Source organism: Bombina bombina, chromosome 11 (assembly GCF_027579735.1).
Source record: "Bombina bombina isolate aBomBom1 chromosome 11, aBomBom1.pri, whole genome shotgun sequence".
Taxonomy (NCBI): Eukaryota; Metazoa; Chordata; class Amphibia; order Anura; family Bombinatoridae; genus Bombina; species Bombina bombina.
The window spans coordinates 27289925-27346776 of record NC_069509.1 but is presented as its reverse complement, the minus strand read 5'-3'; the positions used below and the strand labels follow the sequence as shown (position 1 = coordinate 27346776).

At 41.3% G+C, this 56852-nt stretch overlaps 1 protein-coding gene across 1 annotated transcript; it reads right to left on the bottom strand.

The window, feature by feature from the left end:
* Positions 1–20780: 20780 nt before the first annotated feature.
* PFAS (phosphoribosylformylglycinamidine synthase) lies at positions 20781–45497 on the bottom strand. Its single transcript, XM_053695032.1, has 29 exons — positions 45402–45497; positions 42504–42653; positions 40739–40874; positions 40524–40629; positions 40251–40437; positions 39789–39894; positions 39487–39627; positions 36550–36674; positions 36299–36427; positions 36079–36210; positions 35838–35966; positions 34489–34562; positions 34218–34374; positions 34072–34133; positions 33771–33932; positions 33584–33694; positions 33369–33500; positions 32477–32707; positions 32196–32376; positions 31908–31991; positions 31364–31519; positions 31134–31253; positions 23790–23935; positions 23497–23707; positions 23322–23413; positions 23129–23243; positions 22868–23020; positions 22635–22787; positions 20781–22416 (listed from the first exon to the last, which is right to left on the bottom strand). Exons 2-29 carry the CDS (start codon positions 42619–42621, stop codon positions 22103–22105), a joined length of 3963 nt encoding a protein of 1320 aa, XP_053551007.1. The 5' UTR covers positions 42622–42653; positions 45402–45497; the 3' UTR covers positions 20781–22102.
* Positions 45498–56852: the final 11355 nt, after the last annotated feature.

The window sequence follows — 56852 nt, the reverse complement described above, 5'->3', positions numbered from 1 at the left end:
ATCCCTTCCAGACACCTACAGGCACCTGTTATATGTACAATCCCTCCCAGACACCTACAGGCACCTGTTATATGTACAATCCCTCCCAGACACCTACAGGCACCTGTTATATGTACAATCCCTCCCAGACACCTACAGGCACCTGTTATATGTACAATCCCTCCCAGACATCTACAGGCACCTGTTATATGTACAATCCCTCGCAGACACCTACAGGCACCTGTTATATGTACAATCCCTCCCAGACATCTACAGGCACCTGTTATATGTACAATCCCTCCCAGACACCTACAGGCACCTGTTATATGTACAGTCCTTCCCAGACACCTACAGGCACCTGTTATATGTACAATCCTTCCCAGACACCTACAGGCACCTGTTATATGTACAATCCCTCCCAGACACCTACAGGCACCTGTTATATGTACAATCCCTCCCAGACACCTACAGGCACCTGTTATATGTACAATCCCTTCCAGACACCTACAGGCACCTGTTATATGTACAATCCCTCCCAGACACCTACAGGCACCTGTTATATGTACAATCCCTCCCAGTCACCTACAGGCACCTGTTATATGTACAATCCCTCCCAGACACCTACAGGCACCTGTTATATGTACAATCCCTCCCAGACATCTACAGGCACCTGTTACATGTACAATCCCTCGCAGACACCTACAGGCACCTGTTATATGTACAATCCCTCCCAGACACCTACAGGCACCTGTTATATGTACAATCCCTCCCAGACACCTACAGGCACCTGTTATATGTACAATCCCTCCCAGACACCTACAGGCACCTGTTATATGTACAATCCCTCCCAGACATCTACAGGCACCTGCTATATGTACAATCCTTCCCAGACACCTACAGGCACCTGTTATATGTACAATCCCTCGCAGACACCTACAGGCACCATGTTGTATGTACAATCCCTCCCAGACACCTACAGGCACCTGTTATATGTACAATCCTTCCCAGACACCTACAGGCACCTGTTATATGTACAATCCCTCCCAGACACCTACAGGCACCTGTTATATGTACAATCCCTCCCAGACATCTACAGGCACCTGTTATATGTACAATCCCTCCCAGACACCTACAGGCACCTGTTATATGTACAATCCCTCGCAGACACCTACAGGCACCTGTTATATGTACAATCCCTCCCAGACATCTACAGGCACCTGTTATATGTACAATCCTTCCCAGACACCTACAGGCACCTGTTATATGTACAATCCCTCCCAGACACCTACAGGCACCTGTTATATGTACAATCCCTCCCAGACATCTACAGGCACCTGTTATATGTACAATCCCTCCCAGACACCTACAGGCACCTGTTATATGTACAATCCCTCGCAGACACCTACAGGCACCTGTTATATGTACAATCCCTCCCAGACACCTACAGGCACCTGTTATATGTACAATCCCTCGCAGTCACCTACAGGCACCTGTTATATGTACAATCCCTCGCAGACACCTACAGGCACCTGTCATATGTACAATCCCTCGCAGACACCTACAGGCACCTGTCATATGTACAATCCCTCCCAGACATCTACAGGCACCTGTCATATGTACAATCCCTCGCAGACACCTACAGGCACCTGTCATATGTACAATCCCTCCCAGACACCTATAGGCACCTATTATATGTACAATCCCTCCCAGACATCTACAGGCACCTGTTATATGTACAATCCCTCCCAGACATCTACAGGCACCTGTTATATGTACAATCCCTCGCAGACACCTACAGGCACCTGTTATATGTACAATCCCTCCCAGACACCTATAGGCACCTGTTATATGTACAATCCCTCCCAGACACCTACAGGCACCTGTTATATGTACAATCCTTCCCAGACACCTACAGGCACCTGTTATATGTACAATCCCTCCCAGACATCTACAGGCACCTGTCATATGTACAATCCCTCCCAGACATCTACAGGCACCTGTTATATGTACAATCCCTCCCAGACACCTACAGGCACCTGTTATATGTACAATCCCTTGCAGACACCTACAGGCACCTGTCATATGTACAATCCCTCCCAGACACCTATAGGCACCTGTTATATGTACAATCCCTCCCAGACACCTACAGGCACCTGTTATATGTACAATCCTTCCCAGACACCTACAGGCACCTGTTATATGTACAATCCCTCCCAGACACCTATAGGCACCTGTTATATGTACAATCCCTCCCAGACATCTACAGGCACCTGTTATATGTACAATCCCTCCCAGTCACCTACAGGCACCTGTTATATGTACAATCCCTCCCAGTCACCTACAGGCACCTGTTATATGTACAATCCCTCCCAGACATCTACAGGCACCTGTTATATGTATAATCCCTCCCAGTCACCTACAGGCACCTGTTATATGTACAATCCTTCCCAGACACCTACAGGCACCTGTTCTATGTACAATCCCTCCCAGACACCTACAGGCACCTGTTATATGTACAATCCCTCCCAGACATCTACAGGCACCTGTTATATGTACAATCCCTCCCAGACACCTACAGGCACCTGTTATATGTACAATCCCTCCCAGACACCTACAGGCACCTGTTATATGTACAATCCCTCCCCGACACCTACAGGCACCTGTTATATGTACAATCCTTCCCAGACACCTACAGGCACCTGTTATATGTACAATCCTTCCCAGACACCTACAGGCACCTGTTATATGTACAATCCCTTCCAGACACCTACAGGCACCTGTTATATGTACAATCCCTCCCAGGCACCTGTTATATGTACAATCCCTTCCAGACACCTACAGGCACCTGTTATATGTACACTCACTAACAGACACCTACAGGCACCCAGGGTCAGCTCCAAGGGGGGGCATTGGAATGCTGTGCCCCCTCAAAAATATTGATATGATCATACACTTTAAAAATAATAAATAAAATAATAAATTGTTATGTAATGCTGCATGTTGGGGGCGGAGTTAGCTGCCGAACTGTGAGGTTGCATCACGCTCCGTGTCTTAGCTTCTTATTTGGAATTGGAAGTTAGAGACTTTTTGGACTTGTCTTTAACCCTATTAATTTTACCTAACTATCGTGAGTTACTCATTTTCTTAAACAATAGACCATGCTAAGAATATGATTGTATCATATAAATATAAGTCTATAAATTGCTACCGGCTTCTATCGACGCCTCAAAAGTGCACTGTGATCTTAGGCCAGGCCTAAGATCACAGTGCACTTTTAAAGGCATCGATAGAAACCGGTAGCCATTTATAGACTTTTATTTATATGATACAATCATATTCTTATAAGTTCACAGTACATAGGTTGTATTAAGTAGCCTGATATCCGTTAGTTATTGCGAAACAGGTATAGCTAAATCTAATCTACAAAATGACCACTATCTGAATAGCTAGTATCCTCACTGCTGTTGCAAACAAAGGGGTTAATTGCATTGGGGGGTTTGGGGTGCATGGCTGTTTAGGGGACATGATTGAGATTTGTGAATGAGTTTAAGGGTTTTGGATAATGGTGATTAAGGGGTGAATTGTTTTTAAGGAGCTATTGCACTGGGGGTCTCAAGTTTAATGACTCTGTTTTAGTGCACTGCATAGGATTTAGACTTCATTCTTTTACCCAGTGATTTAGCACATATTCTCCAAATGTTAATAGTGGGGGATAAGCTAGCCAATGTACAATCCTTCCCAGACACCTACAGGCACCTGTTATATGTACAATCCTTCCCAGACACCTACAGGCACCTGTTATATGTACAATCCTTCCCAGACACCTACAGGCACCTGTTATATGTACAGTCCTTCCCACACACCTACAGGCACCTGTTATATGTACAATCCTTATACAAAGAGTATTCCAGCCACCAAATTTTCTTAAAAGACCTTTATTTCACATAGGGTCCCAAACAGACAGTTACTATGTGAAATAAAGGTCTTTTAAGAAAATTTGGTGGCTGGAATACTCTTTGTATCTGGATTGACTGGGACCTGGCAAGTCCGTTTTGTTCCGTGCCCCATTGAAAAAGAAAAGGTGTGCTGTTTCTTCAAAATTGTTTGGTGATATGTACAATCCTTCCCAGACACCTACAGGCACCTGTTATATGTACAATCCTTCCCAGACACCTACAGGCACCTGTTATATGTACAATCCTTCCCAGACACCTACAGGCACCTGTTATATGTACAATCCTTCCCAGACACCTACAGGCACCTGTTATATGTACAACCCCTCACAGACACCTACAGGCACCTGTTATATGTACAATACATCCCAGACACCTACAGGCACCTGTTATATGTACAATCCCTCGCAGACACCTACAGGCACCATGTTGTATGTACAATCCTTCCCAGTCACCTGTTATATATACAATCCTTCCCAGTCACCTACAGGCACCTGTTATATGTACTGTCTCAGAGAACAGGGCGGGCCGTGGACTCATCGTGTCTAAAAAGAAATAAATTCATCAGGTAAGCATACATTTTCTTTTCTTTTTAAAGACACAATGAGTCCACGGATTAAATCCTTACTTGTGGGATACAATACGAAAGCTACAGTACACAGATGATAAGGGAGGAACAAGACAGGGAACCTAAATGGAAGGCACCACTGCTTGAAGATCCTTTCTCCCAAAAACAGCCTCGGCCGAGGCAAAAATATCAAATTTGTAAAATTTTGAAAAAGTGTGAAGAGAGGACCAAGTTGCAGCCTTGCAAATCTGTTCTACAGAAGCTTCATTTTTAAATGCCCATAATGAATCAACAGCCCTAGTGGAAAGAGCTGTAACTCCTTCAGGAGGCTGCTGTCCAGCAGTCTCATAAGCAAAACGGATGATACTCTTCAGCCAAAAAGAAAGAGAGGTAGCCATAGCATTCTGACCCTTACGTTTCCCAGAGAAAACGACAAACAAAGAAGACGACTGACGAAAGTCCTTAGTCGCTTGTAAAAGGGAAATTTATTCTTACCTGATAAATTTGTTTCTTTTACGATACGATGAGTCCACAGATTTCATCCTTACTTATGGGATATCGCCTCCAGGTCAGCAGGAGGAGGCAAAGAGCACCACAGCAGAGCTGTATATATAGCTCCTCCCTTCCCTCCCACTCCAGTCATTCGACAGAAGTTAGGAAGAGAAAGGAAAAGCCAAGGTGCAGAGGTGACTGAAGTTTAACAAATTAAAGACCTGTCTTAGAAAAAACTGGGTAGGCCGTGGACTCATCGTATCGTAAAAGAAACAAATTTATCAGGTAAGAATAAATGTCCCTTTTCTTTTACAAGATACGATGAGTCCACGGATTTCATCCTTACTTATGGGATACAATACCAAAGCTATAGTACACAGATGAAATTAGAGGGACAAGACAGGGAACCTAAACGGAAGGCACCACTGCTTGAAGAACTTTTCTCCCAAAAACAGCCTCAGACGAGGCAAAAGTGTAAAATTTGGAAAATTTGGAAAAAGTGTGAAGAGACAACCAAGTTGCAGCTTTGCAAATCTGTTCAACAGTAGCATAATTTTTGAATGCCCATGAGGAAGCCATCGCCCTAGTGGAATGAGCCGTAATTCATTCAGGAGGCTGCTGTCCAGCAGTCTCATACGCAAAATGGATGATACTCTTCAGCCAAAAAGAAAGAGAGGTAGCCGTAGCTTTCTGACCCCTAGGCTTCCCAGAAAACACAACGAACAGTGAAGATGATTGACGAAAATCCTTAGTGGCCTGTAAGTAAAACTTTAAGGCACGGACCACATCCAAATTATGTAACAGTCGCTCCTTCGCAGAAGAAGGATTAGGACACAAAGAAGGAACAACAATTTCCTGATTAATATTTTTATGTGAGACAACCTTAGGAAGAAAACCAGGTTTGGTACATAACACCACCTTATCTGAATGAAAAATAAGATAAGGAGAATCACATTGTAATGCCGAAATCTCAGATACTCTACGAGCAGAAGAAATAACAACCAAAATAAATCTTTTCAAGATAATAACTTTATCTATGGAATGCATAGGTTCAAACGGAACCCCTTGAAGAACTTTAAAAACTAAATTCAAACTCCAAGGAGGAGCAATTGGTCTAAACACAGGCTTGATTCTAGTCAGAGCCTGACAAAAAGATTGAACATCTGGAACATCTGCCAGACGCTTGTGTAACAAAATAGACAAAGCAGAAATCTATCCCTTTAAGGAACTTGCTGACAACCCTTTCTCCAATGCATCTTGGAAAAAAGACAAAATCCTGGGAATCCTAACCTTACTCCATGAGTAGCCCTTGGATTCACACCAATAAAGATATTTACGCCATATCTTATGGTAAATCTTTCTAGTAACAGGCTTACGTGCCTGAATCAAGGTATCTATCACCGAATCAGAAAACCCTTGCTTAGATAAAATTAAGCGTTCAATCTCCAAGCAGTTATCTGCAGAGAAACTAGATTCAGATGATGGAAGGGCCCCTGAATGAGAAGGTCTTTCCTCAAAGGGAGCATCCACCGTGGCTGAGATGACATGTCCACCAGATCAGTATACCAAAACCTGCAAGGCCACGTAGAAGCAAGGAGGATCACTGAAGCCTTCCCGCATTCGAGTTGCCCAGCAAGAAACGCAAACGGGGAAATAGATTTTCTAGGCCAAAAAAATCAAAGAACTGCCCAGGCAAGTATCATCTCTGACAGGGTGCCCTGGTCCTGGACCCGAACCCCAAAAGCCAGGTAGTCTGACAAGACGTCACAAGATTTAACTCCGGCCGACCCCATTTAAAGATCAGGTTGGAGAATACTCCCAGATGAAGTCCCCACTCTCCCGATTGAAAAGTCTGTCCACTCAGAAAATCCAAGTCCCAAGTGTCTCCCCTGGGATATGGATCGCCGACAGATAGCAGGAATGAAACTGGTACGAAGCCAACTGAGGCCAGACCAGAAGAGCCGAGACGCTCGCTCTCAGTTGCAGGAAGTCTATAAAAATAACAGACTCCGCTTGAATCCACACTCTGCTAAATGATGTTCCCTGGAATAGGTGAACCAGAGACAACCACCAAATAAAAAAAGAGATATATGAGGAGACAAGCTTGCATAGTCTCCGTTCCATTGCCTGAGGATGCCTAACTGTATAGGTCTGAGGCGGAACAAACAAACAGAATTTCAAGTGACACAAGTCGCTGTTCAGTCCATCAACCTTAGAAGGATGAAGGTTGAATAGACCTCACCGGTGATGGAAACAGCAACCCTCAAGTTGATACAGAACCTGGTCACACGGGAAGAATAACACCATGTCCGTGTAAATCTTGTTTACTGTAAAGATGACACCAGGACTAGGATATTAGTCAGATAGGGCGCCTTTGTAATGCTCCCTAACTGAAGTACCGCCAACAGCGATCCCGGATCCACCGTAAGAACTCGGCACTGTGGAAAAACCAAGAACAAGGAAAGGCTTGTCCAGAAAGGCAAACCCTAAAACTTGAGACGAATCTCGTGAACGGCACATGTACTCCACTTTCAATCCACCCGTGACAGAAATTGACCCTCTAGGATCAAGGAAGAAATGGAGCAATGTAATAGTTTCAATCTTGAAGGACAATACCCTTCTTAAAAAATGGTCTGAAAAGTCCCCCTTTTTTTTTTTTTTTTTTATGTTTGTTTTTTGGGAACCACAACCCGACCAGTAGCTTCAGATCCTGTACCAGTATTAGAACTGGAACAATCCCAGGTCTGAGAGGTCTCCTACGCAGTGTAAGGGCATCTCATCCTTTGTCTGATCCTCAGACAATCTTGAAATCAGAAACAGTCTCTGAGAGGAAAACATGAGTTTGAAACCACACTTGTGTGAAGACAGAAAGTCAGTCCCCAACAAGATCCAATCCCGGACTGTGGCAAGGTCCCCATGCTGTCCGTGATTCAACAACAGGTTATGCGTTTACCAAAAGTTTGGTCCTAGAACATATTCCATAAACAAGGCTCTAACCATAAGGTTCAAAGAGCCGGAACAGAATCACCTATGCTCCCAGTTAGATAAATGGCAGAGAAGAACTGAAATAAAGGAGTTAGTCAATTGAAAGTTTTATCTCATCCTGGATTTTATCCAGGGAAAATACAGACTAATAGCCTTATACAATGCATCAAACCAATATGCCGGCACACCAGTGACGGTAGCAAAGTACACAGATGGTTGCCATAGTAAACCCTGGTTCGTGTCCCATTACTAAATGTGAGCCCTAAGGAATGTCGTCCAGCCTCCTAGCTGATACGGCTATGGGAAACAGTCTTTGAAGAAGACGCAGGGCACTGCATGTGGGCCAGAAAATTTCGACAAAAACTTATGGGAAAAATTTGTGGCCAGTGTTAACAGACTCTCAGACAGCAATCGCCGTAGAGGGAGTCGGTTCAAAAAATAAAAAATAAAATAGAGAATCCTGGAATCTGAAAGGCAACGCTATCCTTGTGTGTGTTTGCGTCATCTTCAAGCACAAGAGATGAACTAACAAAAGGAACAGCTGAAAGTCATTTATTATAATGTACACAGAACAATAAATTTGATAGTATGTACGTATGTATAGGGTACTTGTAAAGCGCGACTAATCACCCGTAAGGGTCTCAAGGCGTCGCTCAGGTATATCAACCTTGAAAAGATGAGAGGATGAGTGGACCTCGCCAGGGGTCAAACCTGCAACTCTTGGGTTGCTACAGAGGTCAGGCACAGTACTTAAGCATGCTGACCTATCATGTCACCTTAAAACTAAAAGTAACTCATATTTGAGTGTTTTGTACCATCCTACGTTACAAGGGATGAATTAACAAATAAACAGCCGCAATTCGTGTAATAAAATTGACACAGAAAAAATATGACTGTAACAAGACATTGCTATGGACATCAAAAGCAAGGTCTTTACAAGGAACCGCAGAGCACTGCCTGTGGCTCATAAAGAATTTTGGACACTATAGTGTAGAAAATTGTAGTATGGAGTGACCGGGGTCACCAAACTCTCCAACACGCACCGATGAAGGAGGAATATTTACAATAAAACTTAACACAGGAAAATATGTTACTGCCACTTTAAATTTTAAAAAGGATAACATTTTTCCTCTATATTAACAAACAGAAATAAAAAGAGTATAATATGTAAATCCCCTTGTTTCTGTCACCAAGTATTATGATAACCCTGCTGGAAATAGACATTGCTATGCACTTATGATTTGTGCACACCATGCCCCTGAAAATGGCAAGGAACCGCAGAGCACCGCATGTGGGAGGATATTATTTCCTATGGACACTTGAACCCTTTTAAGTGCAAGGCTGTATTATACAGTAAACAGCTGAATGTCCACAAAAAAAACCAAAAAACGGTACTGTCGCTATAACTGGAAGGAAACAATATGCCAGTGGACTATTGTTCTACTCCCAGCCACACAGCCATCAGAAAGCCAACATACAAATGAAAGCAAAACACTACTGTCCTTTCTGTAATGTGTAGAGATCCCCCATATTTTTAGCATAACAGTAAATATGAGTAGGGTTGGTAACATGTTTAATTATAAACCGGATGATACCGGAAACCGTGCTTCATCTGTACAATATGATGGTCCTCGTGTCAGCTAAAATAAGACTGACCCCAAAAATAGATAATGCTCCAAGCTAAACTAAACTGAGTACATCCTGTTAAGACTCAGTCACTGCGTTCCTGCATAAGAAGGCGCACAAAACTTTCTGCAGCGCAGCCTAGTTCCGCCCATCGTGGGCTTATCAGTCTGAGACTCCCGAGTGGCTAATCAGTAAAAATGGAGCCGCCGGGACAGAACTATGCCATATTCCCGCCCATCGTGGGCCTGCAAAACAGTCAAGATGGAGCCAAATATTTCATGCGCACTCGTTTCACAAACCCCCTTTCTACTGCTATAAAAACTATAGCCTCTGAAAAGCATACCTACCGATCGGCCAGAGTATAAGACCGATATCGAGAGTGGGGAGATAAGTTTGAACCATAAAATGAAAACTAGCCAGTTCCTGGTGTGTCAATTTGATAATACAACTACCGGGATTAAAAATAACACTGTTGATTCCCAGCCCCAGCGTTTATTTAAAACATTCCCATCACCATGAAGGCCCTTTCATTTATCTCAGCCCTTGAGAAGTGAATGGAAGAATGTAGTGCTCACTTTCCTCTGAGAGAATTAATCCCCAGAATAATAAAGTTAGCATTTACCTGGAATGCTGCGCGACAGCATGGTAGTCCAGCAGGTTTTCAGAGGTCTTCTTCCTCCCATAGCCCTTCCTGTTTGAAACAACCTTAGGAAGGAACCCTAGGTTAGTACGTAAAACTACTTTATCCAATGAAAAATAAGGTAAGGAGAATTGTATTGTAATGCCAAAAGTTCAGACACTCTTCGAGCTGAAGAAATGGCAACAAGAAATAAAACTTTCCAAGATAACTTAATATCAAAGAATGGATAGGCTCAAACGGAACCTCTTGAAGAACTTTGAGAACTAAATTCAGACTCCATGGAGGAATAATTGGTTTAAACACAGGCCTGATTCTAACTAAAGCCTGACAAAAGATTTGAACATCTGGGACAACCGCCAGACGTTTATGTAACAAAAATAGACAAGACAGATCTGACCCTTTAGGGAACTTGCCGATAAACCCTTCTCCAATCCTTCTTGGAGAAAAGACAAAATTCTAGGAATCCTAACTCTACTCCATGAGTAGCCCTTGGATTCACACCAAAAAAGATATCTACGCCATATCTTATGGAAAATCTTTCTAGTCACAGGCTTACAAGCCTGGATCATGGTCTCCAAATCTGAAACCCCCCGCTTGGATAGGATTAAGCGTTCAATCTCCAAGCAGTCAGCTTCAGGGAAACTAGATTTGGGTGAAGGAAGGGCCGTTGAATGAGAAGGTCTTTCCTCAACTGAAGTTTCCAAGGTGGCAGTGATGACATTTCCACCAGGTCTGCATACCAAATCCTGCGAGTCCACGCAGGAGCAATGAGGATCACTGATGCCCTCTCCTGTTTGATTCGAGCAATGACTCGAGGAAGAAGCGCAAATGGAGGAAATAGGTATGCAAGATTGAAGGACCAAGGAACCGCCAGAGCATCTATCAGTTCTGCCTGGGGATCCCTGGACCTCGACCCGTATCTCGGAAGCTTGGCATTCTAGCGAGATGCCATGAGATCTAACTCCGGCCGACCCCATTTGAGAATCAGGTTGGAGAATACTTGCAGATGGAGTTCCCACTCTCCCGGATAAAAAGTCTGTCTGCTCAGAAAATCCGCCTCCCAATTGTCCACCCCTGGGATATGGATCGCTGACAGATGGCAAGAATGGGCCTCCGCCCACTGGATTATCTTGGCTACCTCGGTCATCGCTAAGGAACCCCTCGTTCCTCCTTGGTGATTGATGTAAGCCACTGTCGTTGTGTTGTCCGTCTGAAATCTGATGAACTGGGCCGAAGCCAACTGAGGCCAGACCAGAAGAGCATTGAAGATCGCTCTCAGTTCCAGGATGTTTATAGGAAGAACAGACTCCGCCCGAGTCCACACTCCCTGAGCCCTTAGGGTACCCCAGACAGCTCCCCACCCTAGAAGTCTGGCATCCGTTGTCACTATCACCCAGGATGGTCTGCGAAAGCATGTTCCCTGGGATAGATGATCCAGAGACAACCACCAAAGAAGAGAGTCCGTTGTCTCCTGATCCAGAGTTATTTGAGGAGACAAGTCCACATAATCTCCATTCCACTGCCTGAGCATGTCTAACTACAGAGGTCTGAGATGAAACTGAGCAAACGGAATGATTACTTCCATACACTGGGCCACTGACAGCCGAGGATTGGACTGAAGGGCTCGACAGGTATCAATTTTTGATTTCCTGACTTCTGTCAGAAAAATCCTCATAGATATAGAATCGATGAGAGTCCCCAAGAACGTCACCCTTGTCTTCGGGACTAAGGAACTCTTTTCCAGATTTACCTTCCACCCGTGAGTTCTCAGGAAGGATAGTACAATGTCGGTATGAGACCTTGCTTGTTGACAAGATGGCAGCTGGATTAGAATATCGTCCAGTTAAGGCGCCACCGCAATGCCCCGCAGTCTTAGAACCGCCAGCAAAGACCCCAGAATCTTTGTGAAAATTCTGGGAGCTGTGGCCAGCCCGAAAGGAAGAGCCACAGACTGGAAGTGTTTGTCCAGAAAAACAAACCTTAGGAACTTGTGATGATCTCTGTGGATAGGAACATGAAGATATGCATCCTATAAGTCCACTGTCATAAATTGACCCTCCTGGATCAATGGAAGAATGGTACAAATAGTTTCCATCTTGAAGAATGGAACTCTGAGAAACTTGTTTAGACCCTTGAGGTCTAGGATAGGTCTGAAAGTTCCCTCCTTTTTGGGAACTACAAACAGATTTGAATAAAACCCCTGCCCATGTTCTTGTGCAGGAACGGGACAAATCACACCCAGGGAAGAGAGGTCTCTTATACAATATAAGAACGCCTCTCTTTTTATCTGGTTTGCAGATAATCTTAAAAGAAGAAATCTTCCTCGGGGAGGAAAATTTTTGAACTCCTGTTTGTATCCCTGAGACACTATTTCTATTGCCCAGGGATCCTGGCTGTCCCCTACCTGATCCGGTCCCGAATCGGGGGCATGCCCTTCATGCCGTCTTGGAATCACCAACCAGCATCTTGGACTGCTTTCCCTTGTTCCAAGACTGGCTGGGTCTCCATGTACGTTTAGACTGTTCCTGCTTAGAGGAGGAAGAGGAATGGCTAGAAGCTTAGACTTAGAAGACACATCCGCAGACCAGGGTTTTAACCATAAAGGCTCTGCGGGCCAAGACAGAAAAACTTGATATCTTCGCTCCCAATTTGAAAACTTGAAGGGAAGTGTCCGAAATAAAAGGCATTTGCAAGTTTAAGAGCCATTATCCTATCTTGGATCTCATCCAGAGAAGTCTCAGTCCTGAGGACCTCAGCGCATCAAACCAATATGCCACCGCACTAGTAACGGTGGCAATGCACACAGCCGGCTGCCACTGCAGACCCTGGTGTACATAAATTTTCTTGAGCAACCCCTCTAACTTTTTATCCATAGGGTCTTTGAAAGCACAACTATCTTCTATGGGAATAGTAGTTCTTTTAGCAAGGGTAGAAACGGCTCCTTCTACCTGTCGGCTATTGGAAATATTTTCTTAGTAATGATTTCAGTAGCTCTTCTAGGAACTGGAAATACATCTGGAAATACATCTGTATAGGAAGGAACCTCAAATATCTGTCCAGTTTACTAGACTGCTTAGGGACAGCCACCACTGTGGAGTCACTATCGACCAAGGTAATCAAAACCTCCCTAAGAAGTAGACAAAGGTGTTCTAGTTTAAATCTGAAAGATACCACTTCCGAGTCTGTCAGGGGTAATAAACCCTCTGAATCTGCAATGTCTCCTTCAGAAGCTACTGCAGTACCCTCCTCTTCAGGTTGTTGGGAGGATACGTCTGAAATTGTGACAACGGCTGTTACGGTACCAACAGGATACCAAGGTTAATACCAGATGAACAATGTCCTGCATAGGGAATCAGCAATTCACAACCAAGCCAGTTTTCAGGTTTAAAACAGAATGACATTTATTAAAGGCTAGATGCCTAGTATTTATACAGGTTTGACACCCCCCCAGATGGGGGTTGAAAGACTGTTGTACATTACATGGAGGGAACAAGCCCTTTGACATGATACAATAGAATTATATTACTTAAACACTTCAACCACAAGACACTCTTGGCCCTTCTTATCACTTAGGCGTTTTCTCTCTGGAGGTGATCAAACAATAGAATGCTTAGCACTAATTAGATTATAGCTGGAGCCAGCAACTCTGTCTTTAGAAATTAGTTTCTTAGCTAAACACAATTAACTCCTTCAGTCCTGACAGAAGGGTCTGTCACATATCTCCCCCGTTGTGGAACACTCCGGCAGACCCGGCTTGACCCTTTGGCGGGTCAACCTGGGGATGACCGGACTAGGAGGTGGTAGGCATGCCAGTTTGCCAGGACAATCCATCTGTATTCCCGTTATGAGAGAGAATTCCTGTCCATACAAAGAAGGGTTCAACTTCCTCAGTGCCCAGACTAGGGCTAAACAGTCCTTCAAAATCCCATCAGCTTCTTTACGAGTTTTCTGTACCTGCTCTTTATAGGTATCCACAATCCCTTCATACTGACATAGGGTGCCCTTGAGTTGCTGCACCTCACTATGAGCCAGCGTCAGCTTCTCCTCAAGTGTCGCTAAGTTTGTCTTTAAGGTTTCATGTCCCACTCTCAAGCTGGTGTTTTCTGCAGTCTGTCGGTGCAGCTTGTCTAGCAGAGATTCACGCTCTAAACGTGCTTTTTCCTCTGCGCTCCTCTTCTCCTTCATCAGCGCATTGTAACGGGACCTCCACATATCAATAGCGGATAGAGATTTACTGAGCTCAGCGTCCTGGGGCTTAGCAGCAGGTGGGTCAGTCTCTGCTGCACGGATCTGGGCACGGGTAGTCACAGAGTTAACATCAGCGGGACCCATAGGAGCGTAGGCAGAAACAAGGGGGGCCAAGTCATTTCCAAGAAGAACATCAGCCGGTAAGTCCTTCTTGACCCCCACATTCACAGGTCTAGCGCCCACTCCCCAATCCAAATGTACCCTGGCAACAGGTAGGCTGAACACATCGCCCCTTGCTACCCTCACAGCCACAGTGTCTCCAGTGTACTGTTTCTCAGACACCAAGTTCTTTTGAAGCAAGGTCATGGTAGCACCAGTATCCCGTAGACCACTGACCTTCTTCCCATTCACTTTAACCAGTTGCCGGTTATTCCGGTGGGCAGCTTGCACAAGGTCTGCCTCATGTAGGATGCTCCAGCATTCTTGCGCCTCTACGTAGTGGGCCGCAGGCTGAGGATTACGTGGGATTCCGCCGGCAGGTCTTCTCCAGGACTGCGCTTGGTTTGCTGCGTTTAGGGGACACTCTGGTCTTTTGTGCCCTAGTTGCTTACATCCAAAGCATCGAATCGGTTGTGAGTAGCCCCGCAAATTGAACAGGGCTCTCTGAGGGTAGTTCGTGGCCGGAGGCCGTGTGGTATAGCGGTGCGCCGGGGTTTGGTAACTGGCAGCTGCTGGGGTGACTGGGGGTCTGTACTCCACTCTAGCAGGGGGCTTAGTGGTAGCAGTGTCCAGTTTGCGGGCATCCGTATACTCATCTGCCAAGCGAGCCGCTTCCTGCAGGGTGGAGGGTTTACGGTCCCGAACCCACTCTCGAACTCCTGCGGGTAATTTGTCGAAGCAATGTTCCAACAGGAATAGCTGCAGCACCTCTTCCCCAGATATGGCTTGGCACCCCGCTATCCAGTGAGCTGCTGTGCGGTGCACCTTACATGCCCACTCAAGGTAGGAATCTCCAGCTAATTTAACAGTGTCTCTGAACCGTCTCCGGTATGCCTCCGGTGTAACCGCATACCTGGAGAGCAGAGCCTCTTTTACAGTATTATAATCCCTGACTTCCTCATCTGGAATGGCCCGAAAAGCCTCTCTGGCCCGGCCGGATAATTTTCCAGATAATATCGTGACCCAGTCCTCTGCGGGTACCTTGTGTAGTGCACATTGCCTCTCAAAATCCGCAAGATACCCATCAATCTCTCCTTCTGTTTCCAGGAAGTTTTTAAAAGCTGCAAAATTTACTTTTCTCTTTTCCATCTTAGTCAGTATTGTAATAATCCCCCTCTTCCTGAGGTTACTGGCTTGTGTAGTTGCTCTTCTGGGCGATAAGGTTCATTCCGTCGCTGCCACCAATGTTACGGTACCAACAGGATACCAAGGTTAATACCAGATGAACAATGTCCTGCATAGGGAATCAGCAATTCACAACCAAGCCAGTTTTCAGGTTTAAAACAGAATGACATTTATTAAAGGCTAGATGCCTAGTATTTATACAGGTTTGACACCCCCCCAGATGGGGGTTGAAAGACTGTTGTACATTACATGGAGGGAACAAGCCCTTTGACATGATACAATAGAATTATATTACTTAAACACTTCAACCACAAGACACTCTTGGCCCTTCTTATCACTTAGGCGTTTTCTCTCTGGAGGTGATCAAACAATAGAATGCTTAGCACTAATTAGATTATAGCTGGAGCCAGCAACTCTGTCTTTAGAAATTAGTTTCTTAGCTAAACACAATTAACTCCTTCAGTCCTGACAGAAGGGTCTGTCACAACGGCGTCCGATACCTCTCTTACTGAATGTCTGGCCTTTCTCTTACGCTTACACTGTAACACTGGAAAGGCAGACAAGACATCATAAATAGTTGAAGACACAAGAGAAGCTATATCTTGTAGTGAAATCCCTGAAGGGACTATAGCGGAACCGCAGGGCACTGCTTGTGAGGGCGGTAAAATTTGGGACGTTTGGGGAGAAAGCTGCGGCATAAATTGACCTTCAACATTAGACTCCTGGCCAACATCTGCCCTAGAGGAGACAGGCTCTGAAAAAATCTTATCCCTATAACTCACAGTCCTTTGCATACATGAAGGACAGAAAGGGATTGGTGGTTCCACATTAGTGTCAAAATATAAAACACAGGTGACATCTGCAAGTCTCCTTGTCCATGTTTATACACAATTTATTAAATAACAAGTAAAAAGTATCAAATTTATTTGTGCAAAACACTTATAAAAAAACGTTACTGTCTCTTTAAATTTTAAACGGTTATATTAATTCTTGCTGATATTTTGTGTCAAGTCACCTCCATGTCTGCACACAATTTACCAATAATCAATAAAAAATTAGATTGAATATTGATTTTTTACAGGACCATTACTGTCTCTTTAAATTTAAAACTGTCTTTTTTTTTTTTTGCAGCAGGATGACACAATAACGATCCTATGTACTAAAAGAAGTTAATTTTGTCACAAAAAAATGGTTAACTTGCCCCAACCTCAGCCTCTGCTGAAGTGTGCCTACCTGCCAGAATATCGTTAGAATATGTTGCACAACGATCTTTCCTCTCAGGTACCGCAATAAATGCTTGTAAACCACTTGATTCAGTAAGAACTCTGTGTCTGTACTTAAAGGGACAGTCTACACCTGAATTGTTATTGTTTTAAAAGATAGATAATCCCTTGTTTACCCATTCCCTAGTTTCGCATAACCAACACAGTTATATTTATATATTTTTTACCTCTGTGATTATCTTGTATCTAAGCCTCTGCAGACTGCCCCTTTATTTGTTCTTTTGACAGACTTGCAGTTTAGCCAATCAGTGATGGCTCCCAGGTAACTTCACGTGCACGAGCACAGTGTTATCTATATGAAAAACATGAACTAACACCCTCTAGTGGTGAAAAACCTGTTAAAATGCATTCTTAAGAGGCGGCCTTCAAGGTATAAGAAATTAGCATATGAACCTCCTAAGTTAAGCTTTCAACTAAGAATACCAAGAGAACAAAGAAAAATTGGTGATAAAAGTAAATTGGAAAATTGTTTAAAATTACATGCTCTATCTGAATCATGAAAGTTTTTTTTGGACTAGACTGTCCCTTTAAAGTGCATGTCTCACATGAGACTCCAGAACAGACCTGAAAACTGCGCAATGAGGATGAGTTAGTAGCGCTACTGAATGGCGCCAAAAACAAAACCGGAAGGACTGCCCATCGTGGGCGTGGCCTAACCCGTACATTTGAAACAGTGAAACCACCAGAGCCCACTTAAATAAAAAGAGCCCTTTATGACTATGTGCTATTCAAATTATCTGAGTCCTTATCCCCAGAAATAAGGTAGCACTTACCATGTCTTCTGCCTGGCAGCAAAGGCAGCTCTCAGGTTTGAGAGGTCCTGTCCCTCACATCGACCTGAGGAAATAGAAATGCTGAGTGACTAAAAATTTCAGACTAAAGGATTAGGGCAGCATAAATGTATGGGAGGCGCAGTGAGAATTATGTCCCACAAGTTCCCATTGCTCTAAAAGCTCTACTGTAGAGACTGATATGGACTACGGCTACACCCTAGAACAAAGCAGCACAATCTTGCACTACTTTAAAAATAATAAACTCTTGATTGAAGAATCTAATCTAACACCTCACTTTACCTCTTCCTATCACTAACGTAGGCAAAGAGAATGACTGGGGTGGGAGGGAAGGGAGGAGCTATATATAGCAGCTCTGCTGTGGTGCTCTTTGCCTCCTCCTGCTGACCAGGAGGTGAAATTCCACAAGGATGAAATCCATGGACTCGTCGTGTCTTTAAAAAAAAAGCTCTCAAGGGTTTCTTTCTTTCTTTCTGTTTGACACTCTTAAACTTTGTTTGTAACATTTGGTACTGAGGTCTGCTATTAGGTTGTCACTTTATTTAAATGCATACAGGTAACGCTAATTGGCATAACCTTGCATTATTAACTATTTCATATCATCATTGGTTTATAAGTTTTACATAACAGATCCTTCTATATGTATTATTATATACATTCTCATATACTGGTAGGTGAGCATCCCTACCTGCTGTCAATATGTTTTATAAGAGCAAATAGAATAGAACATTTTTCTTTTTCCCTGTTTTAAGTTTCAGAATTTATTAAGTTCTTTGTTTTATTTATTTTCTTTCTTGCTACTGTTGTAACTTTTTTTTATAAAGACCTCTGCATCAACAGAGCATTTGCTTTTCTTTCCCTTTTATTTAATTGGACTTCAAAGGAAGATTTTTTTTCATGAGAGTAAATTGACAATATTGTTTGATAATACAAACAATATTAATTTATTCATAGGATACTATTGATGGGAAATAAAGTGGCCACTATTCCGTATTCACAAACTTGACATCAGGATTTCTGCACAGATAGTAAATTATGAATGGGCATCTGTGCTTAGAGGCATGTTAAAACCTGCACGACATAGTAAAAGTGACACTAAACACATTTCTTGCATCTCCCTCTAATTATGAGTGCTGCCATTTTGGCACCTTGGTTACACTGCAAGTATCTGAAGGAGAGTTACTGCACGTGCGCAAACACATCAGCACTGGAATACAGTGAAAACATAACTTTATTGTTAGAATCAATAAAAAACAAAAGGCTAATTATTTTTTATAATTCCCAGCATAATTGCACTATATAACATAATTTTTCATATATTTTTGGAGAGGTATGATGAACACCTCATCTTACACCAAGAACCCTCTCTCTGGATAAGTTGTAGGCTTGTCTGCTCCATAATAAGGTTTATGAGATATCTATGGTGAACGGTCTTGCACGTAAGGGCCGTGAGTTGATTTCAGACTGGTCCCCTAAGTCTGATCAGCTGGTAAATTCTGGTTTTAGACACCAACATGCTGATCTTGCTTCTTCATTCAGAAACAACCAGTAAAAACTCTTGACTTGCAGGAGCACAAGAGGGTAAAGATAAACGTCTGGAGTGGAATGACTTGCAGGAGCTCAAGAGGGTGAAGATAAACGTCTGGAGTGGAATGACTTGCAGGAGCACAAGAGGGTGAAGATAAACGTCTGGAGTGGAATGACTTGCAGGAGCACAAGAGGGTGAAGATAAACGTCTGGAGTGGAATGACTTGCAGGAGCACAAGAGGGTGAAGATAAACGTCTGGAGTGGAATGACTTGCAGGAGCACAAGAGGGTGAAGATAAACGTCTGGAGTGGAATGACTTGCAGGAGCACAAGAGGGTGAAGATAAACGTCTGGAGTGGAATGACTTGCAGGAGCACAAGAGGGTGAAGATAAAACGTCTGGAGTGGAATGACTTGCAGGAGCACAAGAGGGTGAAGATAAACGTCTGGAGTGGAATGACTTGCAGGAGCACAAGAGGGTGAAGATAAACGTCTGGAGTGGAATGACTTGCAGGAGCACAAGAGGATGAAGATAAACGTCTGGAGTGGAATGACTTGCAGGAGCACAAGAGGGTGAAGATAAACGTCTGGAGTGGAATGACTTGCAGGAGCACAAGAGGGTGAAGATAAACGTCTGGAGTGGAATGACTTGCAGGAGCACAAGAGGGTGAAGATAAACGTCTGGAGTGGAATGACTTGCAGGAGCACAAGAGGGTGAAGATAAACGTCTGGAGTGGAATGACTTGCAGGAGCACAAGAGGATGAAGATAAACGTCTGGAGTGGAATGACTTGCAGGAGCACAAGAGGGTGAAGATAAACGTCTGGAGTGGAATGACTTGCAGGAGCACAAGAGGATGAAGATAAACGTCTGGAGTGGAATGACTTGCAGGAGCACAAGAGGGTGAAGATAAACGTCTGGAGTGGAATGACTTGCAGGAGCACAAGAGGATGAAGATAAACGTCTGGAGTGGAATGACTTGCAGGAGCACAAGAGGGTGAAGATAAACGTCTGGAGTGGAATGACTTGCAGGAGCACAAGAGGGTGAAGATAAACGTCTGGAGTGGAATGACTTGCAGGAGCACAAGAGGGTGAAGATAAACGTCTGGAGTGGAATGACTTGCAGGAGCACAAGAGGGTGAAGATAAACGTCTGGAGTGGAATGACTTGCAGGAGCACAAGAGGGTGAAGATAAACGTCTGGAGTGGAATGACTTGCAGGAGCACAAGAGGGTTAAGATAAACGTCTGGAGTGGAATGATGTTGAGGTACATCCAGCTTGTGAACGGAATGTGACCGGGTAATAGCTGCAAAGCACTCAGGCTCAACATTGTAATTACCAACAATCCAACTATAAGGTCTGGGAAACCAGTCTTATTCCTTTACTATATTGTTTAGAACAAAAACGTTAGAGAGCAGTTTTTATTTTATTTTTAATAGGGAACATAAAAGCCAGTTAAAGAAACTTATACAATCATTGTGTATTATAGTCTATAATTGTGTTTTTCTTGAGCATTTGGTGTTCTGCTACACTGTGATAAATCCTTACTATTTTGGATGGATTTACATACACTTCTATATTTACACCTCTCTTGACTACTTCAAACTGTGTGGCTGATACATGAAAAGGATGTAACAGTACAAAAATACTATAATGCGCTAGAACATTGTACGGTGCGCACGGCTCCTCCTGGGCAGCACACAACTTATCAGCCAATCAGCAGCAATACACAGAGTGGCTGCGGCAGAGATTTAGCTATATGTTTTATATCTTTGTCAGGTTTAAGCAAATTGCTAGGGACAAATGTAAGTACAATAATAAAATGCTGTAATGCATTAGAACATTTTATTTCTGTCCCTTTAATGTTCTGTCTTATTCCTGGTCTAGTTTCTGGAGAAAAGTTTTTCTTTGGTTTAACAATTTGCAAGAAAACATGGAATTTGCATTTTGTTCTCTCCAGGGAGCTTAGGACAAGCATCACTTTTACACAAAAGCAATCTGTATTTAAAGGGGAAGTCTACAATAGAATTGTTATTGTTTTAAAATATAGATAATCCTCTTATTACCCATTCCCCAGTTTTGCATAACCAACAGTTATATTAATATACTTTTTACCTCTGTGACTAACCTTGTATCTAAGCCTCTTCTGACAGCTCCCTGATCACATGACTTTATGTATTATCTATTGACTTACATATAGTACTAAATATTAAATAACTCCTCGGGCATCAGCACAATGTTATATTTATGGCCCACATGAACTAGCAGTATCCTGTTGTGAAAAGCAAATAAAAAAGCATGTGATAAGATGATGTCTATAGTGGCTTAGAAACAGGCAGAGGTTTAAATGCTATAAAGTATATTACTATCTCAATGTTGGTTGTGCAAAGCTGGGGAATAGATTTTTAAAGGCGTTATTTATCTTTTTATACAATAACAATTTTAGTGTAGACTGTCCCTTTAACGTCCCTTTACTGCAAACATAGAAATTGTATGATTTTATCCACTATGCCTTCAAGAAGCCCCTGACCATCGTTGACTTTTTCCAAAAGGACAGTTAACGTTAGACCAAATATGGGTGATGTCAGCATCTCTGAAGGGCATGGGCCTGCCAGATCCCAACTACAAAGAAATATGCCGAAACACTACAGGAAGCACAAAATATATATATACAAAAATAACTATTTTGTTACAGCTTGAAGGCGAGGTCTGAAAATGCAATAAACATTTACGGTTGATTCTCTTGACACCAGCGGTAGCCATTATTGAAGAAGTGGAGCCAAGGTGAAATTTGCATGTCCTGGTGCCAATTTTCTGGCATCCAAGCCCACTGCCATTTATATAAACAGCGTTCAGGATGAGGCATCATAGCCAAGTGACGTCCATCTGATGAGCAAAGGCCAGCAATACCCAATGGAGATCCATTTGGATTCATCGGATACTCTTCAGTAGGCACACCCAAGTCATTCACATAACGGAGTGGGGCCAACTGCTGAGATATCACATGATCAAGGACATTCTGAGAACGGAACCTCATCAGACCTGAAACAATGAAATAATATAGACTCAATAAAAACAAGATGGAAATACTGGTGCCATTAGCAATCAAGAGGAAATCGGTTGCTCTAAAGTTAAAGGAGCCCTTAAACTAACAGAAAATCAGCTAGCATCTCTAAGGCCAAAAAATGAAAAATAGACAAAGGAAGGAGATGAGTACATGTACAATAATCAGTCTTCTAGATAGACCTTCTAGGATTTACCTTCTCCATGTGCCACCCAGACACCAAGTGATGACCCTGCCATCCCACGAAGTAAGATTGATGGGCTGTCTTCAATCCTCAGAGTCACAAAACGGGATTCAAAACGCCCAGACTGATTGTGGCTGAGCAAAACGCCTTGAGTAGGGAGCTCATCTGTAGGATGAAGATGTGCTTATAAGTAAACTGTATCCTAGAAAATAAATGTTCATGCCCCAATTTTATGTCATTCTCACCAGTATCAACTGTGTTATCGGGTCCAACCCAGCCCAATAGTGCCATCAGCTGGCAACCATTACACACTCCCAAACTAAAAGTGTCTTTACGACGACGGAAAGCCTCAAACTGCCCACGAACATTAGGGTTAAACTTTACAGAAGCAGCCCAACCTGTGGAAGAGATGACAGAACAATTATTTGTAAACTAGAACATCTGCTTATATCATTGTACAGTAGGTTAGCAGATACTAGATAGATTAGAAGAAAATTAGCACTTACCCTTTGCAGATCCCAAAACATCAGCATAGCTGAAACCACCAACAAAGACAAGTCCCCTAAAAGGATCCAAGGTGGCACCACCAGAGAAAAGATCTTCCATGGTGACATCCCACACCTATAAATGAGAGTAGATGTAGTCAACAGGAAGCCTAGAGGGGTAAAGGTTTTTTGTAAGCTAGTATTGGGTTGTTACCTCAAATCCACCAGCATAAAGAGCTGCTGCCATTTCTCTGTCTCCATTACTTCCTTCCTCTCGTATAATAGCTACACGTGGCTGTGTGATAGCTGTAATGAAAAATTATTATTAGTAGACTATACTGAACTGTACTCAATAAATTAAAACCATAATTAAAAAAATACTGCTTTACCAGCTGTAGAAGGTGAAACATATAATTCAGATGGGTCAAATGTTAGTTGGTACTTTGGCCCCACCCTCTGACGCAGTCCAGCCTCTTCCTGAGATACACAGGTTGGATTTGCCTGCAGTTTATCAAGCTGAAAACTGGTCTCCTCCCATAGCGCCCTCAGGGTCCCAACTTCCTCTGAAAGGACCTCCTGTCCATTTACACTGACTTGGACCTAGGAGAACATCCCAAAGACATTAGTGTTTTATAACCTAACACACATTAGTTAAACACCTACATCCTTTTCCAGCACTGACCACTGATTTAGGACCGTGGCCTTTGGTAAATCCAATCTTCAGACACTGCAACCCAGATGCTCGGTAGCGCTCCGTTACCACCTCCACTGCTGACTCCACAACCTCCAGGATCAGACCCAGTTCTTCTGCAAACAGCAGCTCCAAAGCTATAGTTTAAGACAAAAAGAAAACTCAGAACCAATAGGATTCCTTTATAAAAAGGGTCATCAGATTCAATATGAATTTAACCATAAAAACTATTTTTTTATCATTATTTCTTCTATCTTAAAATTCTTCTATTCTATTTAGTAGCATAATAATTTCATTGCCAATAGTTTTCTACCATTCCTTTCCCTCTTTTGAATGACATACACAAAATACCCTGGGGTATGGATTGTGATTGGATGGTCAAAATATATATATATTTTTTGGGGGGACGGGGGTTGTGAAACTAAAGTTTGTGCTGCAAAATTGAGGTTTACCAAGCTTTAAATCCTTTCACTGCTAAGCCTTTTTTGAGCTTTTTTTGCTACCTTCATTTAAACCCTACTGCAAGTCAAATTTTAGTGAGTGATCTACACAAATGATATATTGTTTTTGTCAGCAGGCCCAGCAGATTCACAATATACCATTATTATTATTATTATTATATTTATCATTCTTGGCATGTCTGATAGCTGTGGCAAAAGCTGTATTAAAAAAAAAAAAAAAAGTATAATTTTTCTGTAGATTTTAGTAAATACTGAAAATGCCCCAGTGACCACTACCGTTACAGTGATCACCTTACTAAATTGACATAATCGGTAACCGCATGTGAAATAGAGGCAATACAGGCTTTTAGGGGTAATAATACAGATTAGAGAGGCCCCATAGTGCAGTACAGAAATAAAAGCACTTTTTTCTTGAAAGGTGTTTACTATTACCACAGTGATCACCTGACTATACTGACACCCCAGGGATCACCTGACTATACTGACACCCCAGGGATCACCTGACTATACTGACACCCCAGGGATCACCTGACTATACTGACACCCCAGGGATCACCTGACTATACTGACACCCCAGGGATCACCTGACTATACTGACACCCCAGGGATCACCTGACTATACTGACACCCCAGGGATCACCTGACTATACTGACACCCCAGGGATCACCTGACTATACTGACACCCCAGGGATCACCTGACTATACTGACACCCCAGGGATCACCTGACTATACTGACACCCCAGGGATCACCTGACTATACTGACACCCCAGGGATCACCTGACTATACTGACACCCCAGGGATCACCTGACTATACTGACACCCCAGGGATCACCTGACTATACTGACACCCCAGGGATCACCTGACTATACTGACACCCCAGGGATCACCTGACTATACTGACACCCCAGGGATCACCTGACTATACTGACACCCCAGGGATCACCTGACTATACTGACACCCCAGGGATCACCTGACTATACTGACACCACAGTGATCACCTGACTATACTGACACCCCAGGGATCACCTGACTATACTGACACCCCAGGGATCACCTGACTATACTGACACCCCAGGGATCACCTGACTATACTGACACCCCAGGGATCACCTGACTATACTGACACCACAGTGATCACCTGACTATACTGACACCACAGTGATCACCTGACTATACTGACACCCCAGGGATCACCTGACTATACTGACACCCCAGGGATCACCTGACTATACTGACACCCCAGGGATCACCTGACTATACTGACACCCCAGGGATCACCCGACTATACTGTTACCCCAGGGATCACCCGACTATACTGACACCCCAGGGATCACCCGACTATACTGTTACCCCAGGGATCACCCGACTATACTGTTACCCCAGGGATCACCCGACTATACTGTTACCCCAGGGATCACCCGACTATACTGTTACCCCAGGGATCACCCGACTATACTGTTACCCCAGGGATCACCCGACTATACTGTTACCCCAGGGATCACCCGACTATACTGTTACCCCAGGGATCACCCGACTATACTGTTACCCCAGGGATCACCCGACTATACTGTTACCCCAGGGATCACCCGACTATACTGTTACCCCAGGGATCACCCGACTATACTGTTACCCCAGGGATCACCTGACTATACTGTTACCACAGGGAACACCTGACTGTACTGTTACCACAGGGATCACCTGATTATACTGTTACCACAGTGATCACCTGATTAAACTGTTACCACAGTAATCACCTGACTATACTGTTACCACAGTGATCACCTGACCATACTGTTACCACAGTGATCACCTGACTATACTGTTACCACAGTGATCACCTGACCATACTGTTACCACAGTGATCACCTGACCATACTGTTACCACAGGGATCACCTGACTATACTGTTACCACAGGGATCACCTGACCATACTGTTACCACAGTGTTCACCTGACTATACTGTTACCACAGTGATCACCTGACTATACTGTTACCACAGTGATTACCTGACTATACTGTTACCACAGTGATTACCTGACTATACTGTTACCACAGTGATCACCTGACTATACTGTTACCACAGTGATCACCTGACCATACTGTTACCACAGTGATCACCTGACTATACTGTTACCACAGTGATCACCTGACTATACTGTTACCACAGTGATCACCTGACTATACTGTTACCACAGTGATTACCTGACTATACTGTTACCACAGTGATCACCTGACCATACTGTTACCACAGTGATCACCTGACTATATAGACACAATTCATATATATTTTTTTAGAGAGGCACTTGTCTACTAGAAAATAAACTTTATTGGGGTCTCTACACATACCAGATTTTTTTATTGCAAATCCCCAAGTGTTTTTTCTACTTTATTTTGATAAAATCTTGTGACTCTCTTTCAAATGTGTGGTCTTGGAGGTTTGTAGCTGCTATGGGAGTTGAGATTGAGGGGTTTGAAGAACCTCCCCCATCCAGCAACCTTGCAGCTACACTGAGCTTCCTGGTTCTGTCTCCTTTGTGACGTCACAACGTGCATATGTCCCATAAAACATGGGAGTGACGCTCATTAGGCCACCAACGACCCCCGGGCCTGTAGTAGGGGGGGGGGCAACAAAAACAGCATTTGATCAGGGATTCCCCTGTAAGATGAGAAAAGTTCTTCATGCGCATACAGGTAGTGATATGCATGACAAGAACGCCTCGTCATGCGCATACAGGTAGTTATATGCATGACAAGAACGCCTTGTCATGCGCATACAGGTAGTGATATGTATGACAAGAACGCCTCGTCATGCGCATACAGGTAGTGATATGTATGACAAGAACGCCTCGTCATGCACATACAGGTAGTGATATGCATGACAAGAACGCCTCGTCATGCGCATACAGGTAGTTATATGCATGACAAGAACACCTCGTCATGCACATACAGGTAGTGATATGCATGACAAGAACGCCTCGTCATGCGCATACAGGTAGTTATATGCATGACAAGAACGCCCCGTCATGCGCATACAGGTAGTGATATGTATGACAAAAACGCCTCGTCATGCGCATACAGGTAGTTATATGCATGACAAGAACACCTCGTCATGCGCATACAGGTAGTGATATGTATGACAAGAACGCCTCATCATGCGCATACAGGTAGTTACATGTATGATAAGAACGCCCCGTCATGCGCATACAGGTAGTGATATGCATGACAAGAACGCCTCGTCATGCGCATACAGGTAGTGATATACATGACAAGAACGCCTCGTCATGCGCATACAGGTAGTTATATACATGACAAGAACGCCTCGTCATGCGCATACAGTGATATGCATGACAAGAACGCCTCGTCATGCGCAGCACAGGAGTTAAAAAGGGACATTATGCAACAAATTAAAACTAAACTAAAATGTCTAAGCATAGCAAAATGAATAGAACTATTTTTTTAAATCATGCAGTGTTGATGCAGAATTTACATCCTGCTTTCTTTTTCTGTAAATTTTCTCAGCTAATTATAATTTTTCTAGGGTAAAGTCCATTTCACTGATTTGTCGTGCAAAAACAAAAGCTTAAAGGGACACTAAACCCAAAAGTTTCTTTCATGATTTAGATAGAGCAGCAATTATAAGCAACTTTCTAATTTACTCCTATTATCATTTTTTCTTTGTTCTCTTGCTATCTTTATTTGAAAAAGAAGGCATCTAAGCTATAGAGCCAGACAATTTTGGTTGAACACACTGGACAGCATTTATCCACCAATCAGCAAGGACTTTATTATTATTAGTTATTTGTAGAGCGCCAACAGATTCCGCAGTGCTATTAACAAAGGCGGAGTACAACAAAACAATTATAGGGATCAAATGGGTAGAGGGCCCTGCCAAGAGTTGCACTGTTGTAGTCAGCTCTTAAAGGACCAGTCAACATAGTAGATTTGCATAATAAACAAATGCAAGATAACAAGAAAATGCAATAGCACTTAGTCTGAACTTCAAATGAGTAGTAGATTTTTTTTCTGAGAATTTTAAAAGTTATGTCTTTTTCCACTCCCCCTGTACCATGTGACAGCCATCAGCCAATCACAAATGCATACACGTACCATGTGACAGCCATTCACAAATGCATACACACTTATTCTTGCACATGCTCAGTAGGAGCTGGTGACTCAAAAAATTTAAATATAAAAATACTGTGCACATTTTGTTAATGGGAGTAAATTGGAAAGTTGTTTAAAATGGCATGTTCTATCTGAATAATGAAAGTTTAATTTTGATTGAGTGTCCCTTTAAGAAGGTGATCAACAAACAGCTGGACTCTTAGGCTTACATGCTAAGGGGGTTCAGAGGATAGCGATGGAGGAGAGGAACTGGTATAAAGAAAGGTTAGCGTAGGTTGTATGCATCCCTGAACAGTAGAGTCTTTAGGGAGCACTTGAAGCTATTAAAACTAGAAGAGAGTCTTGTGGAGCGAGGCAGAAAGTTCCACAAGATGGGAGCCAGTCTGGAGAAGTCCTGTAAACGGGAGTGTGATGAGGTGACAAGAGAGGAGGAGAGTAGGAGGTCGTGAGCAGAGCGAAGGGGACGGGAGGGAGAGTATCTGGAGACAAGGTCTGAGATATTGGGGGGAGCAGTGCAGTTGAGGGCTTTGTATGTCAGAATGAGAATTTTGTGTTTGATCCTAGAGGCAAGAGGAAGCCAGTGAAGGAATTGGCAGAGAGGTGCAGCAGATGAAGAGCGACGTGTAAGGAAGATGAGTCTGGCAGAGGCATTCATTATGGATTGTAAAGGAGCTAGGCGGTAGGTGGGGAGACCAGAGAGGACAGAGTTGCAGTAATCGAGGCGGGAAAGAATGAGAGAGTGGATTAAAATTTTTGTTGTGTCTTGTGTAAGGAAGTGTCTAATTTTAGAGATGTTTTTAAGGTGGAAGCGGCAGGCTTTAGCCAATGACTGAATGTGAGGAGTGAAAGAAAGATCTGAGTCAAATGTAACCCTGAGACATCGGGCATGTGGGGTAATGATGGAGTTGTCGACAGTTATAGAGAGATTGGGGGTGGAGAGTTTAGAAGAAGGGGGGAAAATAAGGAGCTCAGTTTTGGAAAGATTTAGCTTGAGGTAGTGAGAGGACATCCAGTTGGAGATGTGAGAAAGACAGTTAGTGACACGGGTTAGCAAGGAAGGAGAAAGGTCTGGTGCAGAAAAGTAGATTTGGGTGTCGTCGGCATACAAATGATATTGTAAACCATGGGACTTTATTGGGGAACCTAGTGATGATGTGAAGATTGAGAAGAGGAGGGGACCGAGAACAGAGCCTTGCAGTACTACAACAGAAAATGGTGACGGGGCAGAGGAGGCCCCAGAGAAGGCTACACTAAAGGTACGGTTTGACAGGTAGGAAGAGAGCCACGAGAGGGCTGTGTCACATATGCCGAAGGACTGGAGGGTTTGGAGCAAAAGAGGGTGGTCAACAGTGTTAAAGGCTGCGGACAGATCAAGGAGGATAAGCAGAGAGAAGTGGCCTTTTGATTTTGCTGTAAGTAGGTCGCTGGTAACCTTAACAATTGCTGTCTCTGTGGAGTGATGGGGACGAAATCCAGATTGCAATGGGTCAAGGAGGGAGTTTATTGTAAGGAAATTGGATAGGCGTGCATAAGCTAGTTTTTCGAGAAGCTTTGATGCAAGAGGGAATAGGGAAATAGGGCGGTAGTTGGATGGGGAGGTAGGATCAAGGGAAGGTTTTTGAGGATAGGTGTGACCAGTGCATGTTTCAGCGATGAGGGAAATATACCGGTGCCGAGGGAGAGGTTGAAAGTGTGTGTGAGTATAGGGGTAAGGGTGGCAGAGAGGGAGGGGAGTAGCTGTGAGGGGATAGGGTCAAGGGGACAGGTAGTGAGGTGAGAGCGCAGTATAAGTGCCGAAACTTCTTCCTCAGTAACAGGGGAGAATGAGCTAAGTTTAAGGTTATGTGGGTTGTGGTTGAGTGAGAGCATTTGAGGGGGTGAGAGAATGGAATTATGTTGAGAGCTGATTTAATTTCTGATGGAGTCGATTTTGTTATTGAAGTGGTTGGCAAAGTCTTGAGCTGACAGAGAAGTTGTATTAGGAGGTGGGGAGGGCGGAGAAGAGTATTGAAAGTGGAGAACAAACGTTTTGGGTTTGAAGAAAGATTAGAGATAAGAGTAGAGAAGTAGTGTTGCTTATGGAAATTAAGGGCAGAGTAGTAGGAGTTCAAGATACATTTGTAATGTTGAAAATCAGCTGAACTCATAGATTTTCTCCAGTGCCGCTCACCAGTACGGGAACATCTGCATAGGTATAGTGTCAGAGGAGTATGCCAGGGCTGAGGATGAGTGTTTGATTTCCGAGCTATGGTAAGAGGGGCAAGATTGTCAAGGACGGATGTAAGGGTGGAATTATAGTGACAGATAGATTGGTCAGGGCAGGAAAAGGAGGAGAAGGATGAGAGGAGAGGTTTGAGGGAATTAGAAAGCTGTTGTTGATCTAATGACATAATGCTTCTGTGAAGTTTGGTGTGAGGAGCAGAAGGAGGGAGAGTTGTAGGGAGGGATGATATGTTGCAAGTAAGGAGATGGTGGAGATGATGGAGAAGGACAACCAAGGTTGTGAACCAAAAATGGGCTGGCTTCTAAATTTACATTCTTGCTTTTCAAATAAAGATAGCAAGAGAAAGAAGAAAAATTGCTACTAGGAGTAAATGATAAAGTTGCTTAAAAATGCATGCTCTATCTGAATTATGAAAGATACAATTTGGGTTCAGTGTCCCTTTAAACCTGTTGAACTAGCTGCATGAGACAAATAGGGACCCCGGCTTTTAAGATTTGATGAAACTAAACCTGTACTTACCACTGGTGTCAGGAAAGGAAAGATCAGCCTCAAGGCCACAGTTGCCAGCAAAAGCCATCTCCAGGAGACAGGTGATCAGTCCCCCATCGCTGACATCATGACCTGCGCTAATATGGCCCTCTGAGGAAGTCAGAAACATAATTATGTATGAAATACTTCAATTTACACCCAACAGGCATCTTATTTTACAGCCTGACAATCCTATCTACTATATAAGTTTATACACTCACCTTGTAGAAGTTGCTGAGTGACCTGAAAGCAGGAAACCAAATTTAGTGGATTATCCAGGTCTGGCGGTTGCTCGCCCAGCTGTGAATAGCATTGAGCCAATGCACTGCCACCAAGACGGTGCTGACCTGGACTAAGAGGGATGTAGAGGAGGATACCTTTAAAAAGAATAACAAGAAAAAGGTCAGTTGGTTAACACAAACAGAAAAACTCTGCCCATCACCTTGTTTATCCCTGCACTGTATACCTCATCTGGAAAGGTATAGACCAGTAAGTCTGACAAATGTCTGGGAAACTTCTAGATGGGATTATAAAGGTTTATATTCACAAGTCTATATAAGAAAACAAGATCATAAGGGATTTTGCTAAATTTTTAATATACAGTGCCACATTACAGATTATTGTACAGAATTAAGAGACAGGAAACAGATGATAATAGCAGTGACTTAAAGACAGGGAGCAGATTTTTTATAACACATATGAATCACCTATACTGAACAATTGAGCAAGTTTGAACAATGCAGGATCAACAATATATGATCTAACCTTTTTCTCCTGGGTTTTTCAGGTCGGGGGTCACGGTAGCAGTTATGTCAGGACATACTGCATAAACAGAGATGACAAGAGAGCCTGAAAAAGATTAAATAAATGTAAATATGACAAATAGAGAGAGACAACGTGATAAAGAGAGAGAAAAGAAAGAGAAGATAACGACAATTCTTAGTACGAGAAAGGTGGCTTGATAAGGAATGGAAAGATAAACCAAGAAGGGATGTAGTACAGCAATGTATGAATGACAGCACAATGAGAAAGAGAACAAAGAGTAAAGCAAACCTGGTGCTTTCACAGTTTCAGCTCCTACTCTGGCTGCCATGCTGAGAGAGTCCTTTCCCCCATCTACGGCAATACCAAGTTGTGCCATGACCGTGCACATGGCTACACAAGCATCATACAATGCAGCCCCCTCACCGGGCAGCTTGGCAGCCCACATCCAGTTCCCACTGCACTTGACATCCTGCAGCAAAGGTATTTGGAAGACGAGAGTGAAGCAACCATTTGTGGTTGTGATGGCTGACGGACATAGTCCAATAGATTTAAATCAGGTCAGTACTCACCTTCAGGTCTGTTACTTGAGCAAAGACAAGGTTAGTGAGCGCCTCCCCAACTGCCATTCTCGCTCCGGCGCCAGGGTTCAGCAAACCTTTAATTGGCTGCTCTCCAATTGCTGTGGCCCCTCCTACTGTGTCGCTGTAGCATAAAGACACAACAGCCACATCAGCTAACGGTGTATGAAGAGGACCCACACACTGCTGCTGGGCAACCAGCCCGGTGACTGAACGGTCAACCTGTAAGAGAAAGATGGGGACACAGAAAACAATAAAAGGAAAATAAAAACTGGGTGCAGTAGAATAGTTGTGTATATAGCACACACATTTACACACAACACACATACATTATATACACTTACACAAAACAAAGTGGAGGGTATCTGCACTCTCATTTCCACAATGGTCAGGGTGGCAGATCCAAAAATATTAGAATATAAACTGCACTTAAAAAAGCAAAACAATGTTTAATCTATAATAATACAGGTGACATTTTGGGGTGTGAAATACTTTTCTCAGGTTCCACACCCAAAAACATCACCAGTATTACTATGGATTAAAAGTTGTTTATCTTTTTCTTCCCAAATCCAGTGAGTGCAGTCTCTCCTTTTTGGTATATATATATATATATATATATATATATATATATATATATATATATATATATATATATATATATATATTTTATATAAATTGTTGATTGAAAAATAGAGACTGAGAGATGGAAGTGAGAGTGGGAGCTTGAGAGAACAAGAAGAACATCAAGATACAAACAAAATTACTAGGCGTATGCATTCAGAGGTTTCAGAGCCAGATTTCTTCTTCTGAAAATGTAACACACTAATATCTGGATTTGCACACATGAACATTAATAGAAAGCACAAAACACTAGTCCAATAACCTTGTTAGTGAGATATCTCTTGCTGGCCACACATGGTAACTTTAGAACACGTTCCAACGCCTCCCTGACAGTGAGGTCACTTGGAAGGGTCAAAGGTCGCAGGTCAGGAGTGACTCGATTTAGAACAAACTCCTAAATAAAGAGAAGAATATGAGAGTGATAGAGGATGTGGTGAGAGGAGGCATACAAATAGTCTGTGGAGATGAATTCTGCACCTTGCGAGGCATTTTTCCTAGAACCCATTCAAGTTCTAGATCAACAGGAACAGCATTTCGATCCTTGGAGTCTGGAACAGGATCCAACTCACTGCCATTCAGCAGCACAATCTGTGAGATCACAAGAGAGGTGAGATGTTGTAAGAAGCATACTCATCACCATCCTGGACTGTTAATAGGCACACACCTTGCCATCTCCTGTGATCTTGCCCACAAAGTCTACTGGACATCTCTCTCTACGGCACACAGAGTGCAAAAAGTCAGCATCAGCCGGCCGCAAAAGAAGAGCATTGGACTCTTGGTATTCTGCCCCCCAAATCTCAAGCACACTTAGTGTGGGGTCCCCCAGCTGCAGGAACAAGAGAAGATACAGAGGACTCCTGTTGTGTGCATGTAACAGATACATACAGTAAAGGAAAGAGCAAGAGTAAACAATAAAGGCACAGTATTAATGTAGAGAGGAGTAAAAGACAGATGTGAGATCTTACCTGAAAGTTGTGAGTGTAGATTACTGCTCCTTGAGGCTCACTCAGCTCCTTGAGTACGTTACCTACAAGTCACACAATGTGTACATTTTGTGAAATGATGTTTATAATGGGTGTTACCGGAGTTTGTGCACCTTTCTTTAGCTCACCATTGCCTCCAGCCCCCTGATCATGAATGCTACAGATGGGATTCCCAGACCCTCTCTCAATGCACGCTCTTACTGCTCTGTTCATCTTCTGTTCCATCTCTGCATCTCCACGTTGAACAGCTCCAAAATCTAACTCACAGGCATTATCCCCCTGAACCTACAGGGTGTGCAGTAAAGACAATGGGTCACATTATGACCATTGATCTCATCCTGACCACCATGTCAAGAATTAATGATGGTAAAAGTCATTTATGTAGAACTACATCTGTACCTGAATAGAGGAGGCAGCTCCCCCTCCAACACCGATTCTGTACACGGGACCCCCAACCTTCACCACATGCATTCCTGAAAACATAGTGATTCATAAGAAAGTCATAAAAGGGAAAACATATCTAATATACAAATGAAAGAGCACAATTTAAACTTGTTCAAAATATTATTGCACGGATACTAAGTTAACGTTAAAGCTCTTTATTTTATTCTGAAGTTAATAAGCCTTAAAAGGGACAGTATGCTCCAGAATTGCTATTATTTAAAAAGATAGATAATCCCTGTATTACCCATTCCCCAGTTTTGCATAACCAGCACTGTTATATTAATACACTTATTACCTCTGTGATTACCTTGTATCTAAACCTCTGCAGACTGCCCCTTATCTCAGTTATATAAATACACCTTTTACCTCTGTGATTACCTTGTATCTAAACCTCTGCAGACTGCCCCTTATCTCAGTTATATAAATACACCTTTTACCTCTGTGATTATCTTGTATCTAAACCTCTGCAGACTGCCCCTTATCTCAGTTATATAAATACACCTTTTACCTCTGTGATTATCTTGTATCTAAACCTCTGCAGACTGCCCCCTTATCTCAGTTCTTTTGACAGACTTGTATTTTAGCCAATCACTACTGACTCCTAGGTAACTCCATGAGAGTGAGCACAATGTTATCTATATGGCACACATGAACTAGCTCTGTGTAGCTGTAAAAAAAACTAGCAAAATACACTCAAATAAGAGGTGGCCTTCAAGGGCTTAGAAATTAACATATGAGCCTAACTAGGTTTAGTGTTCAAGAAAGAATACCAAGAGTACAAAGCAAATTTGATGATAAAAGTCAATTGGAAAGTTGATTAATCTTGACTAGACTGTCCCTTTAAGGCCGAGCTCTCGTGAGTACTCATTGGCCAATAATTCATCTGCTATATATTTTAGACACAATAGACAACAAAAAACAACTTGTTTACCTTTGAAGAAGAATAGACACAATCTGATTTAAACTCCTCTTTTCTCAGTACTTTTCCTCTCCATGCTCAGGTAATCAAAATCTCTAAAACTTGCGTTTCCATCTCTCCAGTCATGTGATTACTACTAACCTCTAACCTCTGGGATCTTCTTCACTTTGTGTTCTGTATTGTAGCTTTAATCAGCCCTATGACTCAAACACAGTTTGTTCAAGATCTCTAAATCCAACTGTGCATCTCCCTGACCCCTCAGCTGTGTGTTTTACTCTTGCATCAAGGCTCTCACACCTAAACCTTATTCCAATCAATTTTCCAAAACTCTTTCCCTTCACTCCGCTTGTACCACCCTTATATTATAATTTACTTTAATCCTCACCAACTTCAGGTGCATCTTTGATGCAATGAGCATCCTCCATGGACCCAATTCCCCCACTGAACATGATTGGCTTAACCCACTCCCTTCTCTCCCCTGAAGCCAGGCGCTGTCCAAACGAACGAGCAAATCCTGCAAGAACACAGACATCATTTATAAATGAGTGAAAACTTAAGGAAAGTCCACTTAAGAACATCAAGCTTGGACCTAAGGTTATATACTTCTAACACCCAGATTTTCCTACCTGTCAGCACTGGCTCCCCAAACTTATTTCCATAATCAGAGGCTCCATTACTGGCTTCAATCGCCACCTCCAGGGGGCGAGCAAACTGAGGAGGGTACTGAAATGAGGGATCCTCCCAGGGCAGTGAGTATCCTGTAATGAATTGAGAAAGAGATGAAAGATTAAATAAACAACAACAACAACAACAACACCTACAACTTTTACCCTACAAAGAACTTACCAGGAATTTGCAGATTTCCAAAGCAATAACCAGCAGTGCCTGCAATGACATGTGCACCACGTCCGGTGCTCTGAACATCCCGAATTCGTCCACCTGTTCCTGTGGTAGCACCGCTAAATGGCGCCACCCCTGGTCAGGTATAAAGAATAAAACACAGAAAGAGCAGTCAAACTCTGATCTTATTAAATGTATCTCTATCTCCCCCAGGATTTTCCTCTCTCACCCCTCCAGGCACCTATCCCCTAGCTCACCAGTGGGAAAGTTGTGGGTCTCTGCAGTGAATATGAGGTGCCGTACAGAACGGTGCAGTTGGTAGGGACTGGCACAGTGTGTTTTTGCAGGAAACAGTGATGATACCTCCTTCCCCTGGATTGCACTGTAGGAGGTTATAAACCAAAAGTAATATGGGATTTTATGACATAGTGATCAAGATTTTTAAAAAATATATAATAATAAATATAAATATATATATATATATATATATATATATATGTGTGAAAAGGGTGGTATAAAGGCGCACTACTCAATACCAAAGATTAATAAATGACAAAAGGATAAAAAAGGGGGCAGACCAGAAAATACTGTCTTATCCCTAGCAGTTATATTCCAGGAGAGAATGCAAATCTAATAATGTGATCAATACACTCACTAGTTAAACTATCTGATACAAATCAAACAGAAGAAAAATGATGGTTATTTCTACTGACTGAAAAGATGATAAAAATGATGGTGTGAGGATATATACATATATAAGAACACAAATACTCTGTATGGAACCAAACGTTTTTTACACGGTTATTTCCTCCTCAGATCCAGGATAGAAGTATAATAGTATAAAGGAAATCCAATCTGCATTAGATGTAGAACAAAGTCACTGTGTATCTAATGCAATGCAAAAGTCCCCTTTATGAAATCTCCACACAAGACTGATAAAAAATGCCCACTTACTAGAAGTTACCCCAATCATATGAGGTAAGTGTGATGTCCCTTTAAGAAAGCCGGTCCCGTAAACTGCAGTTCCGCTTCAATGCCACTTTAGTATGGTAAAAGGATTCTTCCCTCTTTCACTGTGTACTCGAACCTTCCTTCTCAGCAGCGCAGGAGGCCGGATATGGGGAGAGACACAACTACAAAACAATGAATAAAAACACAAATTCACAATAGACTTTGTATTTTTATTCATCATTTTTACTCGCTTCTATTCCACTTTTTAATGTGGTTGATGTAAATATTTTTTACGATTGCAATACGTGTATTACACTTCAAATTGTGCCATGCTGATACTGGTACACTATGTTTTACTGATACCTCATACTGCACTGAGGTTATATTATGTAAGCATTCATTACCTAAGTGTTGAATACATTTTGTGTGCATTTGACATACAGTGTTGCACTATCGTTTTGTATTTGTGTCTCTCCCCATATCCGGCCTCCTGCGCTGCTGAGAGGGAAGGTTCGAGTACACAGTGAAAGAGGGAAGAATCCTTTTACCATACTAAAGTGGCATTGAAGCGGAACTGCAGTTTACGGGACCGGCTTTCTTAAAGGGACATCACACTTACCTCATATGATTGGGGTAACTTCTAGTAAATGGGCATTTTTATCAGTCTTGTGTGGAGATTTCATAAAGAGGACTTTTGCATTGCATTAGATACACAGTGACTTTGTTCTACATCTAATGCAGATTGAATTTCCTTTATACTATTATACTTATATCCTGGATCTGAGGAGGAAATAATCGTGTAAAAAACGTTTGGTTCCATACAGAGTATTTGTGTTCTTAGATATGTATATATCCTCACACCATCATTTTTATCATCTTTTCAGTCAGTAGAAATAACCATCATTTTTCTTCTGTTTGATTTGTATCAGATAGTTTAACTAGTGAGTGTATTGGTCACATCATTAGATTTGCATTCTCTCCTGGAATATAACTGCTAGGGATAAGACGGTATTTTCTGGTCTGCCCCCTTTTTTATCCTTTTGTCATTTATTAATCTTTGGTATTGAGTAGTGCGCCTTTATACCACCCTTTTCACATATTTCTTTTGCAACTGGATATTGGACATTTTTGGATGGGGACCTAATTATTGTCTCATTTCCAGGTATTGGGCAGCCTATTCACAAATATTTACCACCTAGATTATTGATCTTGGGGTTATACACTTAGCGCTGATTTATTTTGCTCTTTATTTACACACACACACACATATATACATATATATATTTATTATTTTTTTTATTATTATTATTTATATTTTTTCCCACCCACCTATAACTCGGATAATAAGCATATAAGCTATATATGTAATGATTTATGCTAATGTTAAACACTTCTTTTTTACATATAAAATTGACTTTCCTCTAACCTCTGTATACATAACAAGGAAAGAAATTAAATTACATAATCAACAAATGCATAATAAAAAGACAGTGCAATAGCTCCTACTATGATTTTTTTTCAAATAAAATTTTCTTCAACTTGCCAAGCCCCGTGTCATGTGACAGCTAACAACTAATCACAAACACATATACATTGCAATCTGTTGCACATGCTCAGTAGTAGCCAATGCCTAAGAAAGTGCATATAAAAAGACTAAGCACAATTTGATAATGAAGTCAACTGGAAAGTCTCTTAAAATTGCTGCTCTATTTGAATCATGAAAGTTTAATTTTGACTTTACTGTCCCTTTAACAGCTTGCCATATGGGATGGTACGCAGAGGAGGCGGCCTCTTTTAGTCTAGTTATGCTTTTCACAGAGGAGAACTTTCTTGCACTTTATCAGGCTGGCCCCATAAACAACAACAAATACCAGGCAGTTCTATAAACAAATATGAGGTTAGTGCAGCTAATCCCAGACATATTTTTCAGCCTATGCAGGCCTCATCAGTAGGGATGCAGCAATATCCCTCAACACAGTGAGCTGGGGGTGCACTCGAGTATATTTTAGATTTTTCTATTTTGAACCCTGTATACAGATGTAGAAAAAAATGTAACTATATATTATCTCTCAAGTAAAGAGAACGCACCTCATGCTGAAAAAAAACTTCCAATGGTATTGTCTAAACTTCTATACATTTTCTAGTTCTGAACTTCTTAAGAAGTGGTGCGTAAAAGTGTACTCTACATTTAGAAGAAACTATTCCAGGGATCTGTATAGTGTTAGATACATTTAAACACAAACCTGCTATTGTCACAGAATTTGATAACATTGTTTTGGTTACTGCTGTCCTGAGTCCTCATTATAAGGTCAAACAGAGAGTGCTCCTTCTTCTCACCATTCACCAAGAGCCTACCCTTGAAGAACCAGTGGCGGCTGTGCTCACTACAAGAGTATAATAATAATGATGAGAAACATAAGAAGAACAAGGTGAGCAAGAAACAAATAAACAGAGAAAAATTCAAATATATCAGAAAATAGAACACATGGCAGTGCTGAAACTTGCTCCCACTATGGAGAACATTCTATATAGGAAAACAACAAACCTGTTGGATTGTGCCAGATCAAAGCACTCCACGCTGGTTGGGTTCTTGCCTACTCGCTGGAAGAGAGAAGTGTAATAATCCAAATCCCAGGAGTCAAATGCAAGACCTGTAGGAGGAGAAACAAGAAGAGTTTGTGAGACGGGATCTGAAGGCAAAGTCCAAGGGAGGGGGTGCAGAGGAGAAAGAAAGATGGAGAAGAGAAAACAAAGATAAATCTTAAACATGAGCAACCAGACAACACAGAGTATGGAAAGGATACCAAGGAGAAATGTAAGGTAGAGAGACAGGAAGATACAAAGTCAGTTGCAGCAGCAGATTGACTAGACAAATAGATTTTGGGGTAGCCCCTTCCATATGTTAGAACGTTTGTATTCCCATCATCATTCTGGGGATTAATGCACATGTTTACCGTCAAACGAGCTGTCTCTGCTCCCTCTAATACAGAGATCTTAACCCACATACCTAGCTCAGAGTTAGCCTTCTCCAGTGCAGCTCTCCCTTGCCCCAAGACATCCACTTCATAAACTTGTTCAGGCTGCACAGACACTTCAAAGCTGTTTATGGGTTCAGGGTACAAACATTCTGTCATCCGATCGTACAAAGATGCAACCAGCTGCTGCTCCTCTCTCTTCTCTGGCTGAGTTTTGAACTGGGAGAATAAACAAACAAACCTTCTTGCAGATTTGATCTTATACTTAGTGATTAGTCAAATGCACTAATGTCATCAACTCTCACCTTAACCATATACCTCTTGGAACATTCAATACGGTCTACGTTAGACAAACCCACAGACCGACAGATGGAAACAGCATTGGTGGAGGCTGCAGTGGAGAAATTTAACCTGGTAGAGGAGAGAAAAGGTAATGGAGAAGAAGTTATGCAAAATAAAATAAAAGCATTTAGAAAAGGCCAGAGATAAAGATGGATCTTGTGATTTTGTGGCCACTCACCTTGGTCCTATCTCTATGAGCAGATCCAAAGGCTCTGGGCAAAGGAATGAGGTCTCGGAGATACTCTGAGGGTCAAAGGGACAGCTGAAGAGCCAGCGCAGGGTATCTATCTGTTCACTGGATGGTGGGCTGGTGCCTGAAAATGTAATTATAGTTAAGCTGCAAATGCATTTAGTACAATATCACACAAATAGGAGCAAAGGCAAGGTCAGGCAGTTAGGAGTGGTGTTACTGGGCAACGTCACAGATCTCCAGGGCACACCCATGGAACACTCAGGCACCAGCCCTAGATCTCTCAGGTACACCCATGGAACATTCAGACTCCAGCCTTGGATCTCTCAGGCACACCCATGGAACACTCAGGTACACCCATGGAACACTCAGACACCAGCCCTGGATCTCTCAGGCACACCCATGGAACACTAAGACTCCTGCCCTGGATCTCTCAGGTACACCCATGGAACACTAAGACTCCTGCCCTGGATCTATCAGGCACACCCATGGAACACTAAGACTCCTGCCCTGGATCTATCAGGCACACCCATGAAACACTAAGACTCCTGCCCTGGATCTCTCAGGCACACCCATGAAACACTAAGACTCCTGCCCTGGATCTCTCAGGCACACCCATGAAACACTAAGACTCCTGCCCTGGATCTCTCAGGCACACCCATGGAACACTAAGACTCCTGCCCTGGATCTCTCAGGCACACCCATGAAACACTAAGTCTCCAGCCCTGAATCTCTCAGGCACACCTATGAAACACTAAGACTCCAGCCCTAGATATCTCAGGCACACCCATGGAACACTAAGACTTCAGCCATTGATCTCTCAGGCACACCCAGGGAACACTAAGACTCTAGCCCTCTCTCAGGCACACCCATGGAAAACTAAGACTCCAGCCCTGGATCTCTCAGGTACACCCATGGAATATTCAGACTCCAGTCCTGGATCTCTCAGGTACACCCATGGAACACTTAGAATCCAGCTCTGCATCTCTCAGGCACACCCATGGAACATTCAGACTCCAGCCCTGGATCTCTCAGGTACACCCATGGAATGCTCATACTCCAGCCCTGGATCTCTCAGGTAAACCCATGGAACATTCAGACTCCAGTTCTGGATCTCTCAGGTACACCCATGGAACGCTCAGAATCCAGCCCTGGATCTCTCAGGTAAACCCATGGAACATTCAGACTCCAGCCCTGGATCTCTCAGGTACACCCATGGAACACTCATACTCCAGCCCTGGATCTCTCAGGCACACCCATGGAACACTCATACTCCAGCCCTGGATCTCTCAGGCACACCCATGGAACACTCATACTCCAGTCCTGGATCTCTCAGGCACACCCATGGAACATTCAGACTCCAGCCTTGGATCTCTCAGGTACACCCATGGAACGCTCAGACTCCAGCCCATGATGTTGTGCCATAACACTTACACCTGCTCTGATACACACATTTGTACAAAACTAAGCTGGGTAAAATGTTACAGGGATAAGACTGTGTATATATATTTAGATGATATTTGAGGTTTGTTTTTTTTACCAAATTCTTTAAATATTTAAACAGAGATTCTTTACAAAAGAAGAGGATCATGGGAAGCACCAGGTGAATGAAACTTGTATAACTCATGACAGAAACATTTTAAATGCCTGAGATTGTTTAAGGTAACCTGAAACGTAATTCCTGTTTTTCGGGTGTGTGCAGTAGACATTTCCATTATCTTGCTACTTACACAGACACATGGATGTCACTCACCCGGCCAGTTGACATTGTAGCACAGTTCTCGCTTCACGCTGAGGATATTCTGTGAGTAAGGCAGGCGAGAGAGGTCATCTGAGGGCTGCAGGGAGCAATATAAGTGCAGGACGACCATCTTCACAGGGCTGGCAGATGTCAGAGGGAGAGCTGAGGTGGAGGAGAAAAGACCAACAGTGAACAGAGCACAACCAAACCCATATACTGCAGCACAGAGAGGAAGGGGGAGCAATGGTGAAGAGGGGTGAGCAGGAAGGTAGGAGAGGGAGGAACTAGAGGTGAGCTGGGGGAGAGGTTTAGGGGGCACAGGAAGTGACTTATGGGGAACAGATAAGTTTATACATCAAAATAAAAGACTGTAAAAAAACCAAAAAACACTTAACTAGTGCTCTTCATACACGTTTGGAAATTAGAGAATTTTATTTTAATGTTATTTTAAATAACCACTAAATACAGTAGACTTGCATAATCAGTAAATGCATATTAAAAAGACTTTTATAAGCAGATTTCTAACAAATTGTAAAGTTAGTTCTATTTCCCCTCCCACTGCATCATGTGACAGCCATTAGCCAATCACAAAATGCATTTATGTGTATTCTGTGAATCTTGCACATGCTCAGTAGAATCTGGTGCCTCGTAAACTGTGCATATAAAAAGATTGTGCACATTTAGATAATGGAAGTGAATTGGAAAGTTCCTTTAAATTGTGAGCTCTATCTCAATCATGAAAGTTTAATTTTGACTTGACCGTCCCTCTAAAGTGACAGTATACACCAATTTTCATTTAACTGCATGTAATAGACACTACTATAAAGAATAATATGCACAGATACTGTGTATCAAAAAAATCCAGTATAAAACCATTTAAAACTAATTTAGAAGCTCCCAGTTTAGCTCTGTTGAAAAGTTTAGCTGGAACACCCACTGCAAGTGGTTCTATAGCAAAAAGAGCAGACCCCCCCCCCCCTTCCTCTGCATATGACAAGACTCTTTACACTTAAAGAAGCAAGCTGGAGTAGGTATACATCAGTATTCTACTAAACCTTTGGGGCTTGTTTGGTTTGTTTGGAAAATCAGCTCAATGTTATTTAAAAATAAGCTAAACTATACATAAAATATAAAAAAGCTGTATGGGCTATATAAATGGATCATCTACAAAACATGTATGCAAAGAAAATTCTAGTGTATAATGTCTCTTGAAGTTTCATGCATTACTTACAGTCTCAGTGATTACAGTACATGTACCATTTTTGCATATTTTTTGGCCCTTTGTGCCTGTGCTCTTTTTCAGATGAAGAATGGGATTTATACATCCAATCAGATAACATCAGCAGTGAGATCAACAAGAGCATGGGTGCTTGCTGCCATGGGGCGAGAGACTGACGCATCACTGCGCATGTGCAAAATCATGCAATATTTTTATAAAGACTCTCTTCTAGTTTTAAAAGCTTCAAGTGCTCCCTAAAGACTCTACTGTTCAGGGATGCATACAACCTACGCTAACCTTTCTTTATACCAGTTCCTCTCCTCCATTGCTATCCCCTGAACCCCCTTAGCTTGCAAGCCTAAGAGTCCAGCTGTTTGTAGATCACCTTCTTAAGAGCTGACTACAACAGTGCAACTCTTGGCAGGGCCCTCTACTCATTTGATCCCTATTAAAGTTTTGTTGTACTCCGCCTTTGTTTATAGCGCTGCAGAATCTGTTGGCGCTCTACAAATAACCGATAATAATAATAATTATAAAGTGCATCCAAATCCCGTACAGCTGTATACCTGAGTACAAAGTGACACTACTTTATAGTAAACAAATACATACAAAAGACTAAATAAAATGCATTCCTGCAGAAGAAAGGTCATTGTCTGAAGAGCTTACAGTCTAAAACAAATAAAATGATGCAAAAGCTGAGCATGCGTAATTTGTTCTGCTTACAGCAGCGAGCTGTACTGATTGGGAAGACAGTTTTGCATTACTTTGTATATCTATAATATTTCATGTACTTTTCAGAGGGAAAAAAAAGGTATTTATATCAATTAATAAATAGTAGACCTGCCAATGCCTTTGTGACTGTATGAGCTAAGCACACCAGAGTTTTATAATTTTATCCCTTAGATTAGTCACACTGTTGGGTATCCCTTGTCATCCAACAGCACTGATGTATCTCACAAGTAACAGATCTGACCAGTGCTGGGGTCAGGGGTCAGTTACTGTACAGCTCAGGGCCCCCCTGTATAACATAACAAGAGCTGCTGCAGACTATACACGTGTACAGCACTGATGTATCTCACAAGTAACAGATCTGACCAGTGCTGGGGTCAGGGGTCAGTTACTGTACAGCTCAGAGCCCCCCTGTATAACATAACAAGAGCTGCTGCAGACTATACATGTGTACAGCACTGATGTCTCTCACAAGTAACAGATCTGACCAGTGCTGGGGTCAGGGGTCAGTTACTGTGCAGCTCAGAGCCCCCCTGTATAACATAACAAGACCTGCTGCAGACTATACGTGTACTGCACAGACTGTAAAAGCCTATACAGAACTACATACACTTAGGAATTATCATGAAGTGCACAGTTCTGTATAACACAGTATGTTGTACTACACAGTATAAAGACAATTGCACTGACAGTAATTGCCCAGGTAACAGACCACACTCACTATTCAGGAACCACACACAGGGGGAGATGAGGTTACACTCACAACAAGAGTTTGGGTGCACTTTACACACAAGAGGAAATACAGATCTGCACAAAATATAAATACAATAAAACATAAATACAGAGATACGTGATTAAGTAACAATAAACAATGTATCATATTAGTACAGACTGAAGATTGTGTACAGCAGAGAGCTGCAGACTATAAACACACAGATACATTGTATCTCACATCCTCTTACCTAAACCATGTGCTCCCAGGCCCTGCAAGACACACACACAGGCAAGGGGAGGGGGAGGGGGAGGGAGAGAGGAGGAGATAGAGACAGGGGAGGAGAATACTAGAGGGAGTGAGACAGGGGAGGAGAATACTAGAGTAGGGAGTGAGACAGGGGAGGAGAATACTAGAGGAGAGAGTGAGACAATCTGAGAGCAGAAAGACCATTATATTATATCTGAGGGTTCTCTAATAAAACAGATAGGAGACTTCCTGCCCCATGTGACTGTCACAGGGCCAGGAATAATTGCTTACAATGTACCCAGCACATGACACCATGCACTTATATAAATGTTCACCGAGCGTCTTTATTCAGGCTCTGAAGCTGAAATCTTATTTAGTCAGTATCTATGTTACCACTAAATTCTAATAGACTCACACATCTAAACAGAGTAAGATGAAGAGGGGCTGCAGCGGGCTGTTAAAGGGGCATAACACACTATTTTTATATATATTTATTTTATGGTTCAGACAGAGCATACAATTTTAAACAACTTCACAGTTTTCTTCCATTATCAAATTTGTTTCATTATCTTGGTATCCTTTGTTGAAGGAGCAGTAATTTACTATTGGGAACTAGCTGAACATATCAGTCAAGCCATTAACAAAAGACATATATGTGCAGCCACTAATCAGCAGCGAGCTCTGTGATTGCATTGCTGCTTCTGAGCCTATCTAGGTATGCTTTACAAGGATACCAAGAGAACAAAGCAAACCTGCTTATTAAAGTAAAGTGGAAAGTTGTTTAAGAATGTATGCTTTGTCTGAAATATGAAATAAATACTTTAGGTTTCATGTCCCTTTGCAGACTAAGTCCTACAGAGCTTTATGTGAGACAGTAATTTCCCATTAAAAACTGGCAGTCAGGGTCTGATGATCTAAACTTCGCCAGATCACACGTTTCTCTCTCTGACCCTCGCAGGGACTGCCCTGGTGGAATGATTGTAAAAAAGGGTCAGTCCCTGCGAGTGGCGAGATGGCTCCTATTGAAAGTAATGGATCTCAATGTAAAGGGAAACCACTCCGAAGAGCGAAGTTAGCAGTGAGCAGGGGCACACTTTCAAAATGAAAACCTGCAGCCAATATAAATCACATTACGCTGCTTCCTGCGTATAGCATCTTACAGTCACCCATATTTTCGTATGCATGTGTTTTTCTATTAGGGTTCTAAGTATTTTGAGAAAATCTCATCACCTTCTAACTGGTGAGAAAAAAACTGTGAGAGCTGTGGTGCGCAAATCTTTACAGAATTACGCTGGAATTAGAGAGACAATTTCATTTACGCCCATGGAACGTCCATGTTCAGCCCATTTTACGAAAAAACAACAATTACACTTTACATTTTGTATTTATAAGTATGAATTTCTGTGTGTTTTTTGCACATCCATTGTACTTAAAGGGATACTAAACCCAATTTTTTTTCTTTCATGATTCAGATAGAGCATGAGATTTTAAGCACCTTTTTAATTTACTCCTATTATCAAATGTTCTTTGTTCTCATGCTATCTTGATTTGAAAAAGCAGTACTGTAAGCTTTAGAGCCGGACCATTTTTTTGTTCAGCACCTGGGTAGCACTTGCTGATTTGTGGCTAAATGTAGCTAACCAATCAGCAAGCTCTACCAAGGTGCCGAACTAAAAACGGGCCGGCTCCTAACCTTTTATTACAGCTTTTTCAAATCAAGATAACATGAGAACAAAGAAAAATTGATAATAGGAGTAAATTAGAAAGTTGCTTAAAATTGCATGCTCTATCTGAATCATGAAAGAAAAAATGTGTGGTTAGTATCCCTTTAAAGAACCAGTCAACACAGTAGATTTGCATAATCAACAAATGCAAGATAACAAGACAATGCAATAGCACTTAGTCTGAACTTCAAAAGATTTTTTTTTCTGACAATTTTAAAAGTTGTCTTTTTCCACTCCCCCTGTACCATGTGACAGCCATCAGCCAATCACAAATGCATACACGTACCATGTGACAGCCATCAGCCATTCACAAATGCATACACACTTATTCTTGCACATGCTCAGTAGGAGCTGGTGACTCAAAAAGTTTAAATATAAATAGACTGTGCACATTTAGTTAATGGAAGTAAATTGGAAAGTTATTTAAAATAGCATGCTCTATCTGAATAATGAAAGTTTAATTTTGATTGAGTGGCCCTTTAAATTATGATTTACACTGTGCATATTTAATATGATTTATTCCTGTGTAATTTACATATCATTTTATGTTTTTGGTAAAATACAAAATTTGGTGATTAATTTTGTTATGATTTTTGATGCAACTTAAGAATACAATTTCCCTGCTTATTTTTGTGTGACTGGTTATTTGTTTTGTAAGATGTTTAAAATACGAATTTTATTATTGCAATATTCATATGAAAATGCAGTATAAACCCCTTAGCAAGACACCCTGTTTTCATGGTAAAAAGTGGTTTTAGATCATCCCACCAGGGAAATAGAAACTTGGAATAAACATGGGAAACAATTAGCTAAGTGGAATTGAGTTAAATCTGCTAATTTATAACAGTATAATTTTACCACTGGTAAAACTTGCAACACTACCCACTACCCTACACTAAACGTCACTTCTGGTTTTCAGTTGGCGCCCAAATGATGCAATAAGGCATTAAGAGATCAGTATATAAGGCTACCAGTCACACACAGTTTTCAGTCTTGAGAAAGGCCTGTATAGAGAGGCCGAAACACGTTGACTAAAAAATGGTAAGCCTAATTCTAATATTTACATTTTAGAAACAACCTGCACTATTGTATTTCATTTTTCACAGGAGATCCCAGGGAACTTTTAAAGAACTTCTACAGACTTCCGGAACATTGGAGGCATCTCACGGATTCTCGTCACCAGGAATACAAGTTTGATATACATTTTATACACGTTGATACATATTTGCACTTTTTATTATTTGAAAGACCACTGGTCCATTGACTCTTGATTTTTTACTTTTGTTTTTTTGATTCTTGTCTTTTGTGTACACAACACCTGTGTTTTTTTTTTAATATCTACTTTCCACTAGGATTGAGACTTTTCCAATATTTATTATTTTTGGGCACTACACCAACTATCTTTTTGTTCACTAACTCAACATTTGTAGTGAGAAGACTCACCCTGCCACACCACACCACACTGCTACTTAGGTGTCAAGTTAATGCTGTTTTTATTTGTTTTTATTCGCATTTCACATCTTATTATTTTTTTTTATTGAGGCAAATTATTACAAGGATACAGTCTCATAAATAAAAATCATCAAAAAAGAAGACAATCACAATAATGTGATTAACAAGGGATAAACAAAAACAAAAATAAACCATTACACTGTAAACTTTTTGTCAGAATAAAACAAAATAGTTCAAGCCTCTTATTTTCTATTATATATCTAAGTTCTTATGCAACTTGTTCCTTCAGGCTAATTAATATCTGCACAACATAACTAGATCGGCCCTAGGACAGGGGGAGGGGTGCAAGGGAGAGAAATAAAAAAAAAAAAGGAAAGGGGGGGGGGGAGGAAAAGGAAAAAAAAAGGGGGAGGGGTGGGATACAAGGAAGGGGCAACAGGTTTTAAAAGCACCTAATAAAACTATTTCTGAGTATCTAAAGGGGTAAATTAGTTGTTCCACTTCCTCTGGGGGAAAAGTCTTAATAAAGGGCGACCACTTTTTAAAAAATAAATTCACCTCTCTTTCAGAGGTTAAGGATACGTCCATCTGTTCAATAATACATTGCTTTTACATGTAATTTTTGATTTCTTGAATACTAGGTATCAAAGATTCTCTCCATTTCCCAAAAATCAAATTTCTTGTTGCCAGAATTGCCATATTCCTAGTCTTTTTATGATCAAGGATTGTAGGGGGTTCTATAAGAAAAACAGGCTCTGCCAAAGAGAGAGAGGAAGTGGGTAACTTTAATACTTTAATCAGCCAGAATTCAAATTTTCGCCATAGTTGTCTAATCCGCGGACATGACCATATCATATGGACTATGTCAGCTGCCGGATATGCACATTTAGGGCATGTGTTAAATTTTTGATTATGCCATTTAAACCCTTTAAGTGGAGTGTAATAAGTTCTGTAAAGTAATTTAATATATGATTCTCTCCAACTTGATGATAATGTAGTCTGGGCTATAATGGCTATAGATTTTTCTACCTGATCTACCTCAATGTCTAGTTCTGGCACTAGTAGATTCCACTTTTGAGTTATCTGTTGGAGATTGACTAATCAGCAAATCATACCAATATGAAATAGAGGTTAAATCATTTTTAGCTAAGATGGGCCAGTTATCTAATTTCCCCCATGTCCAAGACCATCCAAACTTCTCTACAAGTGATAAAAGGTAGTGTCTGGCCTGGAGATAAGCAAAGAAATCTTTATTGCTTATATCAAATTCCTGCTTCAGTTTCTCAAAGGTTTTAACCAATGAAGTGCCTTGATCTATAAATTGAGTCAAAAGAGAAAGACCCTTCTCTTGCCAAACCTGAAATACTTGAGATTGGGTACCTTCTTGAAATTCTGGATTGCCACATAGACCTTGAAATTTTGGGATAGTTAGATCAATGCCTAACTTATGTCCGAGTTTTTTCCATGCTTGTATTACCATATATATTGATTGAAAACATATCACTTTTTTGGAATTAAGTGGGCCGGGCAATGAATTAAAGCTGTAGGGTTATAAGGAAATATGATATTTCTCTCTAAATTATTATTAGTAAAATAATCCTTATTCAAAATCCAGTCTATTGCGATACGTGAGAGGAAGACCAAGCTATATTTGCTAAGATCTGGGAGAGCCATTCCCCCGTGTCTTTTGGGAAGATAAAGTTTATTTAAGGAAATTCGAGGTCTTTTGCATTTCCAAATGAAATAATGAAGGGCCCTATTTAAGCTTTTCCAATCTTTGACTTTCAAGATCACCGGAATGTTTTGTAGGGGATAAAGAATTTTGGGGAGGAGAACCATTTTGAACAAAGCAATGCGCCCTGAAAGAGATATCGGGAAGTTTTGCCAACTAATCATATATTCTTTTATTCTAGCTAAGATAGGAGATATATTGAGGCTGTACCAATCTTGTGGATTAGTTGAAATGTTGATTCCTAAATATTTAAAATGAGTCAAAACTTCCTTGAAAGGTATCGCAGCAAGAGACGCCTCATTTTTCCTAATCCACATTAACTCTGACTTAGAGATATTGAGCTTATAACCTGTGAAGGTTCCAAATGAATTAGTAATCAAGATCAATCTTGGAATATTAACTGATGTATTGGACATATAAATTAATACATTGTCAGCATATAAAGCGATTTTTTGTTCCACTGTACCAATTTTTATCCCCTGTAGTGTCTGTCTGATCTTAAGAGCTAAGGGTTCAATCGCTAGGTCAAATAAAAGTGGTGACAATGGGCACCCTTGTCTTGTGCCCCTCTGGAGATTAATTAAATTAGATTCAAGTTTATTAATAGTTAATTTAGTTGAGGATTTTCTGCAGAGGTTAGTAATAAAAAAAATAAAATTCTCCTAGAAACCGAACTGAGACAGAGAGTTCAGAATATGCTGATGAAAAACTGAATCAAACGCTTTTTCTGCGTCCAGCGCGATAATTGCTATATCTGGTTGATCTTGGGAGGAAACTTCACGGGAGTTATAAAAGTAGTTAAGAACTAAAAATAATTCTCTAACCTTAGCTGCTAAGTTGCGTCTAGATAGAAAGCCCGCCTGATCTTTATTAACAAGATCGCCTATAACTAAGTCTTTTAGCTAAAATAGATGATAATAATTTATAATCGGAATTGAGTAATGTGATAGGTCTATAAGACTCTTTTTTAATTGGACCTTTCCCTGGTTTCAAAATTAATGATGTAGTGGATGCTGCAAAAGACGAAGGAATAGGCTTGCTATTTATATACAAATAATTGAACACATCTCTAAGATAAGGAGTAACAATTGGAGCAAGGATCTTGTAGAACTCGTTGGGAAGAGAGTCCGGGCCAGGGGCTTTGTCCAGGCGCAACTCTTTAATTGCGAGAGTGATCTCTTGCTCGGAAATGGGAGCATTGATTTTGGATAATGCTTCTTCATTTAGAACTGGGTGATCGAGCCCTTTCCAAAAAAGTTCTGCAGCTTCTTCATCTGAATTCTTATGGGAATAAAGATCCCTGTAATAAACAAAAAAAGCATCAATAATATCTCTTGGATTTTGAACTAGGGTTCCTTGTTCCGAAAGCATATCAATAGAAGAACTTCCTTGTACATTCTTAACTAAATTTGCGAGCAATTTCCCTGCCTTATCCCCGTGTCTGTAAAATTTAGCTCTAGTTTTAAAATCAGCTTGGACTGAGGCATGCATTAAAAAGTATCTCTCTCTCTCTTAGCTGAGGCGTATCTCCTCCAATTTACAGATGTTGGTTGAGTTAGATATTTATTATATCTATTAGTAAGTGATCTCAATACTTCACTTTCTCTCAGAGCTGCCCATTCGGTTAAAATCAGCCATATATGCAATAATGGCCCCCCTCATTACCGCCTTACCTGCTTCCCAGAGTGTACTTGGGTCATTAACAGTGCCAGCATTTAAAGTGAAAAATTCAGTCATTTTAGCTGTCAACCAATCCTTAAATCTTAGATTTTTCATTAGAAATTTAGGGAAAAAAAATCGACATGAAGTGTATTTTTTATCATTTAATGGGATCTTTAGTACTATTGGGGCATGGTCTGAAATAGTGACTTGCAATATTTTTGTTGTGGCCCCAATTTTTAATAAGTTCTCACCAACTAGGAATAGATCAATTCTGGAAAGAGACCTTACACTTTTAGCTTTACATGTGAACTCTCTTTGAACTGGGTTCTGAATCCTCCAGATGCCATTAAGGGCCAGATTCTTGAACAAGATTTTAAACATTTTGCCTTCTAATTTATCTCTCTTGGCCATGCCACTATTGGGTGTTTGCCTAAGCCTGTCAAGAGGAGTCTGTGGAACCATGTTGAAGTCCCCAGCTACAATTATGTTTCCTTCACCTAATTGTAAAATTTTAAGTTGAAGAAATTCCCAGAAACTTCTCTCAAAATTATTATGGGCGTATAGGTTGCAGGGCGTAAAAATTGAATTAGCTAATCTAATTTTTAAAATCAGAATTCTGCTTTCTGGATCAATATATTCTGATAAGACTTCATATGAATTCTTCTTCCCTAATAGGATAGCTACCCCTCTTTTCCTGCCTATACTTGGTGTAAAAAACACCTCATTTACCCAGGAGAATTTCAACTTTAAGGATTCTTCTGCGTTTAAATGTGTCTCCTGAATAAATGTGATGTCTGAATTGAGCTTCCTCAGATGAGAGATTATCAACTTGCGCTTTATTGGAGTTGAAATCCCTCCAACATTCCAAGAGGAAAAAAATCAATTTTTTTATTTTAGTCATCATTTAATCTTGTTTAGATAGAAGTACCAGGAAGGAAAGAGGAGAGAGAAAAAAAAAGGGGGGGGGGGGAGGGAAGGTAGAGAAAAAAAAAAAGGGGGGGGGGGAAATTTCCCTCGCACCTCTGTCCCTGCCCCATAGCCCCTATTCAACGGTAAGGCCTGGAAGGAAAAAATAAAGAAAAGAGAAAACACCAAATATGCATATCTTCTATATCAGTGTTTTTCAACCAGTGTGCCGTGGCACACTAGTGTGCCGTGAGAGATCCTCAGGTGTGCCGCGGCTGACAACAGTGCGGGGGTGTCCCTCTTTCAAATTTTGAAATATTGGGAGGTATGTGACAGGCTCATCAGGCATCATTTACAACCATGACATTGACATTCATTCACAGACAATCATTACGATTGTTTGTGAATGAATGTCAATATGTCATGTATAGTTTGTAGGAGGCATGGCATGACAGCACAGTACAGTGTGTGTGTGTGTATGGATATATATATATATATATATATATATATATATATATATATATATATATACATATATATATATCTCCTGTATTAGGCTACAATTTGTGATTTTGTAACATTTTGGGATGGTGGTGTGCCACAGGATTTTTTAATGTAAAAAAGTGTGCCATGGCAAAAAAAAGGTTGCAAATCACTGTTCTATACAATGGCGGCAACATCAGCCACATTAAACCCATTATGTCATGAATTTTAACAACTTAGTTCATATTACTTAACAAATTTTTCAGCATAAAATTTTTCTTCCTCTGGGGTAGCGTCAAAGAAATATACATGACCCTGGACTTCTACCTTAAGCCTGGCTGGGTAAACAACCGTGGCAAAAAACCCTTCTTTAATCATCCTGCCACATATTGGGGAGAGCTCCCTTCTTTTCAGAGAGGTTTCATATGCAAAGTCCTGGAACACCAGGACTTTATTCCCTTCTAATGCAAGGGGTGCATTTTTGCGAGATGATTGCATGACCCTGACCTTGTCCTGAAAATTCAGGTATCTCACTATTATGGGTCTAGACCTCAGTTTATCACCAACTGATGGGGGGGATCTCCCCAATCTGTGAGCCCTCTCTACAGCTAAGGGCAGAAATTCTTGAGGGATATTGAAAAGTTGAGGAAGAGTCTCAGCTGCAAATTTCAGTAAGTCTGTATAGTGCAAAGTTTCAGGAACCCCAATTATTCTAACATTATTTCTTCTAGACCGATTTTCTAAGTCCTCGATCTTATTCTGTAAATCTCTCAGGGTTAAAGAGTGTGCCTGTAATTTGGTATCCTGTGTAGCTGAGTGATCCTCAAGGTCAGATACTCTTTGCTCGACCTCTTGGATCCCAGTTGAAAACTGCTTAACCTCCATAGAGAGTGTGTGTAGATCTTGCTTTATTTCCGCTCTAAGAGACTCGAATTTAGTGTTCAAGGCTTCTATAATGTCATTCACGATTGTTTGTGAGTTGATAGCATCCTTCGGCCTTGCAGCAGAGCCAGGTTCAGAATGCAGTTCAACCGTAGTTTCAGCTGTGATTTTATTCCTTTTGTCCCTGGGTCTGGAAGCCATGGTTGGTGAGGAGTTTTTAAAGTGAATTGGTGAATTTAGAAATTTATCCATAAGTGACGTGACATATAAGTGAAAGAAAAATCGTGCGACACAGAGAAAGAAACCCCCCCCCCATGGGAGAATTATCTAGTGCTTAATTTATGAGTGAGAAAAAAAAAAAAGATGGGGGGTGGGGGAGTGAGGTGGGGTATGCAAGTGAGGAAGGGGGGTGGGGAAAGTGGGGTGGGGTGTGGCGGTGAGGAAGGGGAGTATAAAAGTAAAAAACTCAAATGAAAAAGTGCCTAATCAAGGTTTGTTATAAGACAGTGTTAAGACCAAGGATTCTCAGTCCCACAGGGGAAGAGATTGTCTCTTCGCCAATTAAGGCCTGCCGTGAAGAACTTAAATTATTAGTGCAAGACCACCACAGTTATTTCTATCCAACTTTACAAGTTGGGGAGCTCAGAATAATGTTTTATACAACTACTATGTTGTTGAGTATATCTATAGCTGCTTGGTCTAGTGCTTCCTAAATCATATCAACCTACCGTGCTTTAATCTAAAAAGGAGCTAAGTTTTTTAATGATTTAAACTATGTGTATCCTTTCAAGAATCACAATTCAGTTCAACCTTGAACTAACAGGAGCCTAGTTATCCCTTAGTTATTTTACAAAAAAAAAAAATTCTAATCTGTCTTCATGGGTTAATTTAGTCATAAGTATATGGCTCAGCTAAACAGAATACCTTAGAAAAGGAATAAACTAGGATACCTACAGTCCCCCTTTATGAATCAGGGTGTTACATCCAAGAAGGTCAGTAAAATTCTAGCCAGGAATAAACCAAATTATCTAATCAACTTTATACAAAGCCTAAAATTATAAAGTCAAGTATACCCACTTTCCTTTTCTTTGCCCCTCTGTCTTATTTCTCTTCGCCCCTTTCTTCCTTTTCCTTCCTTTCTTTTTCCTCTTTAAAATTCAGGGTGATTGCAGAACAAAGGAGACCAGTAAGTTCACCCTGATTTTCTATGACCCTAATTTCTATATGACTATTGGAAAAAGAGAAAAAAAATCTTCTTGCGTTTACACACCAAGAATAAATACCTGAACATTGAATGCAAACTTAAAGGGCCACTAAACCCAAAATCTTTCTTTCATGATTCAGATAGAGAATAGAAATTTAAACAACATTACAATTTACTTCCATAATTTATTTTGCTTCATTTTTTAAGTATCCTTATTTGAAGAAAAAGCAATGCACATGGTGAGCCAATCACATGATGCTTCTATGTGCTGCAACCAATCAGCAGCTAGTGAGCATATCTAGATATGCTTTTCATCAAAGAATATCAAGAGAATAAAACAAATTAGATAATATAAGTAAATTAGAAAGATGTTTAAAATTGCATTCTCTTTCTAAATCATAAAAGAAAAAATGTGGGTGGCATGTCCATTTAAGTACAGTTTATTTAATCCCTTTCCATATAACGGCCTAAAAGGAGATTAAGATCATGACGAGAACCATATAGAGTAAGCTGAGAAGAAAAAGAGAGTACACAGCTCCGGAGAATAAATATGCCTTCTAAAACATATATGCAATTATGTAACGCCTTTTTTTTTTTTTTAACTCTTTTTATTGAGGAAAAAGAAAAGGTTTACAGGCGCGGAATCGGGTTACAGTATCCACAATTACATATTTCACAATAAGAGCATGAAAAACTAGATAGAAAATGCAAAATAAAGTGAGATACAATAATACAGCCTGCTGCAAAGATACTACCTGTATGATGAAATAAAAAAGTAACCAATTTAAATCCTCAGTTTTCTATCTCCATAACATAAATGAGGCCACTCTTGGACCTCTAACATATGTAGTATAAAGAGCAGCAGGAGTGTTACATTAATATAAGGCCACTTTTGGACCTTTAATATGCTAGTGAAACATCAATTATGAGAAAAACATATACTTCTAACTTATAAGGTATATATAAAATGGGCAACCTCTTACATAAATAAGAAATGTTGTGCACAATGTAAACTTATGATAACTTAGAGCAATGAAAACAATAAATGACATTGTAATAGAGAGCATGGTCTCCTAACTCACATCATGGATTTCTGGAAACTCATAGAACATATAGACTAGTATGACTCATATCAGACTTGTAGGACAGATTATGGGCGTAATAACTGGGAATAAGTACTGGTCTTATATATATGTAGTCTTCAAACCTAGGGCATGAGCCTATCATATCAATATGCTCATTATCAGCTGGCTTCCTAATATCCACTAGTGGGACTTTAGAAGCACATGGTATAAGCTTCTCACACCTCTAGTTTATTAAATTTACTATCTATTTTAATGTTACAGGAACCCTAAATATCTAAATTAGAACAAGTTACCAGTTCACAGATAACATTTGCTAACAAAG

What these genes read in the sequence shown, in the direction of transcription:
- PFAS (XM_053695032.1), bottom strand. Translation starts at nt 42,621, where the DNA reads ATGGTCGTCCTGCACTTATATTGCTCCCTGCAGCCCTCAGATGACCTC. An exon ending in GAAGGCTAACTCTGAGCTAG is followed by an intron (nt 39,895 to 40,250) that starts GTATGTGGGTTA and finishes CTCCTCCTACAG; the next exon opens with GTCTTGCATTTGACTCCTGG. An exon ending in GCCACGGTCCTAAATCAGTG is followed by an intron (nt 23,708 to 23,789) that starts GTCAGTGCTGGA and finishes ATGTTCTCCTAG; the next exon opens with GTCCAAGTCAGTGTAAATGG.